The 72,089-nt window shown below is 38.6% G+C and overlaps 3 protein-coding genes across 4 annotated transcripts; 2 read left to right on the top strand and 1 right to left on the bottom strand.

The window, feature by feature from the left end:
* The first annotated feature begins 24,573 nt into the window (after positions 1 to 24,573).
* Positions 24,574 to 29,359, top strand: LOC127453389 (adenosine 5'-monophosphoramidase HINT3-like). Its single transcript, XM_051719713.1, has 5 exons — positions 24,574 to 24,633; positions 28,123 to 28,242; positions 28,509 to 28,576; positions 28,689 to 28,815; positions 29,321 to 29,359. Exons 1-5 carry the CDS (start codon positions 24,574 to 24,576, stop codon positions 29,357 to 29,359), a joined length of 414 nt encoding a protein of 137 aa, XP_051575673.1.
* Positions 29,360 to 30,008: 649 nt separating this feature from the next.
* LOC127453388 (actin-binding Rho-activating protein-like) lies at positions 30,009 to 31,910 on the bottom strand (the record flags this gene model as incomplete). The annotated part of the gene is made up of 1 exon (XM_051719712.1): positions 30,009 to 31,910. A coding segment is annotated over one exon (507 nt), but the record flags the coding sequence as incomplete, so codon positions are not given.
* Positions 31,911 to 33,274: 1,364 nt separating this feature from the next.
* On the top strand, positions 33,275 to 51,681 carry LOC127453471 (tRNA (guanine(10)-N2)-methyltransferase homolog). Of its 2 annotated transcripts, none has more exons than XM_051719856.1 (13): positions 33,275 to 33,396; positions 33,725 to 33,790; positions 33,901 to 33,974; positions 34,377 to 34,458; positions 34,561 to 34,653; positions 35,064 to 35,198; positions 36,363 to 36,519; positions 38,543 to 38,623; positions 38,924 to 39,088; positions 42,465 to 42,537; positions 42,661 to 42,795; positions 47,495 to 47,615; positions 51,397 to 51,681. In XM_051719856.1, exons 3-13 carry the CDS (start codon positions 33,952 to 33,954, stop codon positions 51,532 to 51,534), a joined length of 1,203 nt encoding a protein of 400 aa, XP_051575816.1. In that variant the 5' UTR covers positions 33,275 to 33,396; positions 33,725 to 33,790; positions 33,901 to 33,951; the 3' UTR covers positions 51,535 to 51,681. The 2 variants fall into 2 exon arrangements, with proteins under 2 accessions (XP_051575816.1, XP_051575815.1); XM_051719855.1 differs by lacking the exon at positions 33,275 to 33,396 and adding an exon at positions 33,450 to 33,532.
* Positions 51,682 to 72,089: the final 20,408 nt, after the last annotated feature.

Here is a 72,089-nt window from a genome sequence, read left to right as displayed (position 1 = left end):
CATCTGGGATGGCATGAGGGTGAGTAAATGATGAGAGAATTAAAATTTTTGGGTGAACAACCCTTTTAATAGTCCCTAATTGTACACTTCCTCTACGCACACCTACTTTTACACAGCAGTGTGACAAGAGCGGGTTTCTCAACCCATTTTTCTTTCCATTCTACCTGCAGGCTCAGTTAAATCCCACACAGAGCATTCGGTTCCGTTAAAACCACCGTGCCGTCATGCATTCACAAGACTAAATAGCATTTCAATCTGATCGGTTATCCCCATCATCTCTCCATGCCCCTCTCAAATCTCCACATAATCCTGTTTAGTCAGGCTGTGTGCATTTCTGTGAAGTGTGTGTCTTCAGTGAGAGAGAGAGAGAGAGAGAGAGAGAGAGAGAGAGAGAGAGAGAGAGAGAGAGAGAGAGAACTGAAGAGATCAAGACAGTGTGTGAGCAAAAGAGAAAGTTATTCAGCTTTATCAGAGTGACTGGGGCCATATGCTATTCCTTCTCCAATATCCCAGCATGCCTGCTCAAGCCCACACTGCTGCAGGGAGAGACACTCACTTAGGGGATGTGAACGAAGTCGCATTGTCCTCTTGCACCAGATGTTATCACGCACACTAACTGGCGAGAGCCTGGAATGCCCCTGCCCACAGGAGTGGTACACTCCTCACCAGCCCAGAGCACCAATAACGATCATAAAAACCCCACTGACAGCCATCCACATCAATTAGCAAGCAAGACAAACAACTTCCTCCGGCTCTGCCTGTTCCAACACAATGTCTTTTTTTTATCAGTTTGTGGTGGAGCTATAAAACAAAAAAGCATGAATGGTCTTCAAACAGGCCTAGCAGGAAAGAGAACCCTCATTTCACTCAATTGGTTGGCAACGCTGATACAAGCGGCTGAACTGAGCTCAGTTTTCAACATGGTGGATTTCCCCACTGTCCTCAGGTTTCTTGTTGTTGTAACAATTAAGGTATTTTCACAGCCATTCTGTGCAGACAGAACTGCTAGAGCCATTATCTAGAACCAGAACTGAGAGAGAGGGAGGGAGGAAAGTATAATGGATATAAACTTCCTACACTTATCCATCATTTAGGCACACAGTCATGCCAGGAGCATTTATTAAAGCAATAAGCTATGAGAAGTCATGGTTTACGTCATTTTACCATTGGTAAGGGCACCATGCTAAGCAAAGTCCAAGGCGTCAGAGTTAAAGTAATAGTTCACCCAAAAATTATTCTCTCATCACTTACTTAAACTTGTGCCTCCTCAAACTTGTATACAAACTAATATATTATGATGGAGATATGATGTGAATATATCTATTTGTAACCCCTGTCTCATGAGGGTAATGGCTATGGAATATTATACAGTTTGCTTCAATGACCAGGCTTCAGAAGATTAGGCTTGACTTTTGGAGAGAGAGACCAACAACATAAACGGGAAAAACTCACACGGACACGAGGGTAGAATGTTTAAAATAATTTTTTTTTCTTTCTTTTTATATATTTTGTGTTTGAAAAACAAAAACAAATAACAAGTACAAACACACGACAAAAACAACAGATGTTAATATGTTCTGTAACAAACTCTACTGTTCCACAATAATGTATATCTGACTCTTTTTTTTTTTTTTAGGTTGAGAAGATTTGTGTTTTGTGTTTCACAGGGAATATTCACACAGTTTCAGCTATTAAAGAATTTTACTTAAAAGTTGGAGATGTAATGGAATGTTTAGTTTTATCACAGTTTAGACACTATATCATTTATTTGGCTTGAGCATGTAAAATGGTAATTAGTTATCACTATTGTTTGCTAGAGACATTTAATTAGATTTGAGGGGTAATCTTTAAATTAGATCTGTTCTGTATTAAGGTCTATGAATAAACCTCAAATCAAATGTACTTTCAACTACTGTTGTATAGTTTGTTTCACCAAAAGTTTAAACTCTTATTTGGAAATCAGTTTTTACCATAAACTCTTTTTTTCCTTTCCTTACAGAGACAATCAGAGAGAAAATAAATAAAAATAAATAAATAACAAAATAAGATTGGGTTATAAAACAGTCTTGTTTAGAGCCCGACCGATATGGGATTTTTGAGACCGATACAATTTTAGATGGGGAAAATTCACAGAATACCGATATGTTGGCCGATATAGTTAATTTCTGAGCTGGAATGAAAACAGACTTTTTCTATGTGGATTGTGCACCGATTTTGCATTGATATGACTATGCAAAGGTACTCAGAAGGCTGCTTTCTTAAACAAATATTTTTATCAAAAGAATATTTGACATTATTTTTATACATTATCAACCAATTCTAGAAATGAACACTGAGAAAATAAAGAATAAATAAAAATACAATAAATAGCTAAATAAACATCAGTACTGTATGTTCAGTATCAGCCAGTTGCTGACCATTTAAATAAAGAATCAATTAAAATTATAGCTAAATAAAAATCAGTACTGTATGTCCAGTATCAGTCAGTGGCTGACCATTTAAATAAAGAATAAATTCAAATAAAATAAATAGCTAAATAAACATCAGTACTGTTTAGTATCAATCAATGGCTGACCATTTAAATAAATAATAAATTCAAATAAAATAAATAGCTAAATAAACATAATTACTGTTTAGTATCAGTCAATTGCTGACCATTTAAATAAATAATAAATAAAATAAATAGCTAAATAAACATCAGTAGTACTGTTTAGTATCAGTCAAATGCTGACTATTTTAATACTGCCAGTCAATTAGGGGCAGGTTGTAAAACAAGAAGCATTTACACCTGCCGAGTCAAGAGATAAACAGCGGCAGCGGTGTTACACGTTATTCTGATATACAAGTTCAGGGGAAACTCTCAACGGTGGAAAACCAGACTTTTAAATATTACATTTTGTAAATGCAACAACTGTAATTGTTCGGTTGATGGGGGTACCAAACTGTGAATCCTGAATAAAACAGTTTGGTGAATACATGTTTACACATTAGCTTCCGCTCAGCTGACAAGCAATGAAAGTAGCTACGTGGTTAGTTAGTTAGCTATAAGCTCGTTGTCACGGAGAGCAAAAGATGAACTTTATTTACTTTACAGCATTGCATTGCGTCTCACCAACTAGGTAACAATGTAGCGTGAAATCAACACTCAACAGACACAATACACCACCGAACCGTTGTCTGTTGACCTGCAAAAAGATACTCTAATGCTTACCTTTCAATCTGCAACGTTACTGACTGTACTGACAAACAATAGTTGGCTAACATAACAAACAGATGTGATAAACATGAGTAACATGGTTGTCAGGTACAGGGTTAACATTATATTAGTTAAACTGAAAAGGGAAAATGATGGGGTCATTGTTTAATAACTTTCCAGTATGTATTTCACAAACTAGTTAACAACTTACCGTGAAAACACCACTTAACTCTGCACCGCTTAACTCCGCACTGTCTGCAGAACCACTGTCACCAGAACCACCGTCAGCTCAGCTCTGTAAACAGTGGAGTCAGAGCATGCTCTGCTGGACAAACTACGTTATGACACCAACTCTAAATCACCCCAAGCATTGTTTTCTGCATTATATGTTCTGAAAGAAAAGTTTTAATATCTGTGCATATCGGAAAACATATATACGCCGATACCGATATATCTGTGAAAGGCTAATATCATTCGGGCACTAGTCTTGTTACAAAACTTTCCCAAGATAACAGGGTGAATATCTCTTTACAGTATTAAACTCTGTTAACTCGTAGGTTTCAAAAACTCAGTTCAGTTACTCCCCAATCACAGCTCAGTAACTGATTCAAATGTATGTTTGTTCACTCCACAGAATAAAATGTTGTCTCAGTTCTTGGATGAAAAGGCAAGTGTCTTAATCCAGTCGACCATGGATAGAATTAATCCAACCGTTTGAAAGACACAATCAGTGAAAATATTCGTCCTACCACTCTGTAGATCAGTGTTTCCCAACCACTGTGCCGTGGCACACTAGTGTGCTGTGAAAGATCGTCAGGTGTGCCGTGGAAAATTATAAAATTCCACAAAATAAATAAATACATAAATAATAATAATAATAATAAATATTTGCTATGGCATTGCAAGAATTAATTTGCAAAAGAACTCAAGATGGCGCCGAGTATGGCTGCTGCGTTGCGAGCTCCGACACAACATAGCAATGTTTTGTTTGTTTTGTTCACAATTCTTTTGTTTTTTGTCTTGGATGTTGTCTGCCTTATTGTCTACGACAGACAAACACTTTTGGACATTGGTTCAGCGATCTCACACCGAAAACCGGACTTCACATTCCTCAATGCCGACCCGCTGTTTACAAACACGCAAGCGGAGCCCTTTGTCTGGGCAGCACGGCCGCGGAAACGCAGGAGGAAAAGGGGAAACAGAGCCGGCGTTCTCATCAGAGTAAGACGCCGCGCAAATTGACCCCCACTACCCACTATTCTACTGGCAAATGTTCAGTCTCTGGATAACAAGCTCTGCGAGCTGAAAGCGTGGATCTCTTTCCAATGAGAGACGAGGGACTGCTGCATTATCTGCCTAACAGAAACTTGGATGTCTGCGGAGATTCCAGACTCAGCCACTGAACCTGCGGGGTTCTCCGTGCACCGAGCGGACAGAGCGAAAGACCTCTCAGGTAAAAGCAGAGGTGGTGGTGTATGTTTTATGATCAACAAATCCTGGTGTGATCAGAGGAACGTACATTCTATCAAGTCTTTCTTCTCTCCTGATCTGGAATTTCTTATGCTTCTGTGTCGACCATTCTGGCTACCGAGGGAATTCACAGCGGTCATTATCACAGCTGTGTACATTCCCCCACAAGCCGACACAGACCGGGCACTCAAGGAACTGTATGGGATTATTAGTGAGCAGGAAACCGCGCACCCTGAGGCCACGTTCATTGTGACCGGGGACTTTAATAAAGCCAGTTTAAAATCAGTCGCACCAAAATATCACCAGCACATTAGTTTCAACACACGAGGGGACCGGGTTTTGGATCATTGCTATTCTCCGTTCCGGGATGGCTACAAATCCCTCCCCCGCCCACCATTTGGCAAATCGGACCACTCTTCCATTCTGCTTCTGCCCGCTTACAGGCAGAAATTGAAACAGGAAGCACCCACCCTCAGAACGATCCAGTGCTGGTCGGACCAATCAGACTCTATGCTACAAGACTGTTTTGATCACACGGACTGGGAGATGTTCCGGTCCGCCTCTGATGACGACATCGAGCTTTACGCTGATAGCGTAAAGTGTTTCATCAGAACGTGCGTAGAGGAAGTGATTCCGACCAGAACTGTACGAATCTATCCGAATCAGAAGCCGTGGATCAATAGCGATGTTCGCGTGGCACTTAATATGCGGACCTCCGCTTTTAATTCAGGGAACGCGGAGGAGCATAAACAAGCCAGTTATGCCCTCCGAAAAACTATCAAAACAGCAAAACGCCAGTACAGGAGCAAGATTGAAGGACAGTTCAACACCACCAACTCTAGAAGCATGTGGCAGGGAATTAACATCATCACGGACTTTAAAGGGAATAAAAACTCCACCATGAACACCGCTGCCTCTCTACCGGATGAGCTAAATACTTTTTATGCTCGTTTCGAGGGAAATAACACCGCCCTCGCGGAGAGAGCTCTCGCGGCTGAAGCTACAGAGGTTAGTTCACTCTCCGTCTCTGTAGCGGATGTAACCCGATCCTTCTGACGGGTGAATATCCGCAAAGCCGCGGGCCCAGACGGCATTCCGGGCCGCGTCATCAGAGCGTGCGCGAACCAGTTGGCTGGTGTTTTTACAGACATTTTCAACCTTTCCCTCTCTTTGTCTGTAGTCCCCACATGCTTTAAAACATCCACCATTGTGCCTGTACCAAAACAATCAAAAATAACTTGTTTAAATGACTGGCGTCCTGTTGCTCTGACCCCCATCATCAGCAAATGTTTTGAGAGACTAATCAGAGATTACATCTGCTCTGTATTGCCACTCAATCTTGACCCGCTGCAGTTTGCATACCGCAACAACCGCTCCACTGATGATGCCATTGCATCTACAATACACACTGCTCTCTCTCACCTGGAAAAAAGAACACTTATGTGAGAATGCTGTTTGTAGACTACAGCTCAGCATTCAACACCATAGTGCCCTCCAAGCTAGATGAGAAACTCCAGGCTCTGGGCTTAAACAGCTTGCTGTGCAGCTGGATCCTGGACTTCCTGTCAAGCAGATGCCAGGTGGTTAGAATAGGCAGCAACATCTCCTCATCACTAACCCTCAACACTGGAGCCCCGCAGGGCTGTGTTCTCAGCCCACTACTGTATTCCTTGTACACACATGACTGTGTGGCAACACATAGCTCCAATGCCATCATTAAGTTTGCTGATGACACGACGGTGGTAGGTCTGATCACTAACAATGATGAAACAGCCTACAGAGAGGAGGTGCACACTCTGACACACTGGTGTCAGGAGCACAACCTCTCCCTCAACGTCAGTAAGACAAAGGAGCTTGTGGTAGACTTCAGAAGAAAAGACAGAGAACACAGTCCCATCACCATCAATGGAGCACCAGTGGAGAGAGTCAGCAGCTTCAAGTTCCTGGGTGTCCACATCACTGAGGAACTCACATGGTCAATCCACACTGAAGTTGTTGTGAAGAAGGCTCATCAGCGCCTCTTCTTCCTGAGACGGCTGAGGAAGTTTGGAATGATCCGCCACATCCTCACACGGTTCTACACCTGCACTGTGGAGAGCATCCTGACTGGCTGTATCTCCGCCTGGTACGGCAATAGCACTGCCCACAACCGCAAAGCACTGCAAAGGGTGGTGCGAACTGCCAGACACATCATCGGAGGTGAGCTTCCCTCCCTCCAGGAAATATATACAAGACGGTGTGTGAAAAAAGCTCGGAGGATCATCAGAGACTCCAGCCACCCGAGCCATGGGCTGTTCTCACTGCTACCATCAGGTAGGCGGTATCGCAGCATCAGGACCCGCACCAGCCGACTCCATGATAGCTTCTTCCCCCAAGCAATCAGACTTCTGAACTCTTGATCTCCCACGATCAAAATACATCAGCACTGCACTTTATTACCCTTACTCTTATATCTCACACCGGACTATTATAAATTATATTATTATTATTATATTATGTTCTCTCTTAACAACTGACTATCAACCGACAGCCTGAATGTCAATACAGTACAATACTGTACATTCTATATATATATATATATACTTTTTTTTATATATATATATATTTTATTTTTATTGAATAATGTGTATCTATATAGTAAAAAAACAAAAAAAAACAGCGTATTGTATACTGTACAGTGTATGTTATTATTTGTATACTGTTGAGTGTAATTATGTGTATAACAGATGTTTAAATTGTGCTGTGTTAATTTGATGTTATTGTAAATTGGTATATGTCTCATCACTGTCACGACTGCTATGTTGATCGGAACTGCACCCAAGAATTTCACACACCGTTGCACTTGTGTATATGGCTGTGTGACAATAAAGTGATTTGATTTGATTTGATTTTGAGAAGCAAATTTGTTGTTTTTTCATTACACAGTTAGCGCTCTTGCCCCCTGTGACGTCATCATACAGTGTACCTACGTGACTTGCTTTTTTTGCATAGCCGAATTTCAAACATTACAAATAAACACGCTACTAAGACGGACAAAAAACATGGACAAGTTCTTGAAAAGGAAAACTATCGATGATGGTTATGTGGGATTGTGGGATAGTCGTGTGCCGTGGTATTTTTTATTCATTAAAAGTGTGCCATGGCAGAATAAACGTTGGGAAACACTGCTGTAGATAACACGTTTTCTTTCAAATCACAGAAGAATTTGGTAGGCTCGCCAGTCTGAACACTGTACCAGCACTACAACGCACGCAGGGCGAGGACAGTTCTCAGTCCAGGAATGTTCAACGCTGGGATACCACACTCAAGACTGCCATTGCAAATACAAAGCCAAAAACATAATTAATTACTCTTCCTGCAGAACATTTTTAACTTACAACCATTAAAGTAAAACATTAGTATCATCACAGCATTTACCTCATAATTCATTAACACTTCAAATAAAGCAAATATCATTTATAAAATGCATTTTCACTGCATATTATCAATACAAACTCACTTTTTCAATGCATCATACTGTCAGTGTAGTCATTTTATGTTCATTTAACATTCACTATTTTACTCAGAGCACACGGCTCCGTACACATGCTGTTTTATATTATGCATTACATCGTTAGCAAGGCTTGCTTCACGTAGGCTGCACATTGCATCTAGGGATGTGCGAGACTAGTCGACTATTCGACTAAACGGTTCTGATGCTGCTAGTCTCGCATCCCCTCTCACTCGTGGCGCGCGCAGGAAAATGTCCTCTCACTAGATAAGCAAACTCAGCAAAGTAGTTATGAAATCACTTCGGTGGTGCGGGAAGTGGATTTCCAAACGTTTGAAAGTCCCTATGGATGTTTTCACATTTGAGTCTTCTTTAAATCTGTGCATGCTTTGTATGTTATTTTTCCGCTGTGCAGTCTTTTCCTTTTTTTCCTCCCCTTATTCTCCCCAATTTGGAATGCCCAATTCCCAATGCACTCTAAGTCCTCGTGGTGGCGTAGTGACTCCGGGTGGTGGAGGATGAATTTCAGTTGCCTCTGCGTCTGAGACCGTCAATCCACGCATCTTATCACGTGGCTTGTTGAGCGCGTTACCGCGGAGACATAGTACGTGTGGAGGCCCACGCAATTCCCCGCGGCATCCACGCACAACTCACCACGCGCCCCACCGAGAGTGAACTACATTATAGCGACCACGAGGAGGTTACCCCATGTGACTCTACCCTCCCTAGCAACCGGGGTTGTTTAGGAGACCTGGCTGGAGTCACACAGCATGGCTGTGCAGGCTTCTTCAAGGACAGCCACCTCAGGTGAGTCAAGTCCCATCTTCCACAGGACCATGTCGACGTGTTAATTTTGCTTATCGAAAAATGTATGCTTTTGAGTAAGTAGCCTAGAAAATGACTGTTTTAGGCTAGGTATGCCATTTTTTTAATCTGCTGATTAAGAAGGCTATTTTCAACGAGGTGCCGACTGCTTAACGGGTTAAACTATGTGTTATTCTGTGTGCACGTCATGTTTAGAATACATAAGGTTTATTGTAGGCTACATCACAGGCTTATTTTTTCTTTTTTCTTTTTTTCTTTTTTTTTTTTTTACTAGTAACTGTTATTGGTTAACGTTCTTTACCGAACAGCTGTCAACTTTTCAGCGCATTTTTTCTCTCTCATAGATTTGGCTTAGTCTACCTGTTAATTATTTTCAACAATGTACTCACTGTTTTAATATGTTAAGTAAAATTTACAAGGTGAATTCTGTTTAGAACAGGCTGGGTTGCTCCATTGATCCTGCACTATTCATTCAGTTGTTTTCAATAAATATGCCTGTTAAATATTCGCTAACATTGATTCAGTGAATGCGTGTCATGTTCTATATTTAAATGTACAATGATCATAATTCAAGGTGGAATTTAGGAATTTAGCTTCGGATTTGGAATAGATGAAGTATTTTAAATGGGTCACATAAACATTTTTTTTTTTTACTGTTTTCTGAATGTTGGTTTCTTTTAGTCTGGTCAACTAGTCGGCTTCAAAATTTCCATTTAAACATCAGTGAAAATAGTCATTCAGCACATCCCTAGTTGCATCACACTTAGTGAAGAAAAAAAAACTCAGCACGTTTATTTAATCGGCTAATGCACTTATTAAACTCATTTATTAATTCAACATAGTATTAAAGCTAACTAGACTCACGTTTTTCCTATTTGAATCTCAGTTACTCTCATTGCATATAAAACACAGTCATAATATTAGTAAATGGCCTATATTTACCACGAACCACTCTTAATCAACATATGTGCATGAATATGTTTTGTATAACATCTCATTTTTAAAGTTTCACTCACAAAGGAGAATATCTTTTAATGCACAATGAGGGAGATTGTTCCCACGAGGCGAGGCGCTTGGTTATCAGCGTGATGGCAAGTAACCTTGTGTTCAAAGTTTCAAACTTAATCTCGTTCTACTTATAATTTTCAAGAGTTCTCTTTTCCCGGACTGGGAGAGATACCCGCTCGTGTCTCCGATCCCAGATAAAAAACTTTCACCTGAAGTGATTTGATATCATGATGCAGGGGACGGAACTAGTCTCCAGTTATTGCTATTTGGAACGATTCTCACTGCTCTCTACATTCATTGGCTCTTTCATCCAGTGCAAAATACAAATTATTTATTTATTAATTTTCTCGTACATTTTCTATGTGTGTGTATTTAACAACTAATCTCAACTTTTTATTTCTAAACAGAGTACATTTTAACCCTTAGTAATCTGGGTTACATACACAATGCAAGTCAATGAGGACCAATGCTCCAAAAAGTACATAATGGAAGATTTATAAAGAGGTGTTTCAGGAGGTTCAGCTCTCTGGCTTTGTGTTAAATTCTAGTAGTGCTATCCCTCAACTTTAAATGGTAGCAGATGTCTAGTGTGTGATCCAGGTCTGGCACTGTTAGCTTGGTGTAAGAACGGTCCAGGGCTGCGTTTCCAAAAGCATCGCAAGCTTAAGTTGATCGTAGAAACCACTGGTGCCAATGGCTCCTACAATCTACTTAGGCTTATGATGCTTTTGGGAAACGCAGCCCAGGTCTATTTCTAGGGGATTTACTTTGATTGAGAAAGTGAGAATTCAACTGTGATGTTTGATAGTCTTGAAAAGTGTAACAAGACGGTATGTTCTGTACGTCCTACAGGCTCTTCTATAGACTACGAACTTGGTGAACTGATTTTACTTAGTGCAATGCTGCACTATGCAGGCACTCATAACCCAAAGTTATTGAACAAACTGCTTTGCATATAAACATGCTCATCGGTCTTCACACAGCAGACATAATAAGTGTGTATTTGTTCAATTTATATTCATTAAAGGTTACGTTTAGTGGGCACAATATGAATATCATCCTGCATCCCAAATCTTACGCACAGTGAAAGCAGATGCTACAATCAGGCTAGTGTACCAGATTTTTTACAGTTCCAGATAAGAGGCTTTTCTTTCATAGCAAAAGTGTTCGAATAACTCCAGGGCAATATTATGCATGCGTTTTCTGTTCAAAGGTTTAATGGAATTATATTTTAACATTCAGATACAGTTCTGCTTTCAAAGTATTTCAATTTTTAAGGGTTCTGTAATTAATGTCGACCCTGTGCTGTGGAACGGTGGCTGTCATAGGTGAGCTGCATTCTGTCAATCTCTCATTCTGTAATAGATTGCCCTTTACTCATAAAAATATAGCCGTGCCTGATAACTGTGGCTGATATCTGGTCATGTGCCTGAAACCCATAAACTTATAGAGAGCAATCCTTCTGTTCTATGGAACAATCACATAATATTTCTGTGCTCCAGGCAGGTGATTTTGTGCCTGCAGTGAATTAACCTATGTGAGATCCAAACAGTCAAGACCCTGACTTTATGGCTGACAGACTGCATTCTACTTTGGCATGTGTAACAACAACAACTGTCAATCAGAATTACTGGCCAAATATAAATGTCAATCAAAAGAGAGCACTGATTCATTTAGAGGGGAAATACAATGGCTCTGTTCCAAAATCTAGTGAGCTGCCTTGCTGTCTCCTACCTTCATTGACAGTTGCCTTATAAAGGCCTTTCACACATGCAGCGACTTTATTGCTTGAAGTCGCTAGTCTCTGTACTATGAAGTCGCTAGTGGGTGTTCCTACTGCTGTTGTTTTAACGTTATTTGTGAACTGCACGTCTGGCAATATCTATTGAAAATCTGATCACAGATTAGATAAATTGCCGGTAAAAAAAAAAAAAGATATCGTTCTAACATCACAAGGAATTCGTTTTCAAGTTGCTAAAAAAATAAACATTCTGCAGGGGAGAGTGTTTTAATATGAGCTGTAGCAGTGCTCATTGCTTTATATCATAAACGAGATGAATGATCTATCAATGTACAAATCAAACTCACACAGACTGCCAACACTTTCTTATTATATCCATGTATGTGGTTTCAAACAAATCATATATAACAGTGAAATCACACACAGAAACTTCTCCTTCATCTTGTCTTGCCGGCACTCAACTCAAGTATTCTCATAGGAGATGGATGGCGTGTGCTCCACTGACACGTTTTCTATCCTATTGGTTGTCGCTTCCAAAAGTCGCTCCTCATTTACATAAAGTTAAACTTTTCTCAACTTTCTGAGGTCACTGGACACACCCACATCTAGTCAACAGAGGCCGCTGTCGCTGACATCATAGACAGCAACTCTGTGCTTCAGCTCTAGCGCTCCTCACTCAAAGTGCCTGGGAAACTCAACACACTGAATTGCTTTCAATAGAGATTGGCATTAGCATTTTGCTAAGCAAATAACGCAATACTTGGATAAGCATAATAATACGTCACACATACAGATTTAATATATTTTATGTTCATATTAAATAATGAATTGATTTTGAAGTTTAACATTTGATAAAGCAAAAGTTTAAAACTCTAATTAGAATAATAAGCATTAAAAATACAGCACAAAGAAATATTGGGTCAAAAAATTACAATTATAGGAGAAATAGAGTAAAATAAAGTTGAATTAGTATGTTTCTAAGCTAAGAAGCAATACTTGAATAAGCATAATTTGTATCACACATACAAATATTGGGTAAAAAGAATTATATATTATATTATTCATGAAAATTTTATTAATTTCAAATTTGGCATTAGCATGTTGCTAAGCAAAAATATGATACTCTAATAAGCATAAAAATACACCAGACAAAGAAATAATATATTAAATGTTACAATTATTATTAATAATACTTGTAATTTATCAATAATAAAGTACAAATATATTCAAAATAAATATTTAATTGATTTAAATTGAGTTTGGCATTAGCATGTTGCTAAGCTAACAATGTTATACTCTAGTAAGCATAAAAATTCATAGTACGTACAAATTAGCCTTATTTACAATGGAAAAAACTAGACTGACCATATTCTGGTTTTCCGAAGGGGGGGGGGGGGGGTTCAAAACAGTGTTACTATGAATGCTAACTTTAATACAGTGAAAAAGACACTCTATTAGCGTAACATAAATATATATAAATAAATAAACATTTCCAACATTCTTTTGAATGTCCATGTACTAAAATAAAATATTTGATGCCATGAGTGTACCTTCATTTACTATTACTATTATTTTGAATGGCCATGGAAAATGAAGCAATGTGATAACAATTTTACCTGGTCGCAAAAGTAGTCCATTAATTTACCTGATGAACTTTCACCTTTTGCTGACACTTTATGCTTCGCAGAGCTAATGTGTGCTTCTAAATCACTTGCACCTTTATTAGCAACTGACACATAAGTGCCAGCTTTACATGTCATACATTCTGCTTCCCACAGATCTCGACCTGGATGAAAGCATGGGGATTTTTTGTGCAAATCTTCTGTAAATTTGCACTTTCGTTTGGGCATTGTTTCCACTCAGCTGTCATTTGCTGCTACTGTCAAGCAACTGTTTGATGCCGAACACAACAGCGCTTTGCTCATTCGCGGAGAGATTGACAGGCAGGAATTTGGCCAATAGTTGCTGCAAGCCTCTTATAACTAACCAATTGGTGTGAGGGGTTAAAGCAATGCAAATATGCGTGCACACACAATGAAGTATTAGACCAGATGCACATCATAATGCAACTAAAGTCGAATCCCGGACATTTTCGCAAATTTAGAAATCCCGGCTGGATGCTTTTTTAAGGTCTGAAAAAGAGGACATGTCCAGGAAAAAGAGGACGTATGGTCAACCTAAAAAAGCCAAACTTGTCACTTGAATGATAGAACCCTACATTTATAGTATGTGCAGTGTCATTTTAATATTCATTTGTTGAGAAAATTAAATAAAGAATGTCAAGTCCAAACCACATCTATGATTAGTTTTAACCAATCAACAACGCATTTTGACTAGCCGAGTTCTGCTCAGTAGAGGACTTCGCGGGTCCAAAAATTCATGCCTGAACCCAAAGAGACCTGGAAATGTACTACCCGGACCCAAATTGGACCCGTCTATTATTTGAAAGCTTGGACCCGTACCCATGCAGAACTGAGAAATGCTGGACCTGAACCGGACCTGTCTATTATTTGAAAGCTGGGACCCAGAACCGGCTGGGAGACACAGACCCGATCTACACTGATTTCACAGCAGATTGTTATTAACAAGTTAATTTACAAGTTGTGAAAACAAAGCTTTGTGTCTTACCTAATGCAACATTAGTAGCTTTCTCCACTGTGTCTGGCCTTGATGCATATAATCCATCCTCCTTGCCAAGAAAGTTGGTAAAATACATCCAGGTTTTCTGTGATTCCTCTCTTGCTGATTGAAACAGCATAGCTAATCCACTCATTATTTCAAATTCAAAAGTCCACTTGCTGTCACGGTGACGGATGACAAACGCGACTTGTTTAGAATCAGCTTTGCAGTTTCTTTGTTTCTCACATAAGATAACTTCTACTGTTTGCCCTTTTGAACTATAATAACGATTGCTCGTTCATTGCCATGGCTGCTAACGTTAGCATTGCTAATTTGCTATCGTGTGCCTTAACTCCGCTCTGTTTTTCACCTTATTTCTCTGCCCGCATTTTATCATCCTAATTTTACAATGTTGCAAGTTACAACATACACACAACACCATCATCATCAGCGCTGTCTGATCACGGCCGGGTCTTCTCGGATCAACTCGGGTATTACACATAATGTTAAACAGACCCGGGACCCGCAGCAATAGAATGGGACCCGACCCGGACCCGGCTGACCATATAAAACGTGGATCTGAACCCGTACGGGTCCTGGGTCGGGTCTCGGGTCCTTGGGTTAGGGTGGACCCATGAAGACCTCTTCTGCTCTACTTTTATGATGCCTTTATGTGCTTTTTGGAGCTTCAAACTTTTGGCACGCATTCACTTGCATTGTATGGACCTACAGAGCTGAAATATTCTTCTAAAAATCATAATTGGTGTTCTGCAGAAGAAAGAAAGTCATACACATCTGGGATGGCATGAGGGTGAGTAAATGATGAGAGAATTTTCATTGTTGGGTGAACTATCCCTTTAAGGGTCACGTTGCATTAGATACAGCTAGATGCAGCACAACAAATGGCACAGAATGCAGTCTTGAGACACATTTTTAAAAATGTTACTTTTTTTTAACCTGACAAAACTTAAAAACGTGACATTAAAAAAACAGACACGAGGTACAATAGTCAAAGACGGATGCAAAAAAACTCAAAATGCTAAGTAGGCAGCTCACTATGATATGAAACAGAGCTGTCTGTTGGAGTCGAAGGTAGTAGAACAGGAAAATGATCCCCAGATGCATGTACAAACCCATAGTAAATGGAGCATGTTGGAGGAGGAAGGAATGAATGAGTAGAAGGGTGACAGACAGCTGAGTAAACAGAGAGTTTCATGGTACCTGCACTCTTTAGTTACACTGATATCTCCTGATACATATCTGTATGTCTGGGAAAAAGCAAAGGCTGATGACGCTACATGCAAGAAAACACCATCAACAATGCATTCATTTTAGTAATGTAAACACAGTTCATGTGTCATCTAGTTTCACAAAGCATTGTTACTGGTGGAGAGCATATTGTCACCTCAGCTGTGAGTCTAGTAGCTACAAAAACTACCATGCATCTGTCTGACACACATATTTTATGGAAAGAATTAGAAGTGCAGATGTTTGAAAAGAAAAAAACACGATGAAATAGCAGAGAATAAGATACTGTTTCAATACACTTCAAGGTTGGTCTGCAGGTTGCACTTCAGTGTTATAACACTGCCTCCTGCTGCTAGAATGCTCCATTACTGAACTCAACCACTTTAAAGGTGAAGGAATTTTTTTTGACGTTCAAATACTTTCATATTCTAGCTTAAAGGAATATTCTGGGTTCAATACAAATTAAGCTTAATTGTCACAATTTTTGGAAGGCTTAAAGGCAGAAATGTCAAGCTTACAATTATTATACTAATCAAGAGGCATGTTCTGGCTTACCATCTCACATGAAGCTTAATTCATGAACATTTGACATGGACTTTGGACTTTTCTTATTTCACTACTATCTGTGTGTAGGATTATACTAAAATTATGGACAAATGCATCCTCTGCAGACGTTAACCCTGACAAGTATGTTCCTCATAATATGTAATGTATTATCTGTGTTTAAAACTAACAAATTTAGGAAGATTTATCATGCATTATAACTGAATAATAACTGTAATTTAATAAGAAAGTACAAGTGTTTGGTATGTAACTGATTGTCTCTTAAATTCCAGAATGATGGTGTGAAGTATATTCGGGTCATTTGCAGTTATAATTATCTTATGAAATTCATAATTAAAATGTTCACTTTTTGACTGGGAAACTGACAAACCTTAGAACAAAGGCCATAAATTACTTATCTTGAAGGGAGGACACTCTGACCACAGGCCCTCTGAAAGCCACCTCTGATTGGCTTAGAGCCTCTTTGGGGTGTGAACAAACCAAAGGGGTTAAAAGACCAGCCTGGACAAACCCTCTCTTTCTTCTCTGCTCTACGGCCTTCACACTTTTTTGGCCTTTGTCCTGGGAAGTCCCAAGTTCTCTCTTGCGGGAGTCCTCGCCTCCGGGCTCTGCCTGTTCATTCCATCACCCATCCATCAAACCAAACAAAAGCCTCCTGGAACTGAACCAAGCCAAAGGACTTCTAGGGACTTCAAAAACTCCACATGCCAAACAACGTATGCAACGCAAGTACAGACCTCCAGACTTTCGCTGAAATCTTGTGCTTTCTTTAATATAATTTGAGCAACCCGATCTCAAATCGCGGCATACTAAATGAAGTTATCAGGGTTTGTTCAAAGCAAGGTCTATAGACTCCATAAAGTAAATTTTTCTGTTACAGATAATTTTCCATTCATCTTCTGTCAAAGCTCACTTACTAACCCATGTGTTTATGTTTGTTTGTCTATGTGTTAGTTTAGTTGTTTGTTAGTTTAGTTGTTTGTTGTAGATTAGTTAATAAAGTCTTGTTTGTATTCAAAGAGAAGTTGACTGTGTATTTGATTAAATTATAATGGTCCTTTGAGATCTGTCGATCATAAGCTACATGCTCATAAACAAATTTAAATCTATTTGTGATATTATTTTCAATGGCCATGAAAGTAGTATTACCATAAGAATGAATCTTACGTTCCGATCAACTCATCGCTGGCCGAAGACTTTGATCGGAAGTAAACACTGATTCTTTTAATATTCTCCAAATCAATCACTCATTCCCATATTGAGCTAAATTCCTTGAAATTATTAGCAGATACAATGAGCCTGTTGTATTACATATTGAATGGTGGAGAATTTTAATCAGATTTCTAATCTGCTCAGACGACATTTTTCTTGCATATGTTTCCCTACATTATTTTGGTGGTCAAATGTGTCAAAGATTCTTAAACAAATTATTTACATATAAAATCCTACAGAAGTAATTAACATTATGCCATATATGCTGTCAATTGAGCTAAACTTGTATTGAACCCAGAATATTCATTTAACTGGTGTAAGCAATTCTGTTCGACCTGCTCCGAGCGGGATTCGAACCGGCGTCTCTGGCATGGGAGGCAGTCGCGTTAACGAGGAAGCTAAAGGCTACAACCTCTAGCGTCAGTCACTAGTGCGCCTCTTGAGGCCAGGGGAGTGATGTTGACACATACCGCACAGCTATCACGTACCAGCTGGCTCCCGTTACACAGGGACAATTATAAGTAAGCCATTCGTGGGCTGATTCCACTAAAAAAATGTCAAAACACTGGCTCTAAAATCAAATCGACCTTGAGGGTGTCTGCACCAAAAGGGCACTGCATGGTGATTTACTCTACTTCATTAGTAGTCTACTAATTACATATCAAATAACAACAGATATAAGTCAAATTGCAAAAGAGGAAAAAAGGGATTCAATTTCTCATAAAATGCCTCATAACACCTCGACCATGTTGTTTGTTAAGGCTCACCTGTTTAAATTTCATAAAAACAGACTTATTTCAAATTCATAAAGCCAAGTGTGAGAGTGACCAGTGGCAGTGGCACTCATCTCAGTAGGACGTTTGGGTAAAAAGAAGAAGACGGAAGTAGGGCAGAACATGATTAAAGAAACGGCATATTTTGCCATCATATAGCCCAACATCCTCCATTTTAATCAACAGGATCTATTTGCAAAGCCCATGCCTCATGCATAATTCTACAACCTCTTCAGGACAAAACACTGACTTCCTCAGTGCTGGAGTTGATATTTCGATCATGAATTATTAAAAGATACATAAGATCTGTCAGTTGTTGTCTGCAAGCAACTCCTTATTTTCTTTATGTTTTTCCATTCACATCACGATCATCTTCTATGTCCCATATTGCCTGGTCCTCGCACTTATCAGAAATTCTGTTTTTCTGCAACCCTTTGCATGCTTACAATGCCATACCAGACTGTAATTGCGTACAGTCATGTTCTGGCTCTTTATTTATTATATGGAGCCACAGAACAAGAGATAACATAATAGCTTTGGCTAGCTGACAACCTCCAATACAGTGGCTGCAAATTGCTGATTGTCACATAAATTATTTTCACATTCATAACGTAAATAGGGGAGGGTGTACAAGGAGAGTAAATTTTATGTCTCGAGTCATTATTATTTTTGTAATTTGTAATAATGAATCTCTGGATTGTTGGGAGTGCAAATGAGCTCTTAATTTAGAGACTAAACATGAACATGCATTTTAATGACATCATTTGCATACATTAAGGTGGTAAATGTGGCATCCTGACATATTGGAGTGCTCAGGATGAATTGCTCGGTTGACCCGATAAACAGAACAGTTTAACATAGTGCATTGTCAATCACTTATCCATTCTGCCTTTCTTGATTAGTAACCTTTAACCCTTTGAGAGCTTCATCTGTGTTATTTTGCAGGGGGATTTTTCTCAAACTCTGTTTGTATTGGCTGGATGAAGACATGTGTGGTTGTATTTTTAGACATAGGTGATAATAAATCAAGAATAATCCAAGAATCTACTTATAATCAAAAAGATTAGATTGGTAGTCTGCTACTACCAATAATCTAAAACAAAGAAGAACATGTAACCAATGTAAAAGAGGCCCTGGGAATTTTCCAGGTTCAAGCTCAATCGACAGCATTTGTGGCATAATGTTGATTACCACACAAATGAATTTCAACCGATAAAATTGTGTGCGTCATGACATCATTCTAAAAAAAACAAAAAACACTTTGTAGCATGAGTTTTGGTTTAGTGCAAAATGAATCTGCCCTTGAGCCGTTTCCATTTTGACTATATCGCAATATAGTATATATTGCAATATAGTATAGTATAGTATATAGTATAATATCACCAAAAAAACTGGTGCCAACCTTTCGCGTCCCAGATGTCCCCACATTTGTGTAAAATGTAGAGAGTATTGGCCAGCTTACTGTTTAATTTCACATAATTGCAATAGTAGGAAATATCAGAAGACGATGTAGAATTGGAGAAGTAGCTCATCTGTTTCTGGGATTATTAGAAGAAACTGATTGGAATACTTGGCAAAATACAACAGAACTGGTGGCATAAATGAGCCTGTAATCCTATATTACACTCCTGAATTAAAGAACACCTATTATGGTTTTTAAACATGCCTAATTTTGTTTTAAAGGTCTCATACAACAGATTTACATGCATCCAAGGTCAAAAAACACTTTAATTTGCTCATAATTTAATTTGCAGGATTACCTTTTTTTCCCAGTGTCAAAAACGACTCGTTCAATGATCCGTTCTAAAGGATTCATTCTAAACTCCTCCTTTCAGAGAGCCTACTCTGCTCTGATTGGTCAGATGTCCCAGTCTGTTGTGATTGGTCTACAGCTTAGTGTAGTGTTTGAGGGCGGGTCAAAGATGTTCGCGAGCAGCCAATGAATACCAGAGGCATTTTTTTTTTTTTTTTTACCAAATTGTAGGTTAGTACAGGAAGTAAGTCTGGAATTACTAACGACTCGTTTCAGGTGTTCATAATCAGTTATTTCTTTTGGGAGTCAATAACTCCATTTGTCGTGCACTTTGATTTTTGAAACTTTGCAGACTTTTTTACATTCACAAACAGCTATATAACAACTACATGAAAGGTAATATTTGAAAAACCATAATAGGTGCTCTTTAAAATATGGACAATCCGATCACATTATGTAATATTTTTGTCCTTGCAGAAAATATGTTGTGAAACGCGGGGCTGCGATGTCCAAACAACAAATCAAAACCTCAACACTCCTCTTCACTTTTCTCAAATCACAAAAATGTGTGCTTATGTTCTTCCCTAATTTTTCTAACAACAACAACAACAACAAAAAAAAAAACAAGCCATTTCTTTTTCTTTTACATGTGTAAATAAACACTTGATAGCATGAAATGCTTGAGAAACACTGCATCATTCCATACATAACAGCCAACATAATCTGCAGTCGTTCTTTTCAAAGATGTTGGATTTTACATTAAAACTCTTTCCACCCTTTTCCAAAAAAATAAAAAATAAAATAAAGCAAAAAAAACATCAACACTTGGAATATGTGAATGGGTTTTGGTGTCTTTGTATAACTTTTGGTATAATATATGACCCCATATAGCTCTGTTATTTATGACTTTATCTATATCTGTACACTTGTTATGATTTATTTTTCTTCATTTAAGTTAATTACTACCTTCATATCCCTTTTCTCTTATGTATATTTTTATCTGTATATTAGCTTAATTATTTTGGCACTTTGTTTAATCACCATGGTGCTGAATTGTATTTCTCTTTTTGTTTTTCTGTTCTGAAAACTGTCTGTTATTGCAATACAATAAAAAATAAATGCATTTTCTCGTTGGCCGACATCCACTTCAGACACTCTGAGAAGTTAAACAACCATAAATAAGGTTACAGGCTGGACAGTGCAGATTCACATTTTATATTTTACCATCATGTTGATTAATATAAAATGTTTTTTATTTTTTTATCAGGCGTTTTGGTAAAACACACCATAATCTTTACCGGCTCGGGAACGCACAGTCCATAAAAAGTCTGGAAAAACATTCATCAAGAATAAAGTTAATGTTTTTTAAAGAAACCTCAAGAAAACTCGAGTCTTCTCATTATACCAAGTGTAGGCTACCTCTCTGTTATGCTGTTTGTTGTAAGGACAAATATGATGTAAATTCTTGTGACACTAAATTTTTCCGCAAAAAATCCCTGGATGGAAACATAGTTACTGTAACCTCGATTTTTGCCTTTTTAAAGAAAAGGAGGAATGAGTCGAAATTAATTTTTGTGGTAATCAACATTATGCCACAAAAGCTTTCGATTGAGCTTAATTTTATTGAACCGGAACATTCCTTTAACTCTGAACACCTTTATTTTGCAACTATGCATTTATTACATACTACCTGTGTTTCTAATGATGCAGGAACAAATGCAACAGAACAGACACATAAAAGATACTTAAAAGATGTCAACATATGTCCAAACATAGGTCCTATCAAAAATATACACAAATTACCTTTTGATGTAATACACAGAATTAGGCAAGCTCGTATTAGCTATTCAAACAATGCAGGCTAGATAGTAACTACCCTACAGAAAAAGCAGCTAAGCAGAAAGCTACCCATAAGAAAAAGTTGATAGCTGCACTACAAGTAACATAGAAAAAGTAGCTTGCTACAACCCGCATTACTTCATATTTTCCTTAAAGGAACAGTTCACCCAAAAATGAAAATTCTCTCATCATTTACTCACCCTGATGCCATCCCAGATGTGAATGACTTTCTTTCATCTGTTGAACTCAATTTAAGATTTTTAGAAGTATCTCAGCTCTGTAGGTCCATACAAAGCAAGTGAATGGGTGGCAAAATTTTGAAGCTCCAAAATCCACATAAGGGCAACAAAAATGTACTCCAGATGATTCCAGTGTTTAAATCAATGTCTTAAGAAGCAATATGATAGGTGTGGGTGAGAAACAGATCAATATTTAAGTCTTTTTTTTACTATAAATTCTCCTCCCTGCTCAGTCAATCTCCACTTCAGTTTCCCATTCTTCATCTGTGTTTTTTGGTGATTCACAGTCTTAATATATATTGCCCCCTACTGGGCAGAGAGGAGAATTTATGATATTAAATATTGATCTGTTTCTCACCCACACCCATCATATCGTGCCTGAACACTTGGATTTAACCACTGGAGTAATATGGATTACTTTTATGCTGCCTTTATATGGATTTAAAGCTAGAAAATGTTGGTACCCATTCACTTCCTTTGTGAGGACCTACAGAGCTGAAATATTCTTTTAAAAATCTTAATTTGTGTTCTGCAGAAGAAAGTAAGTCATACACATCTGGGATGCCAGGATAATGAGTAAATCATGAAAGAATTTTCATTTTTGGGTGAACTATCCCTTTAAGTTTGATCTAATACATGCAATTAGTAAACAAAACACATCTCCAAAAGAAGTACAACAGAAAAACAACATTGGCAGCACCTTGGTTGCGCACTGTCACCATGTCAACAACCACGTTTCACGCTGAAAGCATTTAAACGCGCTCCTCCCGCTAGGCCCCATGGGAGTTGTAGGCCCCTGGGCTTCAGCCCATTTAAGCCCATGCGTTAATGTGCCCCTGATGGTAGTACTTTGATATATACCATGGTACTACTGAATTATCAGCATGTTCGGGTAGCATGGTGTTGAAAAGTAGGGTACAATGGGGCTAAAGGCACTTTTGATTATTTTATTTTATTTTAAACACTACACAGCAACTAAAACTACCACAGTACTTTCCTTAACACCTGTCACTATACACTGCAAATTTTACTGTTCCATGAAATCCATCCTTGAGTGCAGTGTCAAAAGTCTGATTTTGAGCTAATTTTATCTAATATTAAATAATTTTTAAAATGTTGCAAATTTATGCAGCTAATGAGAATCCCTGCAACTATCATATGTATTTTGAGAAAAATACTTATTTGTCATGTTAAGTTTTGTTCAAGGTAATTAAATCAAAAGTTATTTTGTTTTTAATAACTGGCCAGTTAAAGGATGGTATTTGGGGTAAAAAGCCCCTGTTGAAGGGGCTAAAGGCCACCATAAAACATATTGTTTTCCTTAAGTGGGGCGAATAGATTTGCTATGAAGAATGTTCAAAGTGGGCTCAACTTGACTGATTAAATCACAATGGAGATTAATTTGTTTATAGAACACTTGAGATGTTATACAATGCCAAATGTGATTGAAATTAACAGAAAATGGTTAACCCTTTTCTCAAGTGTTTATTTTTAAATAAGCATTATCTTAATTTGTTACTCAATTTTATTACACGGCTCTCTAGAATACTCTATTCTGATTGGTCAGTGGTGCCATCCAGCGGTCAGATTTTGCTCCTAATTAAACCCTGAGGCATATTGTGTGATAACAACCGGCTGACTGTACATTATGTACATTATCCCTTCCAAACATCTTGTGGTCTCAAAAGTATTTGTCTAATTTTGCCCTATAACTATTGTCTCTATATATTGACTATATCACTATCCCCCATGGGGGCCTTTTATCCCAAATGTGGGGCCCCATATGGTAAAATGCGCCCTCACCACTTTTCTTTTTAATTTTAAGAAATTTAATCAAAACAAGCTTCCGTTATTATTTATTTTTACACACATTATGTTGCACTATCAATATTCAATAAAGTTTAGTTTTTTTTCAATCTTGATACACTTTGTGACCAGAAAAAAGCACATTGCCCTAAAGGTATGCCTTTGGCAGGGATTGAGTTGAGGGGGGATGCGAGGGGATGCCGTTCCCCCTTGTTGCAAGAAATACCAAAAACCATCCCCTTTAGATTAATTGTGTCATGTATTACTTAGAACTAATCATGCAAGTAAAATATAAAATTTTCTAAGCTTGCTAAATAACGTTTTGGGGCTGGGTAGCTCAGTGGTAAAATACGCTGGCTACCACCCCTGGAGTTCGCTAGTTCGCTAGTTCGAATCCCAGGGCGTGCTGAGTGACTCCAGCCAGGTCTCGTAAGCAACCAAATTGGCCCGGTTGCTAGGGAGGGTAGAGTCACATGGGGTAACCTCCTCGTGGTCGCTATAATGTGGTTTGTTCTCGGTGGGGCGCATGGTGAATTGAGCGTGGTTGCTGCGGTGGATGGCATGAAGCCTCCACACGCGCTATGTCTCCGTGGCAACGCGCTCAACAAGCCACGTGATAAGATGCGTGGGTTGACTGTCTCAGACGCGGAGGCAACTGGGATTCATCCTCCGCCACCCGGACTGAGGCGAATCACTATGCGACCACGAGGACGTAGAGTGCATTGAGAATTGGGCATTCCAAATTGGGAGAAAAAGGGGAAAAAGCTTGCTAAATAACAGACTTTAAATAATGGCGATTAGCCGATCACAATTCGATTTTGACACGTTTGGGGTTGCCAGATTTCAAGAGGTGAAATCCCCCAATCAAATCCGTACACTTACACAGTTTGGAAATATGCTGCCAGGGTGACACTTTAGTTGTGCAATCTGGCAACCATGAGGCTCTCTATCCACAACGAAAAGGCGCCGGTTTTCTGAAAGCACCGGTGTCGTGCCGATTTTGACTCCCTATATCTGTATGTTTAGGGGTAGGTGTAGGAATGGGTTTTAGCGGTAGGGACCAATGATGGTTAGGGGTGGGTGTAGAGGTGGGCTTTAGGGATAAGGGCCAATGAGGTAGGCGGGAGTCAGAATTTGGCGGGGAGTCAAATTTTGCCACAACACCGGCAAACAGGTGTGTCAGAGTTTTGTGATGGGTTGAGTTCAAAAATTTCAAAAATAGCCAAGAGAACAGTACAAGGAAATCTTTTGTCTTTCTTTAAAAAGAAGAGAACAGAAGGCAAGATATTGCTATGACAAGTGTACAGTTACAACATGTAGCCTACATGTTTTTTTTTAACTCACCTATAAATCGCTTTTGTGTGTAGAACAACTTTTTGACCACTGTTAAGAATCCTGCATAGAAACAGCCTAAACTTCCATTATACTTCGAACAATTCTTATGTGTCACAGTGGGCGAATCTGTATAAAGTAAAAAAATAAAAAAAATCTGATATTTTGACATTTTTAGCCATATTTTGTTCAGGTCATGTGGTATAACTCTGAGAAAACTTCTTGATGATATTTTTGACAAAAAATAAATAAATATATATATATATATATATATATATATATATATATATATATATATATATATATATATATATATATATATATATATATATACACACACTAGCAGCCAAACATTTAGAATAATGTACAAACTTTGCTGTTTCAGAAGGAAATTGGTACTTTAATTCACCAAAATTCAACTGATCACAAAGTATAGTTTCTGATGCAAAAACAGCACCATCACTATTTGAAAAAAGTCATTATTTGATCAAATCTAGACAGGCCCCATTTTCAGCAGCCATCACCCCAACACCTTATCCTTGAGTAATCATGCTAAATTGCTAATTTGGTACTAGAAAATCACTTGCCATTATATCAAACAAAGCTGAAAGATATTTGGTTCGTTAAATGAAGCTTAACATTGTCTTTTGAGTTGCCACAATATGCAAAAGACTGGCATGTCTTAAGGTCAATATTAGGCAAAAAAGAAACAGATTTCTCTAGCAACTCATCAGTCAATCATTGTTTTGAGGAATGAAGGCTACACAATACTTGAAATTGCCAAAACAAATGAAGATTTCATACAAAGGTGTACACTACAGTATTCAAAGACAAAGGACAACTGGCTCTAACAAGGACAAAAAGAGATGTGGAAGGCCAGATGTACAACTAAACAAGAGAATAAGTACATCAGATCTCTAGTTTGAGAAATAGACACCTCACATGTCCTCAGCTGACAGCTTCATTGAATTCTACCTGCTCAACACCAGTTTCATGTACAACAGTAAAGAGAAGACTCAGGGGTGCAGGCCTTATGGAAAGAATTGCAAAGAAAAAGACACTTTTGTAACAGAAAAACAAAAAGAAAATGTTAGAGTGGGCAAAGAAACACAGACATGGGACAACAGATAATTGGAAAAAAGTGTTATGGATCTTAAACCCATTGAGCTTTTGTGGGATCAGCTAGACTGTAAGGTGTGTGAGAAGTTCCCGACAGGAAGTGTGTGGTGAAATGTCACCTGAGTATCTGGACAAACTGACAGCTAGAATGCCAAGGATCTGCAAAGCTGTCATTGCTGCACATGGAGGATTTTTGATGAGAACACTTTGAAGTAGTTTAAGTAGTTTTATTATTATTATTATTATTATTATTATTATTATTATTATTGTAATAGTAATTTTTCATGTTATTAATGTCCTGACTATACATTGTGATCAGTTGAATGCCACTTTGGTGAAAAGAAGTTCCAATTTCTTTCCATAACAGCTAAATCTGTACATTATTCCAAACTTCTGGCCGTCAGTGTAAATGTGTAAAAAATGTGTTTTATAAATTAATGATGAAGTTGTTTATACTCCCATGTTTTCAAGGTGCAAAGAACATATTATCATACTTTTTACTTTATGGTTACACAACATGACATTTTTAAAGTTTACATTTTCTTGTAGTAAATGCTATAAAGGTTTTTCAAAAATGTATGAAACCAAATTGGACACAAAGATTACATTTCTAAGAACTTGACAAATGTTTTAAACTAGATTTTTAAAATATTTCTTATTCTTAACACCTTAGACCACCACCATCCCCCTTGAATTCTTTTTACAAATCGACCACTGGCCTTTGGCCCCATTTAATCCTAGTTCAAAGAATACAATGGTAGGCTACTAACATGGATCATGTCAAACAAACAAACTTCGGAACTTTAAATGGTTTCACGAACTCTTTTGATTCTGTTTTGTATGGGAAACGTCTTACCTGTGGTAGCCTTCCTGTGGAGTGGTTAACAAGCTGCACGCAGGCTATTGAACTTGATAAGTGTAAGTAAATATCCATTTCATCCAGCGCTATTCTTGTTGTGTGTTCCAAAGTATACCGTTACTTTTTTCTTAGGAGTAAGAATCGCTCCAAACGATTCAATACGCGTGTGAGTTGAGCTGTTTGAATCATTCGGACTGAATCGCGAACCGATTGCACTGCTGTGCCCAATGCAATGTTCTCACATGCAAGGAAAGAAAAAATAATTTGGGAATACAGTTTGTTGCCTTGATCGTGTTTTATTATTATTATTATTATTATTATTATTATTATTATTATTATTATTATTATTTATTTATCTATTTATTTATTTATTTATTTATTTATTTATTTTTAAGTCGCATACATATGAAATACAAATGAATGTAGATTTTTTTTTTTTTTTTTTTGGCACCTGCACTTTTGTGTTGTGGATGTGCATGCTTTGTGATGTTTTATAATCTTTTAGCCTATACACTGTTGCAAACAATATTATAATATCTTAAAATGCTGAATTGTGTTTATATTTTTTTTTTCAGTTCACACAATGTTTTAAACTAATATTAAAAACATTACAAATGGTTAATCTAAATGGATATTTTATATTATGAATGTACATATTTATAATATTACATATATTATATACTAATGCGGTGGCATGCTGTTCACCTTTTTTTATTTTGAAATGCAGGCAGGTAATTATACTAAATCTAAAACACGGAACATATATGATATTATATCCCGTTCTATGTACAATGTCACAATATAATAAATAATATATTAAATATGTGTCTTAGCTGCAGAATTTGACAGCGACTTTCTCTGCTTAAAGTAATTATTATCGTTAAAATTTAATTATTGTGATTAATTATTGTAATAGTTAATATAATTCGTTTTATTGATTATGATTATTAATGATACAGAGCAAGTATTCTTGTTATTAATAAAAAATAAAAAAAAATTTATTTTTATTTTTTATTTTTATTTTTTCAGAATGAGGACGTATCCTGTTTAAGAGATATACACCCTGGAGCTCCCTATCTCTATCTGGTGGTACCAACTAAACATGTGGGTAATTGTAAATCACTTAGAAAGGAGCATGTTCCATTGATTAGGTAAATACACTGTGAGTTATTGGAGACTGGAGTAAATGTTTAGACATTACAGACAGTAGCTACTCTGGAGCGTTTTTGCAGTAGCATCCTTCAGTAATGTTTCTGTTTTCATGTGGACAATGTGCTCAAATAGCCAAAGGTATAAATATCACTTTCCATCTTAGTTACACACAGCATGAGTGGCTAAGCGGTCATCAACTCTTTATATATATATATATATATATATATATATATATATATATATATATATATATATATACATTGGAGAAAATGGAGGAGACAGGGAAAAAGATTCTTCAGAAGAACAATGTCACTGATTTCAATGATGTTACGTAATAAGAATGCCTTTTTCATGTTAAATGCTGCGTTATAAATTGAAGTACTCTTTAATGAGACCTGTATGAATGAAGATTTGACATGTCATGTGTTTACTTCTTTTCCAAGGTTTGGCTTCCACTGGCCTCCATTCTGCTCAGTCACACACCTGCATCCCCATGTACTTGCACCCGCCAGTCAGATGGGCTTCTTGTGCCATTTAGTCCATAGATTAAACTCCTATTGGTTCATCACAGTAAGCAGTCAAATTAACCAACCAATTATAGTATTTTCTACTACTGTAGTATTCTCCTTTTTTCCTGCATGTTCACGAGTAAAAACATAAACATAATTCCTCGGCTCAGGTTATTGATGCAGTAAAAATTGAAAATGTTTTCTGAGAATAGCAAGAGGTTGCCATTTATTCTGTTATTGTAACGGATCAATTGAATGAGACCTTTTTTTTCCAGATAATTGGGACAAGCAAATTGGTTCAAATTGAATTGGACAGGCTACCGTTGCAGGGAATGAAAACCTTTTTGTTTCTAACAGCTCTAGCAGATGGATGGATCTGTGTGAATGAATGTTTCTTAGTTTTACCAGCTCTGCTACAATAAATCATATAACTTAACTGCTCCTGTTAAATGTTTTAACTTTTGTTTTCAGAAGGCTAAAACTTTCTATTTCTTTCCAGATTTAAATTCAATTTTGAATACAATCTTTAGCTAACTCTTGTTTGACGTTTTGTCTTCATTTTGCAGGCTGATCAGATACTCCAAAGGCTGAACTCAATGAGTTGAAAGTACATGAAGTTGGAAGAACTCAAATTACATTTCATTTCTGAGTTGCCCAGAGCCACGTTACTCATAACAAGAGTCCAAGTCAGTCTATTAATGATGTCAAAAGGTGACAGACAAGTGCCTCTGGGTTAATATGCTCATTAATGCTACATGTTTTCTTTGGTATATTGACAGTCTCAGCCAGACTAGCTAATCAAATTTGCTGCTACAAAATTTCAGGTACATTTGAATTATTTTGAAACAAGCCTGGTGAATAGTAACGACATTGATATATCTGACAGACCCATTAATCTTTTTGGTGAACACTTGGGCTACTTCCAGTTTAGAATGGTAAGAATACAGAGCAGTGACCAAAACTTTCTAAATATGAATAAGCTTAAAATGGTAATTATTCTCAATGACTGGCCTTTGACCTTGCACAAAAGTCAATAAATGAAATATTATAACAGGTCTCTCTATTGGACTAGGCATGAACCATAGTTGAATGATTTTAGCATCAATATATTGCTGTGTTTGTGTTATTCTGTACAGCAACCAATATACTACAATTGCACTCCAGTATGCCCTTAACAAAATGTGAAATTAAATGAAGTGTTTAACACTAATATTTCTGCCATGACATACATTGTTGCATTACTGCAAGGCCTGTATGCCTCAGATGCATTTAATTATTGAATGGTTGTAATTACATTGCATAGCATGTTAAATCATATAACAAAAATTACATTATAAATTGTTTATTAATGTCATTTTTAATAGCTTTTGTTTTTGGTCTTGAAGCTGACCAGATTGGGGGGAGAGAGTGGGACTTGGCTGTCTGATAGTGACCAGCAATGTTCGATTTACCTCAGTGGGCATCAGAAAATGACAGTGTTTGACATAACGCTTGACATAATTCCATTTTTTAGAGAATTTTCCGGACACTGGGACACACCTCATGAAACCCAGACATCTGGTCACCCTGCTACAAATATGAACACCCACTGTTGCTCTATATAGTAAAGCAGACATCTTATAGACAGTATTTGTAATTTCTGTGCAAATCCATCATAGCAGAAAATGACTCAAAGAGGTTGCAATAGTAACACTTTATGTGCCTTAATATTGTGCATCAAAGTGATGGCATTCTTTTGTGATTATGGAGTGAGAAATATGGCTTATTAATACTACAGTGTTGCATTGTGACTGTGTAAGTTCCCTTAAAGGTGCTGTACGCAATTTTATGGAATACCATGCATAAAATATCACTCCTACCTTAGTTACAGGTATCACTGCAATACAAATCACATCTGTGTCTGTGACAGCCTTAGAAACCTCAAAAAAGTGGCCAAGTCAAACAGAAGTTAGCAAAATGGCTGGAATTGCTTACAGTACCTTTAAAAGTATAAGCATACCCTTTTGCTACATTTTCCTGCAATATTATCTCATTAACAATTGTTCCTTTGGCCCTGAACCTGACTCCTAACCAATATTCAAGTAAAATGCATATCTGTAATGCAATCTTTGACATGAAAATACACTTTGAGGCAGGCACGTGGTGGCCATCATTGCTGTCAATCCACTGGCGTAGAATTCGGGGAGACGGGGGGGGGGGGGGGTTATAGATGATGCTGAGGCGGATTTCATTCACAGGTATGAATCCTTGCAATTATTTGTGTGTGTGTATTTATCAGTTTCTTATTATAAGGCTTTCCTTAGCGTCTACATATCCCCCAGAAATATGTCCACTTAGACGTTTAGACAATTGTTATATGATATGCATTTTTTGCATCATTGCAGTTGCATAATAAGAAAATGTGCAAATAATTGTAAAATTGGTTGACTGCAATTTTCTTTCTCAGACGGTAATCTAACCGTCAGAAACTCACACTGCGGCATCCCTACTTTAAATATACTTTTTTTATTTACCTGTGCATCAATTTGAACTGTTATTATGCATTGTGTAATGTGTTGTAATGAAACATAACACTTCCGAACTCCGCCCCCCCAAACCCCACATTTGGTCCCCCTCAATGTTCAAACCAAATCTATTCCATTGTGTCAATCACTGTAACAAGGTGATGAACACTCCATCATCTCTCCCCTGCCACAGCATCTCTCCTTCAAAGTGGACCAGCCCCTGCTTACGTGCACGCAACAGAACTCCCACTAGTTTATTCGAGATGTTGACGTATCTCTCAAACAGCGCTCCAAACTGCACAGACGGCCTGCTGTCCTCTCTGCACTTTCCGATCTCCCTAATCACCTGGCACAGCTCAGTGACCTCTCTGCTAATGTGAGAGTGGGCGTCCTTTCCTCTCTGCTCTGTTTTGGAGCCCTCTAGAGGCCTGCCGTAGCCCACCTGTCCTCGCTGGATCTGCGAGGGAATCACCTTGCCGTTGCTGAAGGGGTTGTGTTTCTGAGACTCACTGTGGTCATCAGACCATTTCTGCCAGTTCTCTGTTAGACCTTTAACCGACACTGTGCAGGTCTCCGCTCTGTCATCATTGCACTGCGCAGGTGCATCGTCCATCTCAATGGTGACCTTTGGCTCACAGGATGGCTCTAGTTTTCAGCATGCTTCCCTGTTGGCACAACACAGTCTGTTAGTGAGAAGGTTGTATGTCATCCAGCCTTTAAATAACTTAAGGCATCAAGAAACCTACAAGCAAGGCTGACCCACTGTAATTAATACTAGCTTTTGCACATAAATTAACGACATCACAGTAAATCATATATGCATTATTATATGTTCATGTATATATTTGTACTATTAAAGATAGACAGACAGACTAGACAGACTAGTTAGATACACTTAAATTAACCACATTATATCATATTTGTATTATTATGTTAATGTATGTACACTATATGTACGATAGATAGACAGATAGATAGACTGTACACTTACATTAACCACATTATATCATATTTGAATTATTATGTTAATGTACACTATATGTATGACAGATAGATAGATAGATAGATAGTATACTTAAATTAACCACATTATATCGTATTTGTATTATTATGTTAATGTATGTACACTATATGTACGACAGACAGACAGATGACAGATAGATAGATAGCATTTAAAAAATGATTATATATCAAATAATGTTTCTATAAATACCCAATATGTTGTATTATAAAAAATAAAATAAAAAATACATTCAGTATTATGAATACTAGCCTATTATGAAATGTGTTAACTACAACGTGCAACTACTTAGAGAATTTACATTAATTTCTTCGAATTTCATTCCATTACAATTCTGCATCCTGTCTGCGACGCCAGTTCAAAATTGGTGGAATTGAATTGGAATGTACAAGCTAACCCCATCTAAATTCTAAATAGTGCACAAATCTGCATGGAAATCACAATATACAGTATACAATAAACAGTATAACACTTATTTTGGTAATCCTTCAGAGCGGAATGTAAAATAATTGTCATTCAGAACGCAATATAAGCTTATTAGACTAAATGACAGCTTGGAAGATGTCACATTTGGTGGTGTTTATAGTTTGCTTAACGATGCAATTAATTTGACAAAGAAAACGTATGCATCACACGTTGTGTGCTTTACTAAAGCCTTACCGCCCTTGTTTAGCGATGGTTGTCATGTCGTAACAGAGCGATGAAAGTGTATACATTACAAGTTGTACACTGGATACTTTTCTGACCTCTGGTGAGAGTGATTGACGTGTAAACTAACCAATGAGAGCATGAGAGTCCTTCTATTATGATACAACGAACCAATGACAGGAAAGGTTTGAGCCTCTTAAGAAGTTAATGTTTAAGTAAATAAGATTAAAGGATATTATCAGGTGACTCTAAATCTTTACATCTTCAATACAGAGCACATTAAAGACTAATTAGAATACATTCACGTTTCAAAAACTGACAGTCCCTTCGACCACATTTTCGATTTTACTTGTTTACTTTTTTATTTTGCTCACGGATATGAGTTATAAAACAGGCATTGAAAGTACAAACATCTAATTCTTTTAGGGGATTTTCGCTTTGGCGATTTACGTACGGGGATGCCAAACAGGTACTTTTGTTGTGAGCACAATTTGTTCTCCGGATGTTTATGAACGTTGCACACAAACATGGCGCTACACTGTGGTCGGACGTGCAGGCAATATTTACTTCATCTTGCACATGATAACGTGGATTTTAGATTACCGGTACAGACTGTAACCCTTCAGTACACTTGAAATCTTTGACCAAATTCTGTTTTATTCGTCAAGTTAAATTCGAGCTTAGTAGCGGGAAGCAACTGTTTATTTGCTCAGCTCAATTCAATACAATAAACTTAGTTTAATGTGAAACAATAGTCTAATTGCAATTGATATCGTATTTTAAATGATTGTTTACAGGAAATAAAAGCACTGTTGTCTCTAAGGAACCGGCCATTTGATACATCAGAAACATTCAAAGAGAAGGTAAGTCAAAATTTCATGCATTTTACTTGTCATAGATTATTGACGTACAGTCTTTTATTATGCACTGTTTTATTCTTTGTTTTAAACTATTCAAACACTGTTCTCGTCAGTCTCCCTTTTGTCAACTAAATGGCTTATCGGAGGAGGACATACAGAGCATCATGTCAAGAACAGTTTGTGCCAAGTAGGTTGTAGAGTTGATATTTTTTAAGTGAATGTAATGGTCTGAATGCTGAACTGTTATTTATTAACCTATTTGCAGTATCCCATTAAAATAATTAGATTTTCAATAAAATATGAGTTATTTGGAATGTTATATGATTGTGTGTCTCTATGACCAATCAAGACTCTGTTTACATTTGAATACAGTCAATAATTGTCGGAAGACCAATTTGTAAATATTACATTGAAACCATTAGATTTTTACCTCTAATTGTCAATATGAATTTGACTTGACAACAATTTGAAGTTAACAACTTTGTTTTGCTCAGTTGTATTCATGTACTCTAGATGGAGCCATTCCTCTTTCCATCACATTCATTCAGTTGCTGGAAATGCTTATGTAAACTGTAATATTAATTTCTAGGTCTGCCTTTGAACTGTGGGGTCATGGAAAATCAACGGCAGAGCTGAAGGCATCATTGTTACGGTATCCAGTAGAGAACATGGTTTGTCATTACATGACTTTATCTCTTGATGAAGCATAGTGGTCTCTATGATTAAAATTGTGTAAAAAAAAAAAAATTGCCTTTCATTTTAATTCTACACAGGCTCCATATTTACAACATAATTCAACATATAAGATTAATGTCTACACATTCAACAAGACCTTAGTGTTTGAGGACCGAATCAAGAAGATTGATGTGAGTATTTTATTCCTCTTTACTGGTTTGTGTATTTTGGATAGTTGCTTCTGTGACATACAATCCGTAATTACTGTTTACTGAATGCAGGTTTCATTTTTTATTACATTTCTGTGCTTTCTGTATGTCTCTGAATGATATATAATGCTCACGTAAATCTTTAGATATCATATCAGACAGTTATGTTTATGAAGCAGCAGTAATGTGCAGTTGTCCTTTAAAAAAAAAAAAAAAAGACTCTGATGGAGGAAAATCATTATAACATGTTAATTAAAAAGGTGCTGCAAGAGTGAAAAGTGCAAACTTGAATATCATAATTTCTGTTAGTGCATTGAAATATCCAGTATATATTTCAGAAGTTTTAGTCTTGATTTCGTGTGGTAGTCAGTGATCTCTCACTTTTGCCACAGGCTCTAGACTTCCTGCCTTTTGAAGGGAAAGTCAATTTAAAGGATCCAGATCACATATTTTGTTTGCTGGAGGATTATGGCTCTGATCCAAATGAGATTCCAGAGGAGCCTTTCCATATATATTTCGGGAGATGGGTGAGTGAGCTTTTTCTAGACATATAGTGGTTAGGGATGTTCCTTGGTGGTCAACTAATCGACTAGTCATCCAACAACTGATGAGTTGATTATTTGGGTCGACTACTAAAATTACATTTTTTAATGGTGGTGGTTCTAATGGGAGATGCAATTCTCAAATTAATTGAGAGAGACAACTTTTCGGAGAGGGTTTTTCATGATTATAGCTTTCTGTGCTTTAAAAGTGAATAATAGCACAATAAAACCTTCTGCAAGAAGTTTTGTCTCTCAAATGCTTTACGTTTAGTCCACTTATGCACTGCTGGTGTTTTAGCCATCAAAGCGCCGCATCGACAATGCATTACAAGACGATCACTGTCGGAAAAGGTTTAAACTGCTTGATGTCATGAACTAGATGTGTCATTCTGCATTTTGTTTGTGCATAAGTGTTTTTGTGCCGCTCTTTATTGAAACCTTTCCTATTTATTCTCTTACTTTGATAGTTTTGTGCAATAAGATGTAACAGATATTTAGCCTATTTATTTAAGTAAGTTACCATGTTGGCGTCCGTATATCCCTCTGAAACTTGTCAGATTGGGGTCACATGAGCATAACGGAGCGTAATAACACATTAATTTCCTTAACACTGTCTAGATGACTAGTCGTTCAAACAACCGACCGTCTAGTCGATTATGAAAATTGGTAGTTTTGCACATCTCTAATAGTGGTTCAGAACATTTCATCAGTGGCCTTTGCAGATGTACAAGCCTTGTTAAGGGATAGTTCACCCAAAAATGAAAATTATCTCGTCGTTACTCACCCTCATGCCATCCCATTTCTTTCTTCTGCTGAACACAAATGAAGATTTTTAGAAGAATGTTTCAGCTCTGTAGGTCCATACAATGCAAGTGAATGGGTACCAACATTTTGAAGCTCCAAAATGCACATAAACACAGAATAAAAGTAATCTGTACGACTCCAGTGGTTAATTCCATATCTTCTAAAGCGATATGATAGGTATGATTGATGAACCGTTCAATATTTAAGTCCTTTTTTACTGTTACTCTCCACTTGTCCTGAAATGTTTGATTTGTGCTTAATAGGCATAGATATACTTTCATAGCTAAATTATGTCTTTGAAATAATAGGTATTATACTGTTTCCACGTCTGATTTTTCCCTTTAGATTGCAGATGGTCAGAGAGAACTAATCCGTTCCTACAGTGTTAAGAAGAGACATTTCATTGGGAACACTAGTATGGATGCAGGTCTCTCTTTCATCATGGCCAATCATGCCAAAGTAAAGGCTAATGACTTGGTTTATGATCCTTTTGTTGGGACAGGTAAGGAAAAGCACAATGCACAGCTTCATTTCTTTGCAGCCACATGTAGGTTTTTGTTGTGTAATCCTGCCTATCTATCTTCTATACACCTTTTTCCTGAATGTGGAAGTATTCCAAGATTCGACTATTTTCAATATCCTGTCACAAGTGTTTTCACTTGCATCGGCATATATTCTTAGTGGGTTATGTAATGTTTAAGGTATTACGTTTGTAAAATCTGTCATAAAACATGTGGCTATATAGTGCCAATACTTCACTTAAATCGAGATGACCATTTTTTTATTGATAGTGCCTTAACTGACATTATACGACCTGACATGAAGTGATGGTCCGAGATTAGTTACTATTGTTATGTTACTTCAAACAACAACATCACAAGTTGAGCCTGAAATACATTTTTACTCCAAAAAAATAAAAACTGTAATGGTTGTTGTTATCCATCTGGATCACTCGTTTTGGTAGTTTTTACATTGCATCTCGAGACCAGAAACAGAAAAGTGGCAATCCGAATCATTATGGTGCTGCCTAGTGATTGTTCAGAAAACTGTGGATAGATTGTGTTTCTTTAGCTTTTGTATCTAATGTGATCACAGTACATGTATTTCAGGGAAAGTTGCCCTGGAACAATCTGAGTTTAAGGAGAAGTGCATAGATCTCTCCAGTTCACAGATCACCCCTTACAGTATTTGAACCTAACACCTTTTGGTTTAAAGATCAAATAATTAAAAATCAAGACCAGTTCATCAATTGTCAAGAAATGTTTTTCACTCCAAGCAGCTCTTTCCATTTTACAGTACATTTCCTAAATTGCTGCATGCGTGAAGGCTGTTTGTCAGTCATTGTGCCATATGTTCACCAGTCATTGTCACTTTTGAGAGGCACTGTTACAGCTGATTGATGGGAAATTCAGACGGTGCACATATGCGAGCAGTGATGCAGTATCGCGCTGTCATTTTGCTTGCAAACTCTGCCAAGAATTTTTACCTTGACAAATATGTTATAAAGCAGTTCCGGCTCTAAAATCTGATTAGATGTGCCACTTTTTAAATGGATGTTAAATAGCTCAAATACACACACCTGTCAATTCTGTATGAAAGGACCAGCCGCCCACCATTCCTATAGATGGTTACATTGCTTGGCAATTTATAAAAATTCTGCTTCTCGCTTTACAGCCTCCTGATTTAATGCTGTATTTCATTACAAACACAATCAGCAACCTTTTACTTTTTGACTATTGGTTCATTTTCTTCACCCTCTTTGTCTCATCCCAATGCATCTATGATATCAGAATACTCTGTCTTTATTCTGTAAATTAAATAATGCTGTAGTCTTGGAAAGTCTATTTGTATGACATATTGTTAATCAGAACTAATTAGATGCTTAATTTTGGGCCAGACCGAAGCAGGTGTTTGTGTTCGTGTTGTGAGTGTAATGAAATCTGACAGATTGTCTGGTTGATTGAGGATATGTGTCATCATCATCTTTCTTATTTGTACTTAACGGAAACCAGGAGCCTATATCTCTATAAGGATCTTTTCTGACAGCTCGTGAAAACAGAATGCCATAGAAATCACACTTTTCCATCTCTGTCTTTTTTTCTTTTTTTTTTACTTTTTCACCTTTTTGACCAATTTTGAGTGTCATTAGCAAAATGTAAGAATGCTGGCTTGTCTGAGCAGTATCAGGTTTTATTTTCCCCTCAGGCTCTCTCCCAAACCCAGGCTCACTGAGTGTAGCATGCCGTTATTTTGCCAGACTTTATCATAAGTGTGTGCTGTCACCACTTGTGCTGAGTGATGCCTGAGATCTGCAGGCCAGATGTGCAAATTCACTGCCAGCTTCAGTTGAATGATCTTTGGATAGCTGGAAACCTTTATTAGCTGTAGTTTAAGGAGAAAGTGTTAAGCAGAAATAAAAATCTGCAATCAGACATGTAGTTTTTCTTTTATTATTTTCTTTAAAAGTATTTGTAGTCACCTTGCTCATATTCATCCTGTTCATGTCTCCCTGCTTTGTTCTTCAGGTAGTCTTCTGGTAGCTTGTTCGCGCTTTGGAGCTTATGTATGTGGGACAGACATCGATTATAACACTATCCATGGAATAGGTAGATTATTATTATTATTATTATTATTATTATCTTAAAGTTAAGCATAAGAGCATTCATGTAGCTCAACTGGTAGAGCACGGTGCTAGCAATGCCAAGGTTATGGGTTTAATTCTCAGGAAATGCATATACCGGTTCTGATATATTTGAATGCATTATTAGTTGCATTTGATTAAAGCTTCTGCCTAATTCATAAATGTATTTTTAAATGCTTTTTAGATTGGATTTTTCTCATAAATGTAGGTTTAGTCTGTACTCTTCTGGTGAGTGTGCATATGTGAGCATTTAAATCTGTTACAGGAAAGGCCAGCAGGAAGGATCAGAAATGGAGAGGCCCAGATGAGAATATCCGTGCAAACCTGCGGCAATATGGGACGGAGAGTCTGTATTTGGACGTCATGGTTTCCGACGCTTCCAAGCATGTGTGGAGAAAAGGCGCTAAGTTTGATGCCATCGTTACAGACCGTATGTTTCTTATAATGCACACAAACATTGTGGTAAAAGTCTTCAAAGATGAAATGTCATTTTTATCAGTGTTAAAAAAAACTTTCATCTATACCAGCATAATGTGCAGAGATAACTATAAATCCCTGTTCACACCGCCAGCGACATTGACAGTGGGTGATTTTACTGCTCTCACTCAAATGTTATTGGTGAATGGCACAACTGGCCATATCTTTAGAAAATCTAATCACAGATGAGTTGTACTGCTGGTAAAACTAAGATATTCTAATTTGGAAAGAAGCAGTTCTCTTTTGTCTCTAAAAATTAACATTCTGCAAGGTAGAGTGTTTTTATTTAAACTGCAGTTGTGCTCAATGCATCATATCGAGAACAAGATGAACAATCTATCAATATATGAATCCAACTCACTCAGAATGATGACAGTTTCTGACACGGTTTTCTACGCATCATTGTTTATTATATCCATGCACAGGGTTGGGAGGGTTACTTTTGAAATGTATTCTACTACAAATTACAGAATACATTGTAAAATGTCATTTGTAACTTATTCCGTTAGATTAGGTCAGTAACGTATTCTAAATACTTTGGATTACTTCTTCAGCACTGGTAGATTTTTTCACTTGTTTTGACTATAAAAATTCTGCCAGTGCAGTAAGACAAAATACACATGTTAAAAATACATTCTCTGAAAAACATAAATATCTTATGCAGTGTTGTAAAGATAAATCTAATTTATATTTTTTACAGGAAAACAATACAAAAATTATCAAGAATATGATTGTTGCCCTAATACCAAAGGTCTTACTAGAAAAAAAATTCTTGATAAAAAAATATGATCGTGCCTGGTAACGTGCATGTAAAATGGCTAGAAATAGCATTTTAGCTTAGTGTAAAGCTGACAATTTACACAAGGTTTATTTCTATTTCTTCTGCCCCAAACATACTTCAGACTTACTTATCTGTCTGCTCGTATGAATGTAACATCATAAGAAAGTGTTTCACCACTGTTCAAATGCACTTTGGAATGCATCATTTATATGGATAAATGTTTTCCATCTGAAAGGACAAAATTTTAAATGAAATAAATGACAATAAAATGCAAAGTAATCTCTTCAGTAATCAAAATACTTTTTGAATGTAACTGTATTCTAAATACCAATGATTTAAATTGTAACTATATTGGAATACAGTTACTTATATTTTGTATTTTAAATACGTATTCCCGTTACATGTATTTCGTTACTTCCTAACCCTGTCCATGCATGTGGATACAGACAAATGCTACTGAACAGTGAAATTCCTCACAACATTATAACTTCTCTTTCTTGCCTGCAGTCAAACACCAGTATCTCACAGGAGAAGTATTACGTGAGCTCTGCTGTCTTGTCTCATTGGTAGTCGCTCCCAAATGTTGCTGGTCATTTGCATAAATTTAAACTTTTCTCAACTTTGTTGTGTCACTCGCCACGGCCACATCTTTTTGCTAACAGTCTCTGTCACTCATGTCGCCGGAAGTCTCTTTAAAAATGATGAAATCCTTTCTCTTTGTCGCTCTGTGTCGCTGCCGTTGTGAACTGGGCTTAAGCAAGCCATTTGAAAGTTGACTACCTGAAGAGTGTAAACGCACTTTCTCTTTAGCACATTGCTCTGTTGGTTTAAACGGTCTGACTTGTCAACTTCTGACTCAAACCATGCTGAGAGTTTGGCTTGAAAACAATCATTAGGTTTGTCTTGTGTAAGAGGCTGCGTGCTCCGGATGTCACATTTGTTTTGGCTGCTTACAGTTGAAGTCAGATGTTTACATACACCTAAGCCAAATACATTTAAACTCAGTTTTTCACAATTCCTGACATTTAATCGTAGAAAACATTTCCTGTCTAAGGTCAGTTAGGATCACTATTTTAAGAATGCGAAATGTCAGAATAATAGTAGAGAGAATGATTTATTTCAGCTTTTATTTCTTTAATCAAATTCCCAGTGGGTCGTAAGTTTACATACACTTTGTTAGTATTTGGGAGCATTGCCTTTAAATTGTTTAACTTGGGTCAAACATTTTGAGTAGCCTTCCACAAGCTTCTCACAATAATTTTCTGGAATTTTGGCCCATTCCTCCAGACAAAACCGGTGTAACTGAGTTATGTTTGTAGGCCTCCTTGCTCGCACACGTTTTTTCAGTTCTACCCACAAATTCTGTATTGGATTGAGGTCAAGGCTTTGTAATGGCCACTCCAATACCTTGACTTAAGCTATTTTGCCACAAATTTGGAGGTATGCTTGTAGTCATTGTCCATTTGGAAGACCCATTTGCGACCAAGCTTTAACATCCTGGCTGATGTCTTGAGATGTTGCTTCAAAATATCCACGTCATTTTCTTTCCTCATGATGCCATCTATTTTGTGAAGTGCACCAGTCCCTCCTGCAGCAAAGCACCCCCACAACACGATACTGCCACCCCCATGATTCATGGTTGGGATGGTGTTCTTCGACTTGCAAGCCTCACCAGTTTTGGAGCAGTGGCTTCTTCCTTGCTGAGCAGCCTTTCAGGTTATGTCTATATAGGACTCGTTTTACTGTGGATATAGATACTTGTCTATCTGTTTCCTCCAGCACCTTCACAAGGTCTTTTGCTGTTGTTCTGGGATTGATTAGCACTTTTCGCACCAAACTACATTCATCACTAGGAGACAGAATACGTCTCCTTCCTGAGCGGTATGATGGCTGCATGGTCCCATGGTGTTTATACTTGCATACTATTGTTTGTACAGGTCTTGGCTGATTTATTTAGATTTTCCCATGATGTCAAGCAAAGAGACACTGAGTTTGAAGGTAGGCCTTAAAATACATCCACAGGTACACCTCCAATTGATGCCAATTAGCCTATCAGAAGCTAATTGGCTAATTGTCTAAAGGCTTGACATAATTTTCTGGAATTTTCCAAGCTGCTTAAATGCACAGTTAACTTAGTAAATATAAACTTCTGACCCACTGGAATGATGATATAGTCAATTAAAAGTGAAACAATCTGTCTGTAAACAGTTGTTGGAAAAATTACTTGTGTCGTGCACAAAGAAGATGTCTTAACTTGCCAAAACTATAGTTTGCTAATCACTGTGGAGTGGTTAAAAAATTAGTTTTAATGACTTTTTGAGATTGTGTTGGTTTGTTTTGGGATGAGGATACAGTATTAAGTTTATTTGTTCTGGTCTTGAAAAAGGTTTTAAAAAGTCTTACATTTGATTTTAAAAACTCTGCAGAAAACTTGAAGCAAAATTTGTAATTATTTGTTTCTTCTGTCTTACTGATACCAGAATAATTTAAGCTATTCGTTTTCAATAAGCTAGCTAAATTTGTTAAAAGTTTATTTTTCTTTTTGCAGCTCCATATGGTATTCGTGAGTCCACAAGGAGAACGGGATCCCATAAAGACATCACCAAACCTCTTGAGGACTTGTAAGTCATCTTGTAATCATCTTTCTCCACTTGGATTTTTAATGCATCTGGTTGAGATAGGCCTGATCTTTGTATGGGAAGCCAGCACTTGTTTTTTCATTTTGTGTGTGTTTTAAATTGCAGCTCTGGAGAGAGCCATGTCCCTGTTTCAATGGCATATCACTTGAGTGACATCTTTGCTGACCTCTTGAATTTTGCGGCACACCACTTGGTGTTGGGTGGGCGTCTTGTCTACTGGCTTCCAGTTTACAGACCAGAGTAAGTAAATCAAATTATATTTATACAGTTACATTCAGTTATAGAATTAATAGGATTACTACAAATTTAGTTTGTAAAATATTCTCAAGGTTTTTCATTAATGGATGGTCCATTCACTCCCTGTTGAAGGCACAAAGTCTGATAACCCAGTTCCTATCCTCTAGATAAATCCAAATGGAAGCATCCAGGAGTGCAAGGATCAGTCACTAGGGGGCTATCTTGTACCTTTTTCTATCTGCAGATAGAAGCTTTTCCAACCTCAGGGTGTATCAGTAGCTCAAGCCCCCCGCTTCACTATTGGATCTTAAACCTGCTCAGGCATGCTGACCTGAGGTCAGGCCATCAGTAGAACAGGTGTTAAGCCGTGAGGCATTCCCACTGACCACAAACAGCCGTGTCCACAGATCATACTATCCACTGATTACAGGGCAGTGGAAGAGTAGTGACTCAAAGGAGTCCACTGCTTATGATCTACACCTATACCAGCCTTTACCTCACCTCTCACTCATATAAGCCCCTTCAACAGATTTTACCTCATATTGTTACAGGATTCACTCCCTTGAGATTGCTGATGCAAACAATAATTTGTTCAGCATGCATAATCTTTTATATAAAAGGAATAGTTCATCTGGAAAATTCTGTAATTTATATTACTCACCCTCATGTTGTTCCAGTCCCGTATGACTGACTTTTTTCCGTGGAACACAAAAGGAGATGTTAGGCAGAATGATAGCCTTAGTCACCATTCACTTTAATTGCATGGCTAAAATTCTGCCTAAAATCTCCTTTTGTGTACCATGGAAGAAAGAAAGCCACCCAGGTTTAGAACGACATGATTCGGTGAGTAAATTATAACAAAATGTGCATTTTTGGGTGAGACTCCTCGAAGTTACTTTTCAGTAGTGTGTCAGTTATAACGTAGTACTCATGAAAGGGCAGTAAAAGCTCTTAATCTGTGGTGCACATGCTCTTGACCTCATCTCTCTCTGTATGTGTGCGACAAATTCAGGGCAGAGGGTCATAACCTGTTCACTAGCACACATAACCCAGGCAGACTCTGCCAAGAATGGGTCATAAGTGTATCCTGTTACCCCTGATCTGGATGTGTTAAGGTGTGCTGACAGACAAAAAAAAAAAGACAAAGAAAAAGTGGCTTAACTTGTGATCTGTGTGTTTACTGGTCCCAAACACAGAAGACTAGCAAAGCATAGCATGAATTCGGACAGTAATCTTGACAAGAAAGTGGATGTTCATCATTATTCGTCATGAGGGTGTACGTATGTTATGGTTTTCTTATCACAACAAAAAAAATGGTATGATTTTATGAAAAGGAAATTTTTTCAAATAATAATAATGTACAGTATTATAATATTTGTTTATTAAATATGAAAAAAAAAATGCTTCACTGCTAATTTTGAAGATATAATAACAAAACAAAAAATATGCCACAGGACTTTTACAGGAAATTCTGCCTTTTTGTTAAACTTTTTATCTTTTTGTACAGTCTTTGTACAGTTACACTACCTAAAGGTACGGTCACACGTACATTTCCACTGCGAAATTCCACAGGTGAAATACAGTCATCTAAATGGGAATCCACACGATTGTGAATTTCGCGCAATGGACTTCCGGTGGCGAAGAATTTCCTTGTGCTGATTTTGCCTCGAGTTCAAGTTTGGTGAACTTTGACAGGCAAAATCACTTTGGTTTGCCGGTGTCCTCTGTGTGGGCGGTGCTTTGTAAACAGCTACACTGAATATTCACAATGGACAGGGATATAATTTTAGCGGTGAGTTTTTAACTGAGCTCTTTTTAACTTAAGTCTCACTGAGTATAAATTGCAGCATTAAAAAAGGCTGTTTGACAGTTAGATTTTTGCTGATTTCAAATGCTCTCAACGTCCGCCCAATCCATCCTTGCCAGCGTAATTTCGCCTTGAGAAGGTATGTGTGACTGCACCTTAAGTAGTTATACTAAAAAGGAATAGTTAACACAAAAATGAAAATTCTGTAATAATTTACACACCATCATGCCGTTCCAAACCCAGATGACTTTGTCTTAAGCATAACACAATAGAGATGTTTTAATAAATATCTCAGCCAATCTTTTCAAAACAGTGCCGTTTGATAGGGACTCTCTTTAAAGCTTAAAAAGGACCCCAAAGTATAATCAAATTTGTCCATTTTTCTTTTGGGTCACAAGTCTTCTGAATGCATTCGATGGTGAGAAACGACCCAAAATGTGTGATTTTGCATTGAAAATTGAGTGCTGTTTAGCTCTAAATATGACGCAATTTCTCAGGTGAACGTTTGTCACTGTGAACAAGCTTCTCTCGACATGCAACACACATTAAGATTTTGACTGAAAAATGACTTTGGTTTCGGGATGCCTCCAGAAAACTTGGAATATGAAGCATTAGTGACATGGACTATTTTTATGATGCTTTTGGGTCCTTTTTTAAAAGGGAAAGTGCCCCCAAAAATGAAAATGTTCTCATCATTTATTCACCCTCATGCCATCCCAGATGTGTATGACTTTCTTTCTTCAGCAGAACACAAACGAAGATTTTTAGAAAAATATCTCAGCTCTGTAGGTCCATACAATGCAAGTGAATGGTGATCAGACCCTTTGTAGCTCCAAAAATCACATAAAGGAAACATAAAAGTAATCCATGTGACTCTAGTTTTTTCTACTTCAGCTTTTACTTTAAGATGTGAAAGTGAAACTAAACAGTCACCACATGTGACTTTCAGATGTAAAAGTGAAAGTGGAGAAAGTTTATCAAATTGATGCATCTCTGTGACCTTTGCTACTTCTCAAACAAGTCAAACAAATCTGTTTCGTTACCACTGCATATCACTGCAAACAGAAAAATTATCTCTCTTACATGGTTTGGACGTCATGGGATGTTACTCATGGCATCCCTCCATTCTGACTCATTGCCCTATATTCTGAAATGTGATTCTGCCATGTGATTTCTGTGGACCGACTCCTCTGGAGGGCCCTTTCCTGTAAAGCTATGATTTGTTAGACATTTCTCCAAGGTGACAGCAGTAGCTCCATGTAAACAGTGCAATGGAGACTATGTATGCATCGTATGCCCCCTTGTTTTGCTTGGTCAGGTCTGTTGAAAAGAGGGCACATCATTTATGATTTGTTTGAAATACAGCTAACTGTGTGTGCTCGTGGTTTGTGGATCACTGGGTTTGAATGGATCAGGTTCAACTACAGCTAGCGGTCCGCTAACCTGTTTTTTTTTTTTTCCATAGATTTTCAGGCATAAGCAGTATTTACATAATCGGCTGAAAAATTTGGGGAGTTGGGGCGTGCAACTGTGTCTGTCAGTGGGTGAATGTTAACAGCCCACCAACTCAACTCCCCGCTGAGTTAATGGCCAGACCAACTCTCTTTGCAGCCTCTGGGAACAAGAAATACTTTTGACCTTCCCAGTGGCTGTTGTTGGGCAAGCTCTCGTGCCTTAGGTAGTGCCCAGTGAGCACCATGTGGAAGTATAATACACAGGTGTAAAAGCTGAAATTTAATGATCGAGCCCCAACTTTTTCCTGCATCATCATCAAGTTTTCCTTAGCAAACGCAAAAGCTTGTTCAAAATGCTACAACAAGACATTGATAGTTGCCCATGGTGATTGTGTTTATGTTCACAGGGTGCTTCTGTTTTGATTTTGGGTGAGCTTCATGTTGACTAAAGTACAATGCAGAGGTGTAAAAGTTGAATTTGTAGCACTTTTCCACCATTGGGCTGAGTTCTGAGCACAGTTAATAATGGTTCCAGTTACATTTCTTCTTGAGTACGGTTCGGTACGGAAGGATTAGAAACTGTAACCTGCCCAAATTTCTTAGCACGCTCAGCTATTTAAGGCAAGTCAGGTCACTTATAAAGCTCAAGGCAGCTTGAGACATCCTATTTTCTATGTCTTAATCAAAAAGGTGAATGGCTTTTATAACTGTAATGGGTGACAGTTCCTAGAGCTGCCCTATTTAGCATTACGATTTCTCCCATTCATTAGAATACCAGTGACCAGTCTCATTCCATACAGCCTGACCATACTAAGGACAGAGAACCGTGCTGCATGTAGACCCAGTTTATGCCTGGTATTAATATGTATTTTTGGTAGTCAGATCACATGTGGTCATCGATAAATGCAGGTCTAAACGGGGTCTAAAACGTTTTGTGATCGGATCACAAAAACCAAATGTGAATGTAGTCGAAAGCGCATGTAACCACATCACATTTGAAGTGTAAACGCTAATCAGCCCTGTATGCTGTTCACGGACAGCAGTGAAGCACCACCCCTCACCTGTCAATCAACCGCTGCGCTAAAACAGAGTGGAAACCTCTTTTCCTCAATTAGCACAAAGGCACATATTGCAGTCATTTCAACAATATGGTGATTGTTGTCAGTGGTGACTGATTACATTTGCTTTGGTGACTGTTTTTGTTTTGGCGAGATTCACGTTGATTGGCTTCCAAAATCATTGCATGGAATCTGAGAAATGTCTGTCCTTTAATTGATCACCCCTCTTTCATTTTGTAAGTGGTGACACAAGTGAGAGGTGAGATTTCAGAAAAAACAGCTGATAGTTGTGACAGCCCCTAACATTATCAAGGTGTATCGAGTTGTGAGTGGGCAACTGGTTTAACTGAAACTTGCACTTGTGTGTGTACTTTGGCTTGCAGGTACTGTGAGGAGATGGTGCCTCTTCATCCTTGTCTCACTCTGATAAGCAACTGTGAACAAACTCTTTCCAGCCATACTTCACGAAGACTTATCACCATGGAGAAAACCAAGGAGCCTGAGGTATTTGATTCTGTCTTACTTGGCCATGTTGTTGTAGATATACATGTGTGTAAGGAATTAAAGGCCCTTTAACAGGATCGCGATAATGTTTCCCAATTCATTTAACTCTGTGGCGTGAAGCATTGACGCAGGTCAAGCATTGTATTGCAACACTCAAAGTTTAAACAATTTCAGCTTTCATCCATTTGCAACTGACTTTAAGTGAAGCCAAAGATTACTGGACTATTTGCATGATGTATTATTATGCAGGTGGTGTTGGCGCAAAAATAAAAACAAGATGGAAGAGAGAATGATCTTGTACATATCTAAAATATTTCTTGAACAAAGACGTTTTGCGAGCCAGAGTTTGCAGACTTTTCTATCTGTGACGTATTGAAACAATCAACAGGACTTGTTTTTGTTCTAAGCTTAAAAATACATATTACTTTTTATGTTCGCTTTTTGACACGACCTGCAACGCTTTTCAAAGCAGACCATTCCATTTGTGCTGAGAGGTGTGCTGAAGTTCTGATGCAAGTCATGTGAAAGGGCCTTAAGTGTAACACATTGGTCTGTGAAGAACTGTTCTGGCCAGTGTCAAGGTATGCTCATAATATGAGCTTGATTTATGCAAACTGTTGGCGTGTGCATCTGAATATGTTTCATACTTTTGTGTCTTTTAAAGCACAGCACTTATGGCACTGCATTCAAATTCACTCTGAAAATAATCTCACCATCTGGCTGTGGTTGACTCACTGTTTTTATACTGCGCTTTAATGACTTAATCACACATTGTATGGAAAATAATCCATCTTTGGATTTGACAACCACTTCTTCAAAACCCCAAATTGTTCCCATAAAAGCCTTTGCGAAAGACACACACGCATACATGCATGTCTGTGCTGACTGGCATGTGTCTCCATTGCATGTGTTTTAATCCTGGGATGGATACGTTACCTACAGACATAAAATTCTTGTCTTCCTCCTGATGTTTTTTTAACTTGCTTTAAACCAAACCCCATACTTTTGTTTTTTTGTTTTTTAAAGTGGCAGTCAAATTAGGCCATTTCCCAATGCTTAATCCTCGAATTGCGTTCAGAATCTGCATACAACTTTTGCATTTGCCAGTGGAATTTAAGCTTATAAATCATTCATAACCCAATGGTTTTCATCTAACACTATATTGTAAGTCATTAATAACTTCCTAACTGTTCATACATGTAAAAAGATTTATATCTTTGGCCTGTTAACTGACAAATATAAAATGAATTAATATGCCTTTTCTTTTTTAAATAATTACAAAATATACAGTACATTAAAACTAAATCAAAACCAGTGTGATACATATGAAGAAATATTTTTTAATCAACATTTAAGTGAAATTTATTTAAATATAATATAAAATGTATATTAACATCTAATGTGAGAATTACTAGTAATTTTAGTGAATTTTCTATTACTCATAACTGCTCAATACAACTTGGTGATTAAACTGTATGAAACCAACATATTCCTTTTCAACTATACTTCATCAAAGCAACTGTATACCTCAAGAATACAACATTAATATGTTTTCACTATGGTTTTTAAGCAAAATCTATTCTATTTACTCACATGAACCTCCGAATGTGATTGCGTGTGTTTGATGCAAGCTGGTTCATCATCAGATGGCTGCAGAGTAAAATGTGGACAATTTCTTTTTACAAGCACTATTTAGACTAATGTGTGCATTAACTTTTGTTCTCACCACACCCCCTTTTGACAGTAGTACATTTTGATTTTGTTTATTTGTTATGTTTGTTACATCTGTCATGTTTGTTTTGTACAGGAATGTGTCTGTGTCTGTGTGTGACTGTATGTGTGTGTGCATGTTTGTATACAAGAAGCAGTCCCAGTGGGAGACAAAAAAGAGTGTTTGAGAGTTATAAGAAAAAATCAAATTCGTAGATTTACAATAAAATCTACCCAACATCATGTGTAAAGCCACAGTTGATACCCACGAACGCAATTCCATTGTCAGATAATATAAAGTATAGCTTATTTTTAGAACAGAACACAACTTCACTAGCATTAGTCTAGCGCTGTCAAACAACTCTTGAGTCCAGATGAGGCCCTGTTTTTTTTCTCTCTCTCTCTCTCTCTCTCTCTCTCTCTCTCTCTCTCTCTCTCTCTCTCTTTCTCTCTTTCTCTCTCCTATTTTTAGGACCATTAAAGGTGAAGTAATTTCTGCACCTCTAGCAGCACTTAGTGGAAAAACAAAAATAACAATAGTTTTCAAACACGTTTCACAAACACTTACCTCGTCTTACATTAGTCAAAACACAGATAGTCCTGCCCAGACTCATTGGTTTAGCAAATGTTGCTGTCTCTGACCAGTCTGGATTCTCGAGCAGTGCAATATTTTGAGCCACAGAGTTTACATGTTTTGGAGAAATCCACTTTCGAATTGCTCACGTATAGTTATCTAGACACATTTAACTGGGATGGGAGAAAATTTCATAACATTGCATTGTGACAATTAAGCACATTTCTTCAGCAAATTCTTTTTACTGTAATACAGTAGAATTTCATTGTCATTACTGTAATGAATAACATCCTGTCTGTACAGTACACAGTACTTTAGTTTATTAAATTCATAAATTAAATTCAGTACAACAAATACTACCATTATGGTAGGAATGGTTATTACGTTAACACGCATTGTTTACATCTTGTGGCTATACTTTTGAAACGGTGAGTATTTTAATGTTTACAAATTGGCCCCATTCACTTCCATTGCAAGTGCTTTACTGCAACCCATACACACTGCTTTTGTTGTTTTGTTTTTTTTTTAAGAAAAGGAGGGACGAGTTGAAAATATTTTTTGGTAATCAACATTACGCCACAAATACTGCCGATTAAGGTTAACTTGTATTGGACTCGGAATATTCCTTTTATTGTCATAAAAAAAAAAAAAAAAGCCAAAAATCTTAATGGTCCTAAAACAGGCTTAATTTTGTTTATGCAAAATAAAATGTCTTTTTTCCTTTAAATCAGGGGTGAAATATGACCCAGCCATGTTCTTGACAGTTTCTGTGATGTTCACCCTCCTTTTATTTCTTTTTCTGTCTCCATTTTTCCATCTTTTCATCTTCGTTTGTTTCTTCCCTCCATCGTATCATTCCGATTGACATTACAACCCACTTAGTCCAGGACAGACACTAGTCTATTCCTGTGGTTTGTGTGGTCTTTGTTGCATACGTTTTGAGGGTCTCCCCTCTTGGGGGGGGGGGTTCACTGTGTTGTAAACAAAGGCCCGGCGTGTGTGACCTGAACAGAGCCCTAGCTGATTGGCAGAAGGGAGTAGTTTGTGGAAGGTGCTGTTGATAGTTTGCAGGCGTAGAGATGGAGTCATCACTTCCAGCACACGGTCTCTCTGCCACCTCGTTAGCCTGCAGTGCAGTGTGCTTCCCTCCTACAGCAGGTCCTGCTTAAAAAGCTGGCATTCGGCTCGAAGCAGGAAAATCTGAGGAACTTAACACTCTGCTGTCTGTCATTAGGCACTTTTGTGAAGGGAAGGCATAAAAGTATGGTAAACTCTTTTGACTGCAAACTTTTGACTACACCTTAAAGGGTTAGTTCACACACAAAGGACAATTCTGTGATTTAATTGACCTTTACTCACCTTTACAATTCTTTCCTTGCCGGAGCCAGTTTGCATTTTGACAGTGGGTCCTGTTTACACATGACCTCTAACCTGAACGATCCTGGCTGTTTGTTTTGTTGGTTTTTTTATTACTTTCTTTAAACTTTGTTGTTGCAGGAATCAGACAGACTAATGCACCTTGCAGACCCTCGCTTCACCCCATACCAGGGTCACAACTCATTCAGAGAGAAATACTTCAGTGGCCTCACCAAGAAGAACGCAAAGGAGAATGCCAAAACCACCTCAGGGGAGTAACGCACGAAAAGATAAAACATTTTAAGTCAAATTTTTATTTATTTGTTTTTAAACTTTCTTTTTTTTTTTTTACCAGTGTTGTATCACATGTAAATATGTTGTTTAGCTACAAAATGTGATTTCAATAATAAAAAAAACTCAACTTTATCATTTGTCAGCTTTTCTTTTTATCTTGCTCCCCCTAAAGAGGGCCTAAAGTTTCCTTTAAATTAATTGCAGCATTAGCCGTATGTGTTCAAGATAAATTGGCATTGGGGATTAAACTAATACTTCTTTCTCTGAGTGGTTATGAAGCAGGAAGATGTAGGGGTGAAATGTAATGTGCCTACTGGACATTTTGCAGAGGAAGATTGAGTACTGGGCCTGCTATCTAAACTCTCTTAAGAGTTTACACCAGTTCAGGTAGACATCTGACTAATGCATTTGTCAGACTTAAACTCACCTCAAAGAGAGTCATCTTGAAAGCTTTAGTTTAAAATAAATAACATCCTATGAAAATAAGGAGAGTTATTTGGAGGATTTGAGTAGACATTTAATATTAACTGTGATGCCATGAATTGGGTTTCTATTAGAATCGTCCTGTGATGTTTCCTTTGAAATTTCATTTCTGCACAATTCCTAGTTTCTTAGTTGATATTTGTTGTTATAATATTCTAGGCTAGGCCAAAAATGTTTGCGTTCAACCATTAGACGATTATAATTTTGTTTTGTAGAAGATTAATCGAGGCAAATAATTCTGAAAACCTGCCACTTTTTTTTTTAAGTAAAATTCCAAATTAGCCATTAAATCCACAAGAAAACAGTATCCATAAAGAGTGAAATGTAACACTATGTAAATTGTATGGGTTTTTATAACTGTCACAATCTCCTAAGCAAATAGTTGAAAGTCTTTGACCACAAAAATATATATAGGATAACTCTTGTCTCAAGCAATGAGTCAGGGTGCTTTAATACTGATTTTGGGTAAGTTTGACTTCTGCCAGGGCTGTATGTTTTCATTTACGAGTGCTTAAAAATATCCAAATTGGCTCTAATGCCCAGCATTTCCCTTTTGTTTTCAAATGAGCTGTGCAGTTTAAATGGGGTGCTCACGAACAGCCAATAAAACTAATAACCAGCAAAAACAATAAGCACACGCGCTTTCACCAGCGCCGAAGCATTGAGACGGTTTTATTAGGTACAGATGGTGGCAAAATAAATACACTGCTTATTCACTCACACACACCAAAGGATGTTTAGGAAAAAGGTGAACAAAAGACCAAATAACAATTCAACAATTCTTCTTAGTTGGCTTTTCTCTTTTTGCGTTCAAATGGTTTACATGTGGCCATGTCATTTATCATTGTCAATTTTTTTTGTTGGTTTTGTGTGGTGTTCTCCGGTGAATGTTTATCAACCTGAAGAACAGAAATTCAAGTGCTATGTGTGCATTGTTTGTGATTTGTACCTGTGATGATTTACTCAAAGGCTTCCCCCACCTAACCTACATCTCCCATTCACCTCCTCCAGTCTACAAAAACAACCCCTACAGAGCAGCAAATGAGCAGTCTAAGCTTGTTGTGTTTTATGTCATCTGTCTGTGGAACTCAACCAATTTGTGGCCGTGAAATGTTTACTCACAAACTCTGATGTTTGGAGCTGGTTATGCTGGGTGCGTTACATTTAACTCGGAAGTCGGATGTCGGAGCTGGGAATGACGTCACACCCGAGTTGACCATGTTCCAGTACACGAGTCGGAAAACCAAGATGGACGGGTGGGAGAAGTAGCCATTGTTGGCAATACCAGTCGATAAAAACACATAAAAAAGCGGTATTTTGCACAGATAATGCCGAAGTATCATGTCCACAGATAGAGGTTGGATAGTACTGTGTGCACCACTGAGTTTATTGAGACAGACAAACAGAAGTGCTAATAAACAATATACTACTACTGTTTCACTTACTGAAGTCAGGGTTGTTGCGGTTCCTCTGAGTTTCTGAGTCGGAACTCTAACTTGAGGGGGGCGTTCCAATTAAAAGTTCCTAATGGGAACTTGGAATTTCCGAGTACAAATGGAACGCACCATAATTCTGTATGTTTTTTATTTTATTTTTTTTCATGTGATTTGCTGCCTCTCAAACTAAATTACAATGTTTTTCTTGTGACCTGAGCATTTTTACTTGTACATGACATTTAATATTTGTATCTTTGAAGTTTCCAAAAGCTGACCTGATGCTATAAATGTTTGGTTCACATGTAAATGTCTCAGGATATAATTCATATGAAAGATTATGGCCTATTTACTTGATAACATGTTTCGTTAGCAACCTCTGAGACATGGGTTCTAGTTCCATGGAAACTAGGAAGTCATCACAATTCAAAGGTTGCATTTTCATTCTATGATTATATTTTTACTCCACTAATGGCTAGGTGTAGGGTTTGGATTAGGATGTATTAGGAGTTAATAAAATATGCATTCCTGTTGACTGTATTACATAATTTACAGCTAAACATACAACTAACTTTTGGCGCCACCTGATGGGCATTCACCCAGAAACGGGTTGCACATGCTCATACGTTCAACACTTCCAGCTTTGGCCACTGGTGGCCAATGATTAGAGTAGAATTTTGGTAAGCACAGACCGATTTCAGCAGCATAACTGTCAACCTACTGTCACCGAATTCACAATGAGATCAGTCTGAGACACAATGATGGTGTGAAAGTCTGGGAAGTGAGTTGCGTAAATGGAGCAGGTATAAGGCACTTGCGCTACCATAGTTCTTTGGGTTTTCATCCATGCCAACGATGTACAGTATGCCAAATCACACGTAGAGCACTGGAACATGACACTGGACATGACAGTGGTCACTTTGACCAAAGCTATATGGAACCACTCGAAAGGACATAGCTGGTCAATGACTCTTGAACTCATCGTATATTTCCACAACTACGTCGGTGTAGGCTGCTCTGTTTTGACTCAGCGTCTTGAGAGAGGGTATACTCATTCCAACCCCTCAAGTTATCATCTTCTCACTTCCTCCCACTGGACATTCCACTACTGTGGTGACCTTTTCTCACTTCAGCGGAGTGGCTAGGATGCAATAAACCAGCTTTGATTATGACTTACATCTTGAGAAAACACAGACTCTAGAATGCACGCCATGCTTTCAAAAAGTGGAAATGGAGAGTCAGTGACCGGCCAGTCACGCCAGTCATCCTTTATCGTGGCTGTTTCCTTATGACCTGGCATGACCTAAAACTTATCATTACACAAGTCTTGCATTCTAATTTCGGTGAACTACTAAGATCTGTTGCACCGAAACCATCTGTTTTTGGTCAAACTGCATTTCATTACCCTTTGTCGAAAGTCCTTAAAACATCTGCAGAGGTGGCTAACTGAAAAAATGGCTTAATAACGATGGATTGTCATAATTAGCCTTAATGAGAGGAACCTCCTAACAGGTCCATCAGACCACAGTTTAATGACTTGTGGGTGCCAAGTTTCAAATGCAGTCACCATGACACCATTCTCTTCTTGATTCTCTTTCCTTTACAAAAGACATAAGGAGTCTGATCATTTTTAACTGGGAAACTCCCAATTTCACATATTTAAAATAGAAAACAGGGGTTCACATACTGGAACATTTTTGTAATTCCTTTTTTTATAGCTTCACTATTATATTAAATGTCACCAGTGTACCATGCAAATATTAAACTAAAACTGGCTTTAAAGGTAACAGGTCTTATTCATGAAACATGCACAGAACAATTTCTGTATTAAGCGTATGTAAACAGACTGATCACACTTTGAATTCAGCAACAGTAGGTTGAAAATTCTTCAGCTGAAAGAATTCTTCTGTGCTTACCAAAATTTGTATCACTGCCCCAATGTAGCCGATGCTGGAGTGAGCTCCAGTGTCCAGGTGAAATGTCCACAGAGTGGCGTCAAAAGCAATTAGTATTTGTAGTTGAAAATTAAATAATACAGTCAACAGGAATACATATTTAATTAACTCTACCCCCTAACCCCAACCCTAAACCTAACCATCAGTGCAGTAAAAATACAATTTTAGAGCAAAAAAGCAACCTCTGAATTGCAGTAACCATTATTTGTCAACAAGATTACTTTGTGGCTCCCATGGGACCAGAACCTGTCTCGGAGGTAGCTCACACTTGATGTGAAAATGTATGATGGGGAATGGTGCATGTCAGTAATTCGGCTGAATGGGGTTGATTTCAGGGAATATGAATTTTCATTGAAATTACTGTTTTTGATCAGCGATGTCCTTTCAAGTGGTTCCTTCTAGCTTTGAAGGTCAAAGCAACCACTGTCATGTCCAGTGTCATGTTCCAGTGCCATACGTGTGACTGGTTTTTGCCCAACCAGTGGAAGATGGGGGAGTGATCGGGAAACCTGTTTGAAAACATTCAGCTTAATAATTACTTTTGCAATTCTGTTTGGTGACACTTGAGGCGCAGAAGTGACTTCACCTTTTTAATTAATATTATTTTGTCCTTACTGGGACTAACTGTAAATAATAAATCTGATTGCATTTGCATTCTGTCAGATTCCATTTACCTACTCACCCTCTGCAGTGTCTGATGCATAAATGAAATAAATGAAAGCCTGCACATTATCACATCCTCTGAATAATATTTCAGAATTCGCTGGCTTCTTTAGGCTCAACAGTGTTTACTGCGGGGGTCATTGGGTTTGAATTTTTTGTGATATGCTTGAGTGCTCTCTGGGAGGATGTGAATGCAGTGTGAGGGTGTGTAATTGGGGTGTAGAGTCACTAACACCAGGCTCTCATGGCTGCCTTGCGCAGCGGAATGCACCACACATGAGGGTCCGCGTTTGCCAGGGCCAATAAATATGCAAGAGGCTGAAGTTTTCTCCCCCATATTTCCTCAAAGGCCGTCACCCTTATCAAGGCAGACAAATTTGTGCAGGTAAACACCACCCGTAGAGGCTCACCTTGGCTAAGACAGCATCACACCTGTCTATGGCCCACTGGTGGAAGAGCTAAACACGGATGCTGGATAACCGTCTGCGTGGTTACAGCCTCGACCAGGGCCCAGAACAACCACGCTCCTTGAAAATCAAGCTAGGAAAGTACTTGTACTCTCTGAACTCACCCTGTACTTTAATGGATGCTGTTGTGTATGGGGCACGGAAAATCAGATTCTCTTAAGATTGGAGGAATGTCAGTATAAAAAGAGTCCTGATGTAGCTGTAAATCTTGGGTGATGTCGTGCTCATTCACACAGAGGTCGTGTAAAATGTAGTAGTCTAGTAATCTAATAATAAAACATTTATTTTTTAAATTAATCAGCAGCAGTCATTTAACTTAAAGAAAATAAAAATAATATTCAACAATGACAACTTGTTATTGCCATTCAGTCTGTTCCACACTGCAGCCTTTCCTGAAAGAACATGTTTCTAATAATATAACTATGAAGTTATAGACCTATTATTTTATCCTTCTATAAATCTACACTAAAAATTTTACAGAATTTATCCTGCACAAAAATAATGTCAACCTCAATCAGGATAACAAATAGGGTGGCAACATTAAATTGAGAAAATTCTTACTTTAAAAAACATAATAAATTGAGCATAATTTATACTACAGTAAATACAATTACACTTTTAAATACAAGACACTTTTATATTAGCTGAGTCAAATACATATTGATAAACAGCTGCAGTTACCTACAGTATTTTGCTTAAAAATAAATAAATAAAAAGATGCAGTGACTTCATGCCCTACAAAAAAGGTTTTGGCAAACTAGCTACAAACTTGCCACAAATTTGCCACTCGTTTTTTTCACATGCAAATGAGCTTGTGATTCGCCACAGATGTTTGCCAGAAGTTTGCAGCTCTTCATCGATAGCGGTGAACCTGCAGCAAATCTTTGGCAACAATGGACAATTTGCCGCAAGTTTGCCGCAAAGCTCAATTGCATGTGAAAATGATCAGTGGCGAATTTGCTGCAAGTTTGTGGCAAATTTCCAATGAACTCCCAATTTTTGCCAGGGTGGTCTAGAGTGAATCAGTAAATCGTTTATTTTAACTGGTTCATTTACATGAACCATCCAAACAAACCAATTCACTAAAATTATCTGGACTTCCCAAGAGAGAGAGAGAGGATCTTAAGCACATTGATCATTGTTTTGGTTTGCTCAGCTGCAGAATTCGAAATATAATGTGATAAAAACCAATGTATTATTTTGACATGTTACACCATTATTCGTTGGAAATTGTAGCTCAGAAAGCTACACTATTGTGAACATAGTTGAACTACTGTTATGCCACTGTATAATGTAATTACTTTAGTAGCTAATAAGTTATCTCCCAACACTGATGTGAAGGCTTGGCTCGGCTCTGCCCTAGATGACTGCCTATATTGCCTATGCCAAGATCCAGCATTGTACCTTTCCATTTAAAAGCATTCATTGTAAAAATCAATTGCTACATGTAGGTTCTTTTGATGAACTTAAAAAGGTTGACAGTCATGCATTTAAATTGTGCTTGTCTTAGTTTCAGTGTTGTTAAACAGTGTTGCCGAGAGGCATTTTTCCACAATGTAGCTGCAAATAAACAAGTGTACAGTTCTTGAAGGGAGGATAGGGTGGACGGATGTGGTGGTGGCATAGTGGACTAAAGCACTGAACTGGTAAGCAGAAGATTGTTGGTTCAATCCCCACAGCCACCACCATTGTGTCCTTAAGCAAGGCACTTAACTCCAGGTTGCTGGACACTGTAAGTCACTTTGGATAAAAGCATCTGCCAAATGCATAAATGTAAATGTAAACTGCAATGTAGTGCAGTCTGGTCATCGATGCTCAACTCCAACTGCTTAGTAAGGCAAAATTGAATTGAACTGTTTCTCTCATGGTGGCTTGATTTGGAAATGATTAGTGGTTTCTGCATGTGGGTTATGCCAGATATGGGACTGATTGCATGAATGAACATGTGATAATGTTCAATCTTTCTGATACAATAAATAGCACAGCGTGTATTGTATTGAAAAGTTTTGTGCATGTTTGTGTATGTGGACAGAATTCAGTTAAAGGATTGATGTTTAATGTGCAATTTTCATGTTTGCAGCAGATATTTCCACCCGGTTGTGGGTGTTGTATGGACAGTTTATTTATATAATTTCTATACATGGTCATATAGAAATATACACGACCATCAATGCAGCTTTCAGGCCATCAATAAATCATGAATCAGTGTGCAGTTATCAAGGTTTTTCAGTGTGTCATATCCATATAAATGGCAGACCTGTATACATATGTGTAATCGATCCTATGCTGAGGACAATGTGCTGTATTTATTTCTGCAGTTAGACTTTATAATTTAATGGTTTTCCAGCTCTGTCCTGATTATGGTATAACAACTCCACACCAGGCCTTTCAAAGGTAGGCTAAAACATGTCAGAGTTAAATGTATTGCCTACAGGAAATTGGAAGGAAAATAAATGTCACTGAAAAGTAAAAAAAAAAAAAAAAAAAAAAATATAAAAAATACGTGTAATAAAATTCAACATGCTACTTGACTTGGAAAGGTCCATGTTGGTTGGTTGCTGCCATCATAGTGATGGGGAATGAAGGACCTAATTGAACATTATTGTCACACTCATGCTGAGTTATGCCATCAAGGAAGATCATCACATGCTTTTCCATTCTGTTTCCATTTGAAAATTATGGAACCTCACAGCTTTATGGATGTTGGCTTCCTGTAATACAGTTTTTTATTTTGTATTTTTTTTTTGCTAATGCTTCACATTAAAACAGAAATAAATAGAGAAGTAGAATAGTATTTTTGAGAAATATGTTTAAAAAGGATGCTTTCACTCTGAGAATAAATTAATCAAGGCTGCACATTTTTACGACATTGGTAACTGAAAACGTCTGTCAGCACAACATATTCACAAATTTTACTGAGCGCACCTTTAAAATATATTTTAAATAAGAAACAAACCTAAACACACACACACACTCACAAAACATAATTCATCAATGAAATAATCAGTAGCTATGACAGCATGACATTGCTTTGAGAAGTAAAACTTCTATTAAGAGCCATAAACCACAGTAGCTCACTCTTTCCCAGGTTCCTTGGCTTGTGAAGAAAGAAGAAATTCACTGAGCAAATAATGGGAAACTATTTTTATCAGCACCTCTGATGATTAAACATCAGTTCATGGTGTAATTATTTGAGCTGCAGTTAGCTCAAGGTTTTTTAAAGTTAAAGAATGAAAAAGCCCTCACCTGATTTAGTGAGTGTTGATCTGCCTTTATGACACACTTAGCACCTAATCAGGCTTTCACAGATGCAGCCATAAAGATCTACAGCCTCACCCGCCACACATGGAACAGCGCTGCTATTTACACAATGCATCACAGCCTGTCTGATATTCTTGACATTAGAACTGGTCCTTTGCCAATGTAGGGGAATGTTACTTTTAAGAGTGAGGAGCTGTTCACACAGGGCATGTTCTTGCATTTAAAAACTGCAAGGTACTAGAACACGACGTGTTTTTCAAAATTGTACTATTTTTTACTTTCCGCTTAAATGGTTAAAAATGTGGTGCTAATTGTATGAGATGCTGAAAAAAATGTGAGATGAGACAACAGACAAAAATGTCCATCTAGTGCACGTTTACATAGACCAACAAATTAAAAAATAATGCAGAGCAGTATGAACGACCCCTAACACGTTACATTATTGCACTACTCTTTACTTAAATAACAAATTGCATTACATTACATTTACTTTTTATTGAAAGTCACGTGTTAGGTACTTTTGTGTTTGTTATGTGATGCTTGTTTCAGCAATAGTTGGCTGAAGCTCTCTCTCTCTCTCTCTCTCTCTCTCTCTCTCTCTCTCGTCTTGACTTGCAGGTGTTTTTTTTTATTTTTTATTTTTTTATTATTCTTGTATTTTGTGTGGATGATTGTCCCCCCGACATAGCTTAAATGGAATAACATGAGGGTAGGAAAAAAATGATTACCCTTTAATGAGAAGCAGACATTGTATCTGGTTACTACCCATCCCATGATGCCATTAACCAAACTGAAATATGAAAGAAAAAATTTGCCTTGAACACACAGAATTGCTGGAACACAGGTCTGAATCCACAAACAGAGCACTGTATGTTTAGAGATGCTTGTCTTCCTAATGAATCTCCATACATTCATTTCAGTTCCAGGACAGTTCGGACTGCTGAGCAGATTATTGGTTGCCCCCTGTCCTCCCTTCAAGAACTGTACACTTCCAGAGTGAGGAAAAGGGCTGGTAAAATCACTCTGGACCCCACTCACCCAGCACACTATCTTTTTGAACTGTTGCCTTCTGGCCGACACTACAGAGCACTGAGCACCAGAACCGTCAGGCACAAGAACAGATTTTCCCTCAGGCTATCCATCTCATGAACAATTAAAAGTATACTATAATTACGTACAATACACAGCCTAGTCAATTATATTATTTAACATATCCTACCTCTTCTGCATTACATTCTCTTGCACTATATATAACAGATTTGTACTTGTACATACTATATGTATATTTTTGTCTTATTGTGTATTTCTATTTATACTTATATTTTTATTCGCTCTATTTTTATTCTATTTTTATTTATTTTTATTTATTTTTTATTATCTCTGTCTTGTTGTTGCATTGTTTGTGCACTGGAAACTTCTGTCACCAAGAAAAATTCCTTGTATGTGGAAGCATGCTTGGCAATAAAACTCATTCTGATTCTGATACCTCATCGTTCTAAACACTGGTGCTCACTTGGCTCGTAAACAAAGACAGAGAGAAAGACAAAAGGTCTACTTTCTGTGGCCTAACTACTCCTGAACATGAAAGGGGACCCATCTAGACTATTTTGAATTATTTCTGTATACAAACATGTACTAAACAGATGTCTGACTGTTGTCATCTCTCTGGCATGCTTTTAAAAGACGCAGTGTCAAGTTTCAACTCTGAAGAGAAGATGCGTTTCCTCAGCTGCTGTGGCTCCTGTTGTTCAGCTGCTCAACAAACTGTTCTTTCGCCTATCAGCACTATTTTTAATTGTTGGTGTATGTAAACATGCACTAGATGGACGTCTTTGACCGTTTTGATTTGTTTCCGGCAATGTGCACCTCAGTGCAGGATGATAATAAACTGGATGTGTGCATCTTGTGATTAAAGCAGTCATAGAATGAGTCTTTGCTAAGGAATTGTCACTGAAGGATATGGGACAGTTAAAAACACTATTGGACTCGATCAATAACATAAGTTAACAGTTCCATTCATTAATATTTCAAATGTCATGATTGTTTATGATGCTGACCTACACCGGGTGTATCCGGCGATGCAACGGTTTGAGGCTGTCTACACCAGGCGTGTCGACACGAACTTTCTGAAACATTTCTTTGTGTTGTTGGCAGTAGTAGCGCCAGCACATAATGGCACGGGACACCTGTTTGTTTACTGTTGGAGTGACACACTGCAACAGACGCTTCCATGGTAGACAGCATCATTGATTATAGCGTCCGGTGTAGACAGGGTATGAGTGTTAACAGTTGTGCTTGAGATGAATAGTGTAATATATTCGGATGCAATGTGTTGGATGTGTATTATGTGCAGGGTGACCAGATTCCTGCTTGTAGAAAATGGGACAGCCCCCTCCCAGTAAAAATGAAATTGACATATCCTTTCCTAGGTGCAGATCAATGCGAAGTAGAGGGTGCATCCGCATCTGTAACTGTTGTCACCTTGTACTTTTTGCTGGCAGCAATTTTTCTCAGAGTGCGCTTGTCTTCGTAAAATGCAGAGCAGTCCAATCCAAAATTAAGACAAGCATTGCCTTCATGACTGTTACCACTGAGTCGAGATTTATCCGGTGTCCATGCTGCGTTCATTAATGAGAACACACGCTCCACAGATGCAGATGTCCCAGGCAGGCATAAAACAAACTCCACGACCTTGGCTAAGACTCAGAAGTTAATTGTCTTGCTCTCCATCTCTCAGATATGGCCATCTTGTTCATGTTCCACTCAGTGATGCGACAAGTGACAATAATTTTCACGCAAGCCCACTCATTAAAAAGCGTGGTTTGGTCAGTCAAACTGAGAGTGGGGATTCATGGAGTAGAAGTGTTTGAGACTGCTCTGAATGTCTATCCACTCTGGGATGTCCCTCAGTAGGGCACACTCAAGTTTTTCTGTGTTCTCCAATGAGCGGCTCCAATTTTGGATGTAATCCACCGATGCTGAATAAAAGTTTCCCACTGCACAAAATAAATCATCCACTCATGTCACCAGCTTCAACCAGGGCATCCAACTGCTTTTTTATGTCAGAGGGTATGAATGATTCCTCCAGCCTGGCCTGCAAGACTTTTCTCAGGTCATGAATGTGCAAAGCCACTTCTGTGGCTGATATGTGGTCTTGCTCTACTATCTCCAGTGCACGGTTAAAAGTGGCTGTTTGCTTGAGTGCGAAGCCAATCCAAAGTTTAGTGCAAGGATCACTGAAAATGTCTCTTAGAAACTTTGGGCATTTTTCTTGAGAAAGAAATTATGCATGCAGACCATTGGCAATGTGTGGTATTCTTTCAAGAGCTGGGCAGAAGAAAATTTCGAATCAAATGATTTCTTGATCAATTTCGCAGTGCAGTCATCCGACCGAAAACTATAGCCATGCACAACAGAATGACAAGCAAAAAATCCTTCTCTTGCGTGCACCTTGTCAGATTCTGAACTATGCTTTCGCTAACACTTGGTGTGACACACTTACTTTTAGCAGCATTCACATGCTTTTTTGTATGAATATGCTGCGTGATGTCGGTGCGGCCTCCATGGGCGATGGAAAAGCAAGCTCCACAAATCTCACACCTCACTTTACTAGGCTCTGTCTGTGACTCCTTTTTTAGAAATTTAGATCCTCATTAAATGTACATGCACGCTACCATGACATTTTCCAGCCGTAATTTGATCTGTGTGCTCTTTCAGACTGGACGTCTATTGGTAGGGGATTGTGAATGAATAGTTTAGTCCAATCATGTACTTCAAATAACACTGTGATTTTATTGGTTTTACAAGCCAAATCCTTGGCTACCTTTAACTAGAATATTCACGTGACTGAGAAAGCTGCATAGGCGATAGAGAAATTTTAGGAGAGGGGAAATATGGGACAAAACACGATTTTTTCAGAAAAAAACAAAACAAAACAACAAAAAAAAAACCTTTACTAACATTATCAGTGGACCTCAGGGAAGATAATGAAACTATATATATAAAAAGAGCATTTCATGACCCCTTTAAGCTCTTGAAAATTTTACATATTCTTGTCAATGGGCCATAACAGAAAACTTTACTCAACAAGGCATTAAACATTAACTGAAACTCTATAAGCATTCCTTCAACTTTCCCTGTCTTTTTTCTTGCTCCAAATTTGCACTGACAGATGTTCTGCTTGTTAGCATCTCCGAGCTTTGGTCTGAACTTCAGAGTGCTGGATGAGCTTTGGCTTCCTGGCCAGAGTATAAAGAAAAGTGGAAATTATTCTTTTGGACATCATATCTTTCCATTAAATGTCATTGGAATGAAATTTGACATTGTTAACAATGATGCCTGTTCACTGTGTAAGCGATTAAATGTTTCATTTTGTTTTTGGAGGGATTTGATGTTTTTAGAAATGGAATTAGACAACACAGAAATATTGTATTCTTCAGGAATCTGGATACTATTCGAGCAATTGCAGACTTACATGCAAGTACATTGATTATTTATTATAGAATGATTCTGATCCATTTAGGCGACCTGGTCTCATAGAATCACATAGCTACATTTTTGCAAAACGATTTTTGTAGTATGCAGGTCCGTAACCACAATATACATTGAGGGGGACAAGTCCCCCCCCCAATAATCAGATATGGCCAGATTGTCCCCCCCAATAACTGATGATATCCTTGTTGCTGTTCTGCTACAGTTCATTATGCACCGCTGTTTAGTTGTCATTAAGTTGTTGCAGGAATAACATAATGGTTTAAATAAGTTACATTTTTACTGCGCTCAGTAGTCTAACACTGCTCGTCAATGTCATATGACATCAAATCGAAGAATGTGGGACTAAAATTTAAGAAGCAGTGCGGGAGCCTCATGGATTATTCCAGTGCCGCACAACAGTAAGCAGTTCAGGTTAAGAGTGTTTGTGTCATGTAAGATGAAAGTACCTAACTAAACATGCAATATTTGGCTACTGATTTATGATTGAAATGTACCGACCGACGTTAATTTCCAAGGGTGCAAATTATTCACCATTTGGCGAAATTTGCCATTTTGAATGAAAAATACACAATGTCAATGTGGAGGCCATGAATACAGAAGATGTGATTTATGACCTCTACCACTGTCTGCCTTGCTGAGGGGAATTTGGGGAGGGGAATGAAATGAGCCGCCTTCGAGAACTGGTCCACTACAGTCAAAATTACTGTATTTCCATGGGAGGGGAGGAGACCAGTTACAAAATCCATGGCTATGTGCAACCAGGGTCTCGAAGGCACTGACAGCGGTTGGAGGAGCCCAGCTGGGGGGGTACAGGAAGTCTTATTGATCGCACAAATAGGACATGTGGCAATGAACTGGCAAATGTCCCACGCATGGGTGGCTACCAGAAACGCTGTCTAATGAGTGTTTGGGTATGAGTAGCTCCTGGGTGGCAGGCGACATTAGACGACTGACCCCACTGAAGGATGTGCATTCGAACTGATCGCGGAACAAACAGTTTGCCTGCTGGGCAGGCGGTGGGAGACATGGTGTGTTGTAGCACTGTGCAGATTTTAGCCTCCAATGCAGGATACCATGCCCACCACTCGAGGAGCAGGGAGGATGGTATCCACTGGGTCAGTGGAGGTCTCGATTTCGAAACATCAAGATAAAGAGTCGGGCTTGACGCTTTTGGAGCCCAGATGGTACGAGATGGTGAAATCAAAACGAGTGAAAAATAACACCCAGCGAGCCAGCCTAGAGTTAAGATGTTTGGTGCTATGGATGTACTCTAGGTTCTTGTGATCAGTCCAAACCACGAAAGGTACCTCTGAACCCACTAACCAATGACGGCACTCGCCCAAATCCAACTGGACAGCCAGTAATTCCCGGTTACCTACGTCGTAATTATGTTCCGTAGGGGTCAGTCGGTGCGAAAAGAATGCACACAGATGCATCTTTCCATCCTAGGGAGAGCACTGAGAAAGGACCACTCCAACACTGACCTCGGACGCACCCATCTCTACAACAAACTGGCTAGCAGGTTTGAGGGTAATTAAAATTGATGCAGTGGAAAACCGCTTCTTAAGTTTAGCAAACGCAGCTTCTGCCCATGGCAACCAACTAAAGTCAGTGCGCGTGGAGGTGAGATCTGTCAGCGATGCAGCAAGTTGGCTATAGTTGCGAATAAATCTCTGGTAAAAGTTGGTGAACCCCAGAAACCTTTGCAATGCCTTGCAAGAATCTGGGGTTGGCCACTCGGAGATGGCTTTCACCTTAACCAGGTCCATACGTACTCCCTCGGATAAAATGATGATACCGATTGTGTATGAAAAGCATACTTCTCCACCTTGACAAACAGCAAGTTTTCTAACAGCCGCTGAAGCACCTGCCTGACGTGCCGCACATGGTCCTGCATATTCCGGGAGAAGATCAGAATATCGTCAAGATAAACAAAACAAAATGATCTACCATGTTTCTAAGCATGGCATTCACCAGCCCCTGGAAGAAGGCGGGGGAGCTGACCAATCCGAAAGGCATAATAAAATATTCAAAGTGCCCCTTATGAGTGTTAAATACCGTCCTCCACTCATCCCCCTTCCTGATACAAACCAGGTGGTAAGCGTTGCTTAAGTCGAACTTCGTAAAGACGGACGCCCCCTGCAAGAGTTCAAAGGCCGAGGACATCAACGGCAAAGGATAATGATTCTTTACCATGATGTCATTCAGCCCCTGATAATCTATGCAGGGTCTAAGCAAGCCATCCTTCTTATCCACAAAGATGAACCCTGCCCCTGTGGGTGATGAGGAAGGGCGGATGAGACCAGCTGCCAAAGAATCAGTAATATACCTGTTCATGGCCTCCCTCTTGGGGGCCGAGAGTGAATACAACCGTCCTCGAGGAGGGGAAGTGCCAGGAAGCAATTCAATAGCACAGTCATACGGGCGATGAGGAGGGAGGGTCGCAGCATGGAACTTGCTGAATACTGCCCTCAAATCGTGGTACGCCAATGGCATTCCTGACAGGTCCGCCAGCTCATCCTGCAATGAAACACAAGACTGGGCAGAGTTAAGGCAATGTGAAAAACAAAAAGAGCTCCAGGCAAGTAAAGTGTTGGTTGCCCAATCTATGCGTGGGTTGTGCATAACCAACCAGGGGTGTCCCTGAAGGACAACTGTTCAGTGTGGTTTCCAGAGATCAAAGTGGCCGGCTCAGTGGAATGGATGATGACTGACAGGGGTGTGCCACTAAGCATGTGAGCGGTGATGGGTTGATCCAAACGAATCCTGGGGAGCCACCATTCGGAAGACAAGTCTGGGTCCATAAAATTCCCTTCGGCAGCAGAAACCACCAGAGCCGAGATAATATGACAGTTCGTTCGAAACAGCAGCCAAGCTGCGAGGAGCGTGTGGTGTCCGGGGGCCTTGTCCAAGGGTGTCGTGCTCGCCAGTTACCCCCTAACTACTGACAAGCATTCTCTTTTTAATGGGCAGGAGGTGGCAAGGTGGCCTGAACGGCCGCAGGCGAAGCATAAATTCCTTTGAAGTCGTTGCTGCCTTTCTTACATGACACCGGAAGCCTACCCACCTGCATGGGCTCACATTGGGGGTGAGGATCAGAAACTCTGTTAGGAGGCATGGATTGTGAGTGAGGGTTTTCTGCCTGAGCGGGCGAAGAGCGGAATTGACGATGCTCACGGCATTGAGTCAAATGGCGATCATCCCAGATGGCTAGGTCCACCAAATTGTCGTATCGTGGGGGAAGGTCCAGAGAATAAATCTTTCTTGGATAGTGTCCGAAAGCCCTCACAAGAAGAAATCCCACATAGCGGAACCATTCCAATCACTGGAGGTGCCCAGGGTGCAGAATTCTATTGCAGAATTCTACTGAACAATTACCCTGGGACAGTCCTGATAAAATCCTCCCACCTTACCGACCTTGAGCTGCCCGGTCAAACACTCAGAGAAGTATATATATATATATATATATATATATATATATATATATATATATATATATATATATATATACACATATACATACACATACACATACATATACATATATACACACATACATACATACACACACAGACACACACGTACATACATGCATACACAAACGTAGTGCAAATCTAAATAAAAATCGGTTATAAACAGTGCAAGGGAATGTAATGGCAGAAGAGGTAGGATGTGTTGGATAAATATAAAAAGACTAAGCTGTGTATTGCACATTAATTATTGCTCAATGGGGCAGTTTTAACTGTTCATGAGAAGGATAGCCTGAGGGAAAAAAAACTGTTCCTGTGCCTGACGGTTCTGGTGCTCAGAGCTCTGAAGCATCGGCCAGAAGGCAACAGTTCAAAAAGGTAGTGGGCTGGATGACTGGGGTCCAGAGTGATTTTTCTGCCTTTTTCCTCACTCTGGAAGTGTATAGTTCTTGAAGGGAGGCCAGGGGGCAACCAATAATCCTCTCAGCAGTCCAAACTGTCCTTTGTAGTCTTCTGATATCCAATTTCGTAGCTGAACCAAACCAGACAGATATTGAAGTGCAGAGGACAGACTCAATGACTGCTGAGTAGAACTGTATCAGCAGTGCCTGTGGCAGGTTGAATTTCCTCAACTGTCAAAGGAAGTACAACCTCTGCTGGGCCTTTTTCGCAATGGAGTCAATGTGGGTCTCCTACTTCAGGTTCTGTGAGATGGTAGTGCCCAGGAACCTGAATGACTCCACTGCTGCCACAGTGCTGTTTAGAATGGTGAGGGGGGACAGTGTTGGGGTCCACAATCATAACCACCGTTCTGAGCGTGTTCAGCTTAAGGTTGTTTTGACTGCACCAGACAGCCGGCTGTCTAACCTCCCTTCTGTATGCAGACTTATCGTCATCTCGGATGAGGCCGATGACAGTGGTGTTGTCTGAAAACTTCAGGAGCTTGACAGAGGGGTCCTTGGCAATGCAGTCGTTGGTGCAGAGGGAGAAGAGTAGTGGGGAGAGCACACATCCCTGGGGGGCACCAGTGCTGATTGTACAGGTGCTGGAAGTGAATTTCCCCTGTCTCACAAGCTGCTGCCTGTCCATCAGAAAGCTGGTAATCCACTGTCAGATAGACATGGTGATGGTGTTGAAAGCCGAACTGAAGTCCACAAAAAGGATCCTTGCATATGTCCCTGATCTGTCCAGATGTTGCAGGATATGATGCAATCCCAAGTTGACTGCATCATCCACAGACCTGTTTGCTTGATAAGCAAATTGAAGGGGATCTAAAAAGGGTCCAGTGATGTCCTTCAGGTGGGCCAACACCAGTCTCTCAAATTACTTCATGACCACAGATGTCAGGGCGACAGGTCTGTAGTCATTAAGTCCTGTGATTTTGGATTTCTTTGGGACAGGAATGATGATTGAGTGTTTGAAGCAGCATGGGACTACACACTGCTCCAGTGATCTATTGACAATCTGTGTGAAGATGGGGGCCAGCTGGTTAGCACAAGATCTAAGACATGCATGTGAAACACCATCTGGGCCTGAAGCTTTCCTTATCTTTTGTTTCCGAAAGACACGGCACACATCATCTTCACAGATCTTAAGTGCAGGTTGAGTAGCAGGAAGGGGGAGGAGGGGGGTTGCAGGAGGTGTTGCTGTTTGTGTGAAGGTCAGAGTGGGTGTGGGGTGTGAGATTGGGCCTTTCAAATCTACAGTAGCACACATTCAGGTCATCAGTCAGTTGTTGGTCCACCACAGGGTTGGGGGTAGGATTCCTGTAATTTGTAAGTTGTTTCATGCCACTCCACACTGATTTAGGGTCGTTAGCTGAAAACTTGTTTTTCAGCTTCTCAGAGTATCTTCTTTTAGCTAATCTGATTTCCTTATTCAGTGTGTTCCGGGCCTGACTGTACAAGACTTTATCTCCACCCCTGTAAGCATCCTCTTTGGTCTGACGAAGCTGCCTGAGCTCTGCTGTAAACCATGGTTTGTCATCGTTAAATGTTAAATAAGTCCTAGTAGGGATGCACATATCCTCACAGAAACTGATATATGATGTAACAGTATCTGTGAGCTATTCCAGATTGGTGTCAGCAGCCTCAAAAACACTCCAATCAGTGCAGTCAAAGCAGGCTTGTATTCCAGCTCTGCTTCATTTGTCCATCTCTTTACAGTCCTTACTACAGGCTTAGCAGATTTTAGTTTCTGTCTGTAGTTTGGAAGAAGATGAACCAGACAGTGATCAGATAGTCCCAAAGCTACTCTAGGGACAGAGCGATATGCATCCTTTATTGTTGTGTAGCAATGATCCAGTATATTTCTGTCTCTGGTGGGGCATGTGATGTGCCTGTATTTGGGCAGTTCACATGTGAGGTTTGCTTTGTTAAAATCCCCAAGAATAATAATAACTGAGTTCGGATATTGTTGTTCCATGTCTGTGATTTGATCAGCCAGCTGTTGCAGCGCGGCATTCAAACACGCATTTGGCATGATGTAAACACTCACCAGAATAAACGAGGAAAACTCCCATGGCGAGTAGAAAGGCTTACAGTTAATAAAGAGCGCTTCCAAATTAGGACAGCACATCTTCTTTAACGTTGTTACATCTGTACACCAACTTTCATTGATGTAAAAGCATGTTCCAACGCCTCTGGTTTTCCCCGTTAACTCCACAATGCGATCCGCTCTGAACAGCTGAAAGCCCGGCAAATGTAACACGCTGTCCGGAATGGCTTCACTCAGCCAGGTTTCTGTGAAGCACAAGGCAGCAGTGGTTGAAAAGTCCTTGTTTGTGTGGGTGAGGAAATGTAGTTCGTCCGTTTTATTAGGAAGAGAGCGGAGATTTGCTAGATGAATGCTCGGCAGCGCTGTTCAAAAGCCACGCCGACGGAGCCTGACCAGCGCGCCTGCTCGTCTCCCTCGCCTGCGTCTCCCAAACAACACAGCCGCGCCTCCAACTAAAATATCCAGTAAAACGTCTGAACATTCAAAAACCAGGAAAAGATTGTCTGGTATATGCTGTCGAATGTTCAGCAGTTGGTCTCTGGTAAAACTGACTGGAAAAAGATTACTAGACACAGGACAAACAAACAAAAACAACAAAACAATAGGAGTGCTCCACACCGAGGCAGCCATCTGCGGTGCCATCATGATAGTCATCAGAAGAGCAGCATAGATGCCGGTTATCCCACATTGCCATTCCTCATTCCCCAGCCCTCCCGGAGAGGAGTGTGATGATACATGCAATCTTCATTGTGTCTGTGAAATATGTGGAGGGCTGCAAGGAGAAGAAGAGTGAACATTGTGAGAGGAAAGCTCTAACAGAGCCCTCACCTGAGAATGGCAGTGGAGGAATGGCACATGCCTCTGGTCGCCAGGGAGCGTGATAAGCTGCCGGAGGAGATGGGGGTGTGTCCTGCACGGGACTGGGATCGAGAGGAGGGCAGAGCTGCTGGGCCATCGTGGTGAGTTCCGCGAGCTGCGAAGCCATCAATTACTACGCGCGGCTCAAGGCAGAGGTTTGCTCTAGGTGTTGTTCCAGCAGAGCTTGTTGTGACAGGACAGAGCGAAAAGTTGTCTCCTCTGTTGGGTTGTGGTAGTCTGGAGCAATCCGATGAGAGTCCGTTGAAGCTGATGTGGTGTGAATTGAAGCCCAGACGAATCTGCTGAGATGTGGGTAGATACTGAGGTATCCTCCTCCACAGTACTGGTCACCAACTGGCTCTATTCCATAGAATAACAGTTTATAGTGAGCAGGAGCTGTCGAGCTTCAAAAAGGACAAATACTATAAAGCATTATTAAATGTTCAGTATAAAAATATCATAACAGTAGTCCATATGACAAGTGCACTATATTCCAAGCTTTCTGGGGCCATACAGCAGCTATGTGTTGTATGGACTACTTTTATGGTATTTTTATAATAATTTTATTTTTCTCTTTGGACCTTGACAGCAGTGGTCAATATGAACTGTTTTTGTATGGATAAAAGCAGCACTATGATTCTTGAAGAAAAGATTGTGTTAAGATTCTACTGGGAGGAAAAAATAATGAGGGACAACTTGAGGGCAGTAAATAATTTTGTGTATTCTCTTTTTGCTAGCCAGCTGACAGTCATGTTTCCAGATACATCAATGATGAAAAGAAATTCAAATTATATTCATCTTTTCTTTGAGACAGCACAAAAAAAGAAAGAAAAGATGACTGAAACAGGCAAATTGCTAGCAATGCAGACACAGTGTTTGTCTTGTACTGTGTGAACTTTAAAAATACATGTATCTTTTAAAACCAAACATTATACAATTTTTGGCCTTTATCACATTCAG

This window comes from Myxocyprinus asiaticus, chromosome 15 (assembly GCF_019703515.2).
Source record: "Myxocyprinus asiaticus isolate MX2 ecotype Aquarium Trade chromosome 15, UBuf_Myxa_2, whole genome shotgun sequence".
Classification (NCBI taxonomy): domain Eukaryota; kingdom Metazoa; phylum Chordata; class Actinopteri; order Cypriniformes; family Catostomidae; genus Myxocyprinus; species Myxocyprinus asiaticus.
Note: the sequence above shows the minus strand (reverse complement) of the source record. Positions and strands in the feature narration are given on the sequence as shown.

Bases quoted from the DNA above. Each gene is read 5' to 3' on its own strand.
- LOC127453389 (XM_051719713.1), top strand. From the start codon at position 24,574: ATGGCGATTAGCCGATCACAATTCGATTTTGACACGTTTGGGGTTGCC. The intron at 24,634-28,122 runs GTGAAATCCCCC...TTATTTTTTCAG, and splicing joins GGGTTGCCAGATTTCAAGAG to AATGAGGACGTATCCTGTTT. The intron at 28,243-28,508 runs AGGTAAATACAC...ATATATACATTG, and splicing joins AGGAGCATGTTCCATTGATT to GAGAAAATGGAGGAGACAGG.
- LOC127453471 (XM_051719855.1), top strand. From the start codon at position 33,455: ATGGCGCTACACTGTGGTCGGACGTGCAGGCAATATTTACTTCATCTT. The intron at 35,199-36,362 runs GTGAGTGAGCTT...TTTTCCCTTTAG, and splicing joins ATATATATTTCGGGAGATGG to ATTGCAGATGGTCAGAGAGA. The intron at 36,520-38,542 runs GTAAGGAAAAGC...TTTGTTCTTCAG, and splicing joins TGATCCTTTTGTTGGGACAG to GTAGTCTTCTGGTAGCTTGT.